This window comes from Triticum urartu, chromosome 2, assembly GCF_003073215.2.
Source record: "Triticum urartu cultivar G1812 chromosome 2, Tu2.1, whole genome shotgun sequence".
Lineage (NCBI taxonomy): Eukaryota > Viridiplantae > Streptophyta > Magnoliopsida > Poales > Poaceae > Triticum > Triticum urartu.
Genome location: NC_053023.1, coordinates 578,824,438 through 578,896,281, shown reverse-complemented (window position 1 = coordinate 578,896,281; position 71,844 = coordinate 578,824,438). Strand labels below are relative to the sequence as shown.

Sequence of the window (71,844 nt, the reverse complement as noted above, 5' to 3'; positions counted from 1 at the left end):
AGAAAGATCTCCAGCAGATCCATCCCGGTCACTCCGTCGCGGACAAGCTGGACGACCCATTCGACCAGCTCCTTGACATGCGCCTTCTCTTCTGGAACTACCTTCAGGGGAGCAGGCTTCTCCACTCGAGCCAAGGAGAAAGGAGGAAGTCCAGTCGACTGGCCAGGGGTTGGCTGATCCTTGCAGTAAAACCAAGTCGACTGCATGCCCCGGACCGAGTCAGGAAGGATCATCACTGGGAAAGTGCTATTGCTCCTCATCTGGATCCCCAGACCACCGCACATCTGGATCACCCGCGCGCTCTCGTCACTCGACTTGGCCTTTTTAACCGACTGGGAACAGCAAGTGAAGATGTGTTTGAACAGCCCCCAATGCGGTCGACGGCCCAAGAAGTTTTCGCACATGGACACGAAAGCGGCCAGATAGACTATAGTGTTCGGAGTGAAATGGTGGAGCTGAGCCCCAAAGAAGTTCAAAAAATCCCGGAAGAAAGGGTGGGGAGGCAGCGAGAATCCGCGATCTACGTGGGTTGCTAAGAGGACACACTCACCCTCTCTAGGCTACGGCTCAGTTTCGTCCCCCGGGAGCCGAGCCGACTTGTGGGGGATCAATCCCCCCTCCACCAGGTCGTCGAGGTCGTCCTGCGTGATTGCCGAGCGGATCCAGTCGCCCTGGATCCTGCCCGCCGGCAGGCCGGACCTCAACGAGGATCCGCCCCGGCTGGTCCGCTTGCCCTTCGCCTTCGCGGTCGCCTTCTTCGCGCGTTCCAATGCCGCCATCTTGTCCTTCCCCATGGTGGCGGATCGAGCTCGAGCGGAGGTCCGGCGACGAGGCGGAACCGAGAGTGGCGGAGGGATCGGGATAAAGAGAAGAGAGAATGGTGGCGTGCGGAGCAGAGGCCTGGCCCGTGACCTTTTATAAGACCTTCCGCCGAGTGGCTGACTAGTGGACCCAAGCGATCTAAACAAATCACGCAACGGTCGCGCGCGCCGTACGTGGCGAAAAAGGTGGCGCGGGGATCGAGGAGACTTACCTAATCCGTCCCGATAACCTCGTTTCCTCCCGGCGGGCACGCTTCCCAAAATTCGAATCCCGCGAGATCCGCGGAGAGCGGAACAACCTGTCAGACTGAAGACAAACACCCTCTACATCATCATTCGGAATTCAACTATGAAAGTTCACTCGACAACAACCAAGAATGGACCAAGGTGATTGAGAAAGGAGTCGACGTCGTCTCCTCAACTCATTGTTTCAGGACAAGGCATATTCACATCACAAAGAGTGGGTCGGAAGTGTTCTCAACCCCTTCCTCACTCAAACCCTAATCCATTCGGGGGCTAATGATGAAGCTATGTACCTAGGGTAGGGTCATGGACCTATCCAGCATACCCTCCCCGAGGACGTCTTTACAAAGAATCAGAAGCAGTCAAAGAGAAAATATCATCCACTCGACCATGAAGATGTGCTCACTCGACTTCCTTGAAGACACTCGACCACCTTGAAGACACTCGACCACCAGAAGATGAGGAACCCTCCACTCTGCAACGGTTAAGACTTAAACCATAGCATTATGAGCATTTATGATATTTACTGTAGACGTTACCTGTAACGCCTTTCCTTTATGAGCATTGAACTCTGTGTAACGGAGGGGAGCTGGGGTCCTGGCGCACTCTATATAAGCCACCTCCCTCCTCTGGGACAAGGGTTCGCACTTTTGTAAACACACACACACACACGTATAATCCAGTCGACCGCCTCAGGGCACCGAGACGTAGGGCTGTTACTTCCTCCGAGAAGGGCCTAAACTCGTAAAACTCGTGCGTACAACTAATCCATAGCTAGGATCTTGCCTCCTCATACCTACCCCCCATTCTACTGTCAGTCTTAGATCCACGACAATGGGCACGAGGGCGTTACCAGACGGGGTTTAAATCTAGTTGGGAAGAATATTATGTGTAGAGAAAACAGAGGGAGAGAGAGAAGAAAAATACCGAAACCTTTCCAAACTAGGAAGAAGCTACCAGGTGGAAACGGGGCCCATATTTGGCGCATGACACGCTGCGAACACAGCTAGCGTGCACCCCAAGCTCCCCTTGTGCCCTTTTTGGCCGGCCCATGTACAGGGCGGGACGCTTACCTCTTTCTCATTTTGACTTCTCATTTTTTTCTATGATTTTCCTTTTCAAAGTAATCCGAGATTTCAAAAGAGTTCTTAATTTCAAAAGAAATTTAGAATTTTGAAAAAAATGTAGAAATCAAAAAATGTTCCTGAATTTAAAAATCATGATTTTGTAAAATGTTCAGATTTTTGAATAATGATAAATGCTCATGAATTCTAAAAATGTTCATCTATTGCAAAAATGTTCACAAATTCAAAAATGATCATGGATTTCTCAAAAATGTTCCTGAATTTCTACAACATGTTCATAATATTAAAAAATCCGGAATTTCATAATAGTTCCTAAATTTGGAAAATGTTCACGAACTTCAAAAAATATTTTTAATTCAAAAAATATTCACGGACTGAAAAAATATTCGTAAAAAACAAAAAGTTCCTGAATTTCAAAATTTGTTCCCAAATAAAAAAAACTTGCCGGTGCAAAAAAAATGTTCATGTGTTCCCAAAGATGTAAGAAAATTTTAAAAATATTAATGAATTTGAAAAATGATCATGAATTTGTGAAATATGTTCACGCATTTTCAAATGTTCCCAATTTCAAAAAATGTTCATGTATTTGGATAAATGTTGATGATTTCGTAAACTGTACACAATTTAAAAAATTTTCAAGAATTTCTATAATGTTCAAAAATTGAAAAATTAAAAATTAAAAAATAAATATAGGAAAAAATTGAAAAAGAGAGAAAACAGAAAAATGAAAAGAAAAAGAAAAATAGAGGAAAAGAAAAAAGAAAAACGGAAAGTAAAAAAATACAGTTCAAGAAAGGTCCTAGAACCTTTCAAATCCGATAGAGATGAAATCTGGTAATGGGCCGGCCCATCAGAATATAACGTGCCACGTCGCTCGGTGGCGACCTGCGCGCTAAATAGGAACTTCCAGTGGGGGACCTCCTATACAATGCATTGTGTGCCACGAATCGCTTCTGGCGCTCGAAGGGAGCTAGTAGGGCCGCGACATATTAGGTCGCACGGCTGCTGGCAGGATCGCTTGCACGTACGTGATTCTCCATAAAAAAAAGGTTGCACCCACGCTCGCTGGATGCTATTCCCTCCGTTCCGAATTACTTGTCGCAGATATGGATGTATCTAGATGTATTTTAGTTCTAGATACATCCATTTCCGCGACGAGTAATTTGAAACGGAGGAAGTAGTCGCTAGTTGACCATAACCACGAATATTGACAATTGACCAAGACAATTAGACATGCACTTTAACAAAAGTAGTGTATTTGAAAAAAAAAGTTTACAAATTTGAAAGAATAGTCCATCCATTTTGAAAAACAAAGTTCACAAATTTGAAAAAAAGTTCACTGATTTTGAAAAAACTTCATCAATTTTAAAAAAATTATGCAAATTTGAAAAAAACATCAATTTTGAAAAAAAAGTTCATCGATTTTGGGAAAAAGTTCACAAATTTGAAAAAAAAAATTAGATTTTTTAAAAAATCATTGATTTTGAAAACAAACTTCACTGATTTTGAAAACAATACATCGATTTTGAAAAAAATCAAAAAAAGTAAAACAATTCAGTGATTTTTAAAAAAGTTCATCAATTTTGAAAAAAGCATGAAAAGAAAAAAAAAATCACTAACTTGAAAAAAAAAGCTCATTGAAAATAAATAAGTTAAAGAAATAGAAAAACAAGTCTAGAGAAAAACCAGATCGAAAAAATGGTTGGGAATCATCTTCAAGCTTCCTAAAACCAGCAATCTAACTCCCTTGTATACCTTTTTAATGGGCCGCCCAACCAGCATCGCTGGATGAGTGGGGGGAGGGGGGCAGTGCCCCCATTTGCACCAATGCATGTAACCATCGCAACGGGCGCCATATAAGATATGTCGGCCGATCCATTGGTCGTGGTGGGAGGGGGGCCTCCCCGCTGGCTTCACCCCATGTCCACAGTCATTTGTCCCGCACTTCCTATTAATAGTGTTACTATATTCTCTCAACTCATTATGCTCACCACGACCACCGTGTGGATGTTTTCCTTAGCGTCTGCGGTTTTCATCAACACCCGCCTTCTCATGGAGACTAAGAGGTTGTTTCACCGCAATGGAGCCACCGAGCCAATACCAGCGCCAATCCATTTATATGGCTTCATACTTACACATTTCGCAGACTATGACCCTATGCTTGCCTGCACGCCGCCGATCCCTCAGACGGGGCTCCACGCGGTGCTCGCCACGACGACGGTCTCCCTTCGCTCGCCGGCACGACATCCTCATCGGCAGGGATAGGCCTCGTCGGCACGCGGTGGTCGGGGCGACGATGCTCGCTGAAGGCATGTTGGCGACTCTTGCAGGGGTAAAGTCTGTATTTTCTTCAATCTATGCAGCTACAGAAAAAAAATTCTTCAGAAAATATCACAAGGCTGGGGGCGATGCCCCCCGGGCCTCAACATAGTTGTGCCGCTGTTTGGTAGTATACAATCACTGGGCATCACATCGAGGATACAATTTCACCGTTACCCTTCCCTTCTTCGTGTCAACAGTCCCGTTTTTTTTGGCGTTGTTGGTCATCAAGGTTAAAAATATCACCTTTATTTGATCATTTGGTCTCGCACCTCCTACTAATAGTGCTACTTTATTCTCTCACCTCATCGTGCCCACCTTGACCACCGTGTGGATGTTTTCTTTAGCTACATGGGTTTTTCACCAATGTTCGTCTTCTTAGGGAGACTCAGAGGCTGCTTCACCGCGACAGAGTCACCGAGCCATTACCATCGGCAATCCATCTATACGGCTTCATACTTACACATTTAACATGCCAACTGTCGTTCCTATTATTCAAGCAGTAGATATGCATGTAAAACCATGAGACTAAGGATTGATTTGGAGAGAATCACGCAGCTCCATAGGGCACGATGTCATGACCGAAACCTTTTCAAACGGGGCAGAAGATACCAGGTGGAAACGGGACCTCATATTTGGCGCATGACGCGTTGCGAAGACAGAGCGTGCACCCCCACCAACTCCCCCTGTGCCCGTTTTGGGCGGGCCCATGTACGGGGCGGGATGCCCACCTGTTTTCTCATTTCAATTTTTTCTATGTTTCTTTTTAAAAATAATTCAGGATTTAAAAAAAGTTCCAAATTTCAAAAAAATTGAGAATTTTGGAAATGGTGTAAAAATAATAAAATTTTCGTGAATTCAAAAAAAGATAAGTGCTCATGAACTCAAAAAATGTTTGCCTATTGCAAAAAATGTTCATGAATTTCTAGAAAATGTTCACAATATTCGAAAAATGTTTGGGAATTTCGAAATTGTTACTAAATTTCAAAAAATGTTCGCAAAATTCATGAAATGATCGTTAATTCAAAAAGTATTCATGAACTCACAAAAATGTTCGTCAAAAACAAAAAATGTTCCTAAATTTCAATATTTGTTTCCAAATTTTTTAAATCTCCGGTTCAAAAAAATTGGAGCCGCCGGTGGCGACTTGCGCGCCAAATAGGAGCTGTCGGTGGAATCGTATATAGAGTTTTCTAAGGGCCAGTTCTTTTCCAGCTTCTAGGAGCTTATTACCAAAATAAGCAAGAAGCTCGAAAGAACTCTTTTTGAACTATAGGGCTTAACTTATTTCCACCTGCCTTTCCTTCACAATGAGAAAAGGCTGGGGGGAGAGGTGCTTCCCGTAGAAGCTCACTTACAATCAAAGGGGTATATCTCCTTACCACTAAAGTTCAGAAATATTACAGTGAAACTGCCACCGAGCCCACCTGCCCGTGGGGAAAATCCAGCTCTCGCTTGTCGCTCGTTCGTCCTCCAGGAACAGGCACTCGTGCGACAGAAGCGGGTACGTCAAAGCAGCCGCCGCCACCGCTCCCAGCCCTTATGTCCGGCGCCACTTCTTCGCGTCCTTCCCTCCGCCGCGGCCGCGGCCGCTCCCCTCCCTTCCCTCCCGTGGCGCCTTTTCCCCCTCCTTCCCTTGGCGTCGCCTTTTTCCCTCCCTCCCTTGACCGCTGGATCGTCTCACACAAAGCTAGGGTTAGTGGCGGCCGCCGGCGTTCCCCGCCCGTCCCGCTGCTCGCCGCCCCTCCCTCTGGCGATGCCTCCATGGACAACGGGTAGGCCTTCTTCCTCCACTGCTCCTCCCTCCGGGGCGCAGAAGCTGGCCGCCCCTTTCCGCCGGTCGCCACCAACCTCCCTCCACTGCTTTGCTCCGGCCGACGCCCCTCAATGGTGCTGCTATGAACAAAAATGAGTGATATTTTTATGTGCTGCTATATGAGTGTATATGAACATAATTTTTGATGTGATGTTATATCCGTTATATGAGTGTATGTCAGACAATAATCATGTTGTGGGTTTGGAAGTCCAATTTATGTTCATACAGGCAAAACATTAAAAAATAACTCGATGTCGTTTAATCAGAACGACAACGGTCCAAGGGCATTATAGAGTTTTCATTGGCTATGCCACAGATAAGCTGGAAAAAAAAGCACCGAAAATAACTGGTTGGCTTATTTTTATAAAAGTTTATTTCCACAACATAACTTAAAGGAACTGACCCTAACTGGGCCAGCCCATGTGGCGGAAGGGGTGAGCGTTCCTACTGTCTGCAAACTATAGTATACACGGGAGTACTAAACCGTCTCCGTACTTAATGAAAAAAATACTGTCTCCGACTCCTACCGCTAGTTTTTTCCTTTTTTTGATGGGACCTACCGCTAGTTTTCTAATGTGAAGGCGATAGCCTTGTCCGAGTTCGACCGGAAATAGATCCAAGGCTCTACTTAGTTGGAAAGGCACGTTTTATTTCCGAATTCTCCTATCCATCATAACAAGAAAGAAAGCCCGGGCTGCTTAGCTTATAGAGTGGCTAACTGGGAACACTGCAGCATACTATTGGAAGCTGTCAGATGCTTGCCGCCTCCGGGCGGGGCTGGGATCATGGCGCGTGCTGTCGGAACTCCTGCTGCTTCTCATATAATGCTACGAACATCGACGTACCGCCAGACAATCAATCCTCACCGATCCTACTCCGACGTAACACATGGCGACAATATTCGGCGAGGCGTTTTTTCTGATCCTGCTGCCGCTGCTCCTCCAGTGCCTCTGCCGGCCGCTCCAACGCGGCCGGACGCACGGAAGAGTTCGCTCGGAGGAGGGTACCTTCGGCCGCAAGGGCGTTCGCGCCGCCCGCCGAAGCCCGGCGTCGTGTAGATGCCGCCAGATGTTTTTGAGCGTGGGCGATGAGGAGGACAGCGCCGCCGGCAGAAGAAGAGCATTGTGCCATTGTGATCCGGCGATGTCGACGTTGTACTGCCGTCTGGTGATGATCAATAGACTACGAGCTTACATCGCCGGGATTATATTGACGGCGGCTACACCCACTGGGCCGGGTGTTTACACTTTGGCGCGCTGGCGACATGCAGATGATATCGAGCCGTTGACACGTGAGACGTCGGGTGACAACTTTCACGGCGCGCTGCCGTGCGTGGAGGGGAGCACCGCCGGCCGAAGGCGAGCCACCGCGAACGATCGCTGGACGACCTCGGAGAGACTCACAGACAACGTTGTGAAGGCAGAGCTTGGCACTTCGACGGGCATAAGAGGCCCATATCGACTGTCGGCTCTCGAGTGCCTTTCGATGCCGACCCTCGCGGGGCTTCAGTTACGCCACACCTTTCTACACCACGTGCTCAATCAACATTGTCCTCAGAGAACTTCGACCGACATCTGTATCGTATGCAATTGGGATCGGCACGTGGAGACGGAGTTTGGCACTTCCATGGGCACTAGTCCCGAGGGAACTTCGATCGACCTCCATATCGTACGCGATTTGGATCAGCTATCACGGTGGTTCATTGTATATGGAGGCCTAGATTTCCCCATGGGATTTTCTGAGCAACGGAACAAAGGGTCATGGCGGGCCTATTCCCCCGAGGGAATTCCGGTGGAGGATGAGGACGACTCACATGATTGGAGAGAGCGGACATTCAAAAATTCGACCCGTGAATTTTCCGATAATGACCCATGTCTTGATCAGAGCAGTGTGTGTTCTGACAGCCACAAGAAGGCCCACTGCAGCGCGACAATGACTACTTCGACGAGGTTAGCAGAATTTTTGTTGCATCGACCCGCGGACATGGCATGGTCGTCAATGCAGGCCCAGCTTGGAAGTAACAATGACAATGATTCACATGATTGGAGAGCGCAAACATTCGAAGATTCGACCAACCAATTCTCTGGAACAGACAAAGACTCATATCCTGATCAGAACATTGTGTGTTCTGATAGCAAGATCGGTGTGCATTTCAGCGCGACAATGACGACTTCAAACAGTACCGTGGCATCTTCGTCAATGCAGCTTGGTGGCAGCAGCGACAACCTGACTAACTCGACATCAGAGCAACCAAATAGCAACAATGACCACATCGAGACGTCTAATGAAGTTGATAAAACAAGTACACCATATTGGCTCTTTCCAGGATTCACATTTTGCCCGACAGACGAGGATATCGTGCTCCACTATCTCAAGCCCAAAGTCCTGAATCTGGCGCTTCAACCATATAGGAGAAGGATAGAAGAGCTGGTTAATATTTATGCTCTGGACCCAGATGACATAAGACGTAAGTTCCGAAAACATCTTTTACTGAGTTATTAATGTTTTTGTTTTGCTTGGTCTCGTCCGGTGAAGTGCAAATGCATCTTGGATTTTCTAAAAAAAATGTAGCTCAATGAACTGAGCCGAAGTTGCACGGAAGTTTTTTTCTCCGGCCAATTGCATGCTACCATGGTTGGCACATGCAGCTGGAATGACACTTTGTACTTGCAGATGAAGATCTAGGCTAAAAGCCATCACTTGTTGATCTAGGTTTTCAAAAAGTGCTGGCGCCCTCACTAAATGGAGGGACCGTGAGCCATAAACTGTAAGAAAAATATCGAACAAACTAAGACTATATGCTTATTATGTTTCAGTAGTTAGAACTCACATGAACGAACAAGTATAAGAGAATTCAGTTGTGGATACACAACGCAGTTTCCCTTTGTATTTCTTAACGTGTGGATAGAAGTTGGGTTCTAAACTATGTGACACAGTAAATAAATGTATATATAGCGTGTAAATTATTTAAATCCACTCGACTAATTTTCTGAATTTCAGACAACTTGTACGTTGCACTGTACTTGCATAGGCCGTATTTTTTTTTGCTTTCAGTGCATAAAGCAGCTGGACGTTGTGATTTATTACCAGATTGGCATGACACAGTCTAATTCTTCTACGTGTATGCACGCAGTTGATGGACACGGAGACAAAGAGCGACTAGGGTTCTTCTTCGTGCGCAAGCAAGCCACGGCGTACAGCCTAGTTTCAAAAAAAGCCACGGCGTACAGCCTCGTTTCAAAAAAAGCTGCGGCATACAGCAACCCGTGCTTCTACACCACCCCGGTCGGGTTCTGGAAGATCCGTGGCCCGCCGTCCCGCGTGAAGCACGACGGCCTCACCGTGGCCTTCAAGACGTCGATGGACTTCTACCGCGGCAGGGCGCCACACGGGTGCAAGACCCAGTGGAGCATGTTCGAGTACAAGCTCAACGCGGACCGAGAAGACCTCAGGAACCTCGCCCGGCCATGGGTACGTATGTGAACATATGAACCATTTTGCTTCACATCAATGATCTTTTCTCATCGCTTACCAAACTGTCATTGTTCTTGGAACAGATGAACTCCTACGTCGTGTGCAAGGTTCGCAAGAGGGACTGTCGCCGAGACGCCAAGGGCGGAGAGGTCGAGGATGCGCCGGCGGTGCCATCCAAGGCGAAAGGGTTGTGGCGGCGCCCCGCACCGTTGCCGGGATCCCCTCGTGGGAAGCCAAACTCAAGGAGACACATCGACCAGATGGACAAGATAGTTGTGCCGAAGTGCGATGTAATACTACTAGCTCGGAAGCAGGAGGCAATGGGGGCTCCGGAACTAGAGGGCGACGAACCGGGCCTACTTCTTGGGAAGCGCAAGCGTCCTGCTACGTTTTAGGATGAATCCTGCCCTTTCGAGCTCGTGGGCTATAAGCCTCTAACCAAAGTTGTAGACACTAGTAGTTTTAGTGGTTTTATGTTTCTGATCGAGAGGTTTAGATAAACGAATAGAGGCTTTATAATTGTCAATTACTACATCTCTTGTATATCATAATATACTACATATGCCCGATTCGTTGCAACTTTTTGTATCCAGCAGTGTGCCACAGCGTGCCACTATGTGAATGTGAAGTTGTATTACTATAAAAGAAAAAAAATACAAATATCTAGATTCAAAAATGGAGGGAAAACTTTGCCAAACTTGCAAAAGTGGTTGCATTTTCTTGCTTTTAGCAACTTAATATTACTTGTGTGAGGTGTGTAGACCAGTAGATGATCTGAAAACTACGACTCCTATGACCTGAAGATATGTAAAAAGCTTGATTCAAGTATGAAGGAAACTTCTATCGAACTTTCTCTTTGGTCATCCCGAGGTATGGTGGCCATCCCGAGGCGATTGAACCGCTAGGATATCGGGCTGATCTGAGCTCGAGCTCAGACACGAATTTTCCAATGGATGCAACGTATTGTTTCTCTTTGCATGACTAGCAATGATTTTTCTCTCAATGATTTTTCTCTCTGCAATCAGTGAAGACACAACATGAATGTAGCACCCCAGCGTCATAAATTGCTTGGCCTTAAAAAAAAGTGGTTACATATAGCCCTCCGGCCCAATAAACTGGACAAAGTGGGTACTGACGATTTGATGCAGACAAAACTTCTCATAGCATGCATGACGGTTATCAAGGATATAGAAGATGGCACAGGAGGGAATCATGCATATGTCGTGAGGAAGGTGATTGCGAGGAGAAATGAGTTCCAATCTTGTTTACTAGTGCATGAATCTCGTTGAAGGAAGTATGAAGCTGATAGTTTAGCAAAGTTTTCTTTATTATTAACTTTAGGTTGACATGTTTGGCTTATTGAGCAACATGATGCTGTAACGAACTATTCCTTCCAGATTGAGCAATAAAGTACAACATTTACCCCTAAACAAGATATATAATACTACTCCCTCCTTTCAAAAAAGGAGGACGTCCTAGTTTCTAGGTTTTTCTATGCTATATTATGTATTAGAAAATGCATAGCGAGCTAATTCATACAGGGCCACCTATGACCTACGACTTTATGAGCCAATGGTGTAGTACAAACAATTCTCTTGACTTTCTTTGTTTGCGAGTTATTGATCATGTGCTCATTTTACAATGGAGGGAGTATGGGCTACGATAGTCGGCTATTATCTTTTATTTTTCTTGAGGGAGTCTTTTCGAATTGTAAGCTGGAAATGGATTGCGATACCCTTCCCTGAGCAGGGCCTGTTTGGACTTGTAATTTATGGGTTGGGCTTGGTTCTGCTTATCATATACAAAAGACTTGACAATTTTCACAAAATTTTAAAACGTTCACGAATCCAAAAATATTCATGAATTTAAAAAATACTAATAAATTCAAAAATGTTCATTTGTTTAAAAAAATAGAAATTTGCAAAACTACTCCCAGGTTTTAAAAATTATTCATGAATTTTATGATTTTATAATAAAATATCTTAAGGAGAAAATAAATAGAAAACCGTAAGAAACCCGGTAAAAACCGATAGAGAAAACAAAGAAAGAAAAAGGCCGAAACCTTTTCCAAACCGTGCAGAAACTTCCAGGTGGAATCGTACATAGAGTTTCCTAATTGGACCAGCCCATGTGGCCAGAAGGTATGTGAAATATGAAATCACTAATTAAGAAGCACTCATGTCTTAAGAAAACTAATTAAGAAGCACTCTTTGTAAAGGTCACTCCCACCTTGCGACAACTTGTCACAACTTTGGAGTTTTTCTTTTTTTATAGATTAATTTATTTAAAACATTTTCTCTCCTAAACCGTGAGTCCAAATCTCAAACCGTTTTTACCGTGGGATTCCCCGCGTCGATATCTTCAAAACTAGATCACTTGATGATAGGTTTCGACAAAAAAATGCAAAACAAATCGGACGAAAAACCAAACTGGGCGTACGTCTTTTCCCTTTCCGAAGAGGCACAACTGTGACTCTCGCGGGAGCAAATCCGTGCCTCCACAAGAAGTAAATCTATGCCTCCCATGGAAGAAAAAAAAGAAAAATGTTTTCTTTTCTTTCCCGAGGTTGTGCCTCTCGCGGAAACAAATCCATACCTCCACTAGAAATAAGTTTGTACCTCTCACGGAAAAATGTGCTTTTTTCCTTTCCTGAGGCACACACTGCCTCTCAAGAAAGCAAAATTCGCCCCTCCGATAGAAGTAAATCTGCACCTTTCAGACCGTGCCTCTCACAGAAGCAAATCCGTGCCTGCGCGAGAAGTAAATTTGTGCCTCTCGCGGAAGAAAAAAAACATTTTTTTCCTTTCCTGAGAGGCACTCGTGGAAGCAAATCCATGCCTCCATGAGAAATAAATATGTGGCTCTCGGGGAAGGAAGAAAAAAAAAAAGAAAAAACTTTTTTCGCGTAAAATTGTCCAAACCCTAAGAAAAATTGGAAAGCAGAATTTTTTTCTAAAAAATCATCTAACGCGCTTCCGGCGCACGAAAAGTGACCCTTGCGGTGGGCTCCCGAAGGAATACGCGTTGATTGGTTGCTCTCTGTGAACTATTCTGCGCTACGGGCGTTAAATACGATTGCCCCTAGATAGATTCTTAGCAGGCCTATTTTGCACCTTTGAGCAGGGAAAAGCGTCGTGAGTGTCAAGTACTAAACCGTGTCCTATTATATCTTAAAAAAACCTAAACCGTGTCCGACTCCCATACAAATTCCCCTATAGTTCTCTAACGGGAAGGCGACGGTTTCCGAGTGCGACAGGAAATAGATCTAGATTCTGTAGACGGAATGAGACGTTTTATTCGACTTCTCCATGGTAAGAAACAAAGTCCGAGCTGCTTAGCTTAGTAGTACGTAGCTAATTGGGACACTCATAACTGTCAGATCGTGGCGCGTGCTGTCGGAATTTTCTGCTCTCTTCTCTCATAAAAGGCGACGAACATCGACGTACCTCCACACATTAATCCACACCGAGCCTCCTCCGGCGTACAAATATGGCGACAATATCCAGCAGCATCCCGGCCGACGGGTGCTCGCTCCTCGAGGCGTTTTTGGTGATCCTGCTGCCGCTGCTCCTCCAGTGCCTCTGCCGGCCGCTCCAACGCGGCCGCGCCCATGGAAAAGATCGCTGGGAGGTGGATACCTTCGGCAGCGTAGACGTTGGCGCCGGCGGCCAAAGCCCGGCGTCGTGTAACTCCCACCAGGTGTTTCCGAGCTTCGGCGATGAGGAGGACAGCACCGCCGGCAGAAGAAGAGCATCATGTCGTCGTCATCCGGCAGCGACATCGAAATCGACGTTGAATTGCCGTCTAGCGATGATCAATAAACTACAGGCTTATATCGCCAGGATTACATTGACGATATCTACACCCAGTGGGGCGGGTGTATACAATTTGGTGCCCCGGCGACACGACGATGATATCGAACTGTTGACACGTGAGGGGTTGGGTGACAACTTTCACGGCACGTTGCCGTGCGTGGAGGAGAGCACCCCCAGCCGATGGCGAGCCATGGCGAACCGTCACCGGATGATATCAGAGAGACCGACATACAAGGCAAAGCCTCGCACTTCCACTGGCGCAGGAGGGCGATACCGGTCTGCTAACGAGTACCTTTCGACGTCGGACATATCGGTGTTTCAGTTCTGCCGCAATGTCCTACAGCATGAGCTCAACGAGAGAGTTTCGATCGACCCCAGTATCACACACCATTGGGATCAACTATCGTGGTGGTGCACTGTGTACGGAGGCCTAGATTCCACCGTGGGAATTTCCAAGCAATGGGACGAACGGCTATGGCAGGGCGATTCCTCCGAGGGAATTCCCATGGAGGAGGACGACTCACGCGATTTCAGAGAGCAGATATCCAAAGTTTCCAACGATGAATTCTTTGGAACAGATAACGACTCATGTCTTGATCAGAGCAGTGTATGTTTTGACAGCCACACTAACGCGGAATGCAGTTCGACAATGACGACTTCAACGAGGTCGGCAGAATTTTTGTTGCATCGACCCGTGGAGAACGGTACCGTGGCATCATCGTCAATGCAGACCCAGCTTGGTGGCAACAGTGACAACGATTCACCCGATTGGAGAGAGCGAACATTCAAAGATTCGACCGACAAATTTTATGGAACAGACCAAGAATCATGTCCTGATCAGAACATTGTGTGTTCTCATAACAAGATCGTCACGCATTGCAGCGCGGCAATGACGACTTGGAACAGTACCGTGGTATCGTCGTCAATGCAGCTTGGTGGCAGCAGCAGCGATGACTCGACTAGCTCGGACGTAGAGCAGCCGAGTAGCAACAACGACGACATTGACGATTCTGATAGCATGAATAGCTCGATTACAACTGAATATGGGGATGTATCCAACGAGCAAGCAACCGAGCCGTCTACTGAAGTTGATGAGACAAGTAGTACACCATGGTGGCTAGTACCAGGATTCAGATTTCGCCCCACGGACAAGGAGATCGTGCTCCACTATCTCAAGCCCAAAGTCCTGGATCTGGCGCTTCCAAGAAGAATAGAAGAGCTGGACAATATTTATGCTCTGAACGCAGATGACATAAGACGTAAGTTCCGAAAACATCTTTTTATTGAATTATTTGTTGTTTTTTCAGTGCATAAAGCAGGCATGGACGTTGTGTTACACTTACACAGTGGCATGAAAGAGTCTAACTCTTCTACGTATATGCACGCAGTTGACGAAGAAGATGGAGACAAAGAGCGACTAGGGTTCTTCTTCGTGCACAAGCAAGACACGGCGTACAGCAACGGGTGCTACTACACCACCCCGGCCGGGTACTGGAGGATCCGCGGCCGGCCGTCCCGCGTGAGGGAGGGCCGCTGCACCGTCGCCTTCAAGACGTCGATGGACTTCTACCGCGGCAGGCTGCTGCACGGGTGCAGGACCCCGTGGAGCATGTTCGAGTACAAGCTCAACGCGGACCGAGGCGACCTCAGGAACCTCGCGCAGCCAGAGGTACGCATGTGAGCAACTGAGCATGTGAACCACTTGCTTCAGATTAATGATCTTTTCTCATCGCTTACCAAACTGCCTTGTTCCTGGAACAGATGAACTCCTACGTTATGTGCAAGGTTCGCAAGAGGGACAGTCGCCGAGATGCCCAGGGCGGAGAGGTGCTGGCGGCGCCGGTCAAATCCAAGGCGGCAAGGATGTGGCGGCGCCCCGCACCGTTGTCGGGATCCCCTGGTGCGAAGCAAAACTCAAGGAGACGCACCGGACAGATGTACAGTATAGTTGCGCCGGAGCGCGATGTAATACTACTAGCTCGGAAGCAGAAGGAGGCAATGTGGGCTCCAGAACTAGAGGGCGACGAACCGGGCGTACTTGGGAAGCGCAAACGTCCTGCTACGTTTTAGGATGGATCCTGCCCCTTCGAGCTCGTGAGCTCTAACCAAAGTTGTATAGACACTAGTGGTTTTAGGTTGTTTTTTGTTTCTGATCCAGAGGTTTAGGCGAATAGATTCAGAGAGCAGGTTTGTGTACAATTTTCAGTTACCACATCTTTTGTAAATCAGGGTAGATTAGTCGTTGGCTCATATCTTATGTGTATACTCTCCTCGTTCCAAATATAAGGTATATTGGTTTTCGTGCAAGTCAAACTTGAATATGTTCGACCAAGATTATGCCGCCTACTGTACTATCTTCTGCCTTGTATTCCCTCTAGATCACTACTTTAGGGCCTCTTTGATTCACAGGTTTTTAAAAACATGGGAATAGAAAAAGTATAGGATTGGAATGTCATGCCCACTTGAATCCTATAGGATTATCAAGGAGTGTTTGATTTCACGGGAAAAACAAAGGAATTGTAAAAAGAGGTTGGAGTGGATGTTAGATTTTCTATGAAATGTAGTACAAAAGATTTCATTGGAAAAATTCCTATGGGATTCAATCCTATGAATCAAAGGACAAACGTAGGAAAAATTTCAAAGGATTTCAATCCTCTAGAATTCCTATAGAATTCCTTTGAATCAAAGGAGCTCTAGTGATCCATAAAAGCTCATATATTTTTCTACGGAGGGAGTACAATGCAAGGTGCTTGGTAAAATAAACTGACTTCTTAAGCATCAATACTTATTTTCATAGGAGGGGTGTCTAATCAAGCGTTCACCTTTCACAAATAAGCACCAATGCCTAAGAAAACACTGGTTTATTTCTTTAAATAAGCATCTTCCTAAGCACCTTGCATTGTACAAACATTAGCGACCCGTTTGGGGACCCTGTTGCGGGAAATTAGCATGTTGAGCAGGGTTTTTGTCATCTTCAAAACATATCTGTAAGTTAAATATACATGAAAAAAATCCATATATTTGTAAGTTATCAAATGATTTAAAATTTAATTGATTTGCAGTAAGTAGTGTGGTAGTAAGGGATGACTTGGCGCTCATTGCAACGCTCTTCTATCTTGATGAACGGTAGAAATACATAAGATGTGAACGGATTATAGTTTAATAAAAGTTTAGGTTTCATGTTTTAGATATGTTCATGCATAAAAAGAGGGGAGATAATCTGATATTGGTACCAATTCTTTCAAATAAGTCTTTCAAAATGTGGGAATGATCTATTTCATAGAGAAGGAAGCACATTGGTATTTCTAATAGATGCAATTTTTCTCCCAGGAAGTTAAGCATTCATTCATGTCCCAAGGGCTATCTCTAGCACAAATGTATAACCTGTTAGAATTCATTTGGTATAATTTTAACAGTTCAAATTAGAGTGTTTCAAGTGTATAGCCCTGTAGAAAGATATAGTGGCATCCATTTCCAAAGCACGAAAACACCAACCATTGTTCGTAATGGAGATTATTGCAACCATCTGGTTCATGTAATGAACCTGAGGATGAGCCTTAAAATAACGGAAAATGAGCTTCTCTAAACTGAATATTCAGGAAAGGAAATGGGTTTCTAACAATCATAGCAGGTGCACTACCTATAAGCTATAATACCATGTATATATATAATTAGCAATCATGTACCTATATGTTTATCTGACATTATGCAGACCCTCTCTTTGCAGTCAATACTCGTTAGCAAGCATGCACCATATAGCTAGTCTATAGGCCCCAGGGATATCATCAATATTAGATATGGATGTGCAAGTATGTTCATAGATAGTTGTGTGTAAAATAGTAGAACCTACAGTAGTAGCACAAGAGTACCTAACCTGTGACCTATGCCACATCAGGTTGACATTCATCGCATCAGAGATAAATGTATTGAAAAGTCACATTGTATAAACAACATTGAAAATTAACAGCCCTTTATTTGGATGGCAATCTAAGTACATTGCTGTTTATATCTGATACATTAAAAATAGAGAAAAGTATATGTTTCGTCCCTCAACTTCTAGCCAAGTCTAGATTTGGTCCCTCAACTATAAAACCGGATAACTTGCACCCCTAACTCTTTAAACCGGACAAGTTTTGTCCGTAGAGCAGCGGTATCCGCGCTGAATCAACGTGGTTTTGACCAGTACAAAGTGAAACGTGGCCAAGGTTTTAGAGGTATAAAGAGAAGATAACACTTGCAGCGCTCATGGTGTTGTGCGTGCCGCTCGCATGGGCCATGCTGCTGTCCAGGATAACACCCATCAGGATCTCCTCCGGCACCTCCAGCTTCTCGTACACGCATCGGCATGACCAATAGTGCCGAGGACTGTTCACCACGGCAAGCTTGGGCAATGCACGGACGCGGTGGCGACGGTCAGCAGGGCCAAAGATGTCTCGGGCTCTCGGCACGGCGAGCCTGGCCAAGGCGCGGGTGGGTGTCGACGAGCAACTTGGCAGCAGGGCAGGGCAGACGACAGCGGTGCGGCAGCTCGAGCGGTGGCCGACAGCGGCCATGGGAGCGGGCGGGCGTTGAGGCTGCCTTGTTCGAGGAGCTCGTAGACAAGGACGCGCCGACGCGGTCGGGTCCGGCGACGTAGTAGCCGAGCCGGGCCATGACTTGCTGGCTGGGTTCCCGACGCAGAGACCGCGCGGAGTAGTCTGAGCTTCTCGTCCTTGCTGTACAAGACTACAAGTATGAGTGCAGCGTCGATGTGACCGGCGAGTGGCCGAGCTGCTTGAGCAACCCGGAGGACGCCACGGCTGCCACTCCGCTCGAGCTCTGCCGCCGCTGCCACTACGCTCGGCGCTGCAATCTGCTCGCCATGGCTGTCGGGTGGAGCGAGCGCGAGCGCGAGAGCTGAGGAAAAGAGCACCTGGAGCGGGCGAGTGTATGCTGTGGGATGTGCACGTGGTCTTGAGTGCGTCGCCGCCGCCGGTCACCGCCATGAGCTCCCGCGCCAGCGACATGCAGACTTTACTGCCGTCGTCCTCGTGCCGGTGAGCCCGGCACGGTACAAACGTGTTCGTGTCGCCAGAGCACGATCTCGGTGTCAACGTCGGCGGCGTGGATGGTTCGCTGGGGGACGCGAGCCGTAGCAGCCTTACGGAGGTCGCCAAGGACCAGAGTCACCTCGCCGGAAGCTTCCACGCCCATGTTCTCCTCCTGCTGCAACACGCACGCCAACTGCTCGACCAAATGGCCAGCCGAGTTGGAATAGGAAGGAAGAACAAGATCCGCTAAGGATTGCCACGTGGACACAGACCCAGTCAAAACCATGCCACATAATCGTGAAACCGCTTGCAATCGGGAAAGGAACTTAGTTTGTCCGGTTTCAGAAGTTGGGGGTGCTAGTTGTCCGGTTTCATAGTTGAGGGACCAAATATAGACTTGGCTAGAAGTTAAGGGATGAAAAGTATATTTTTCTCTTAAAAATATTCACGGAGTCAATCAAATAGGAAAGGAACACTCTTCTAAACACAAACTGGTCCGATTAATTCTGGAACATATATTGGTAGAATAAGGTGGTTAACACACCGCGAACGACTGCAAGGATATCAATAACAGAAGTTTATTACATGGTACCTGTTTATTATATCCTTTCAGAAATTCTTGAAGTAGAGAAGCTAACCATTCCATTTCTTTGATACCTACAGGAGAATACCAACAGAAGGTCATCATAGTTAAAGTCACTGGATTACCTCAACATGAATAATGGGGAAATGATGTTGAACACACATGTTGCTCGGCAACTTACTGTTCCCTTGTTTTGAAGGCTCGCCTTATACCTCAGTTCTGATGAAGAATGCCAATATGGAACATCACTTGCTGCAAGCAATCAAAACAGTGACATTAATATTTCCTGTTAGCTGCATTTTTCTTGCGATTTCACTATGTTGTTCTAAGCCACCTGTCGCATCCAGTAGTAAATAGCACCATGGTATGAATTGGAAGCACTCGTACGCCGTAAAAACATGGAAGGATAAGGTCTGTCAGCCGAAGTGAAGTAATTACCTGTCCAGAGAGTAAAAAAAACTGCGATAACCAATCTCCAAAGATCTGGCCGAATCAATTGGCCACAACAGTATGAGTACCGCCTGTACAGAATTGGAATTCGGAGGATATTAGCGCAAATGTAGTCTTCGGGTCGAAGAACGAGTGGTACATGAAAAAGCAAATATAGAGCAGAACCTAGCCGAGAACCATGGTGGTGGATGTTCATACAGTATTCTGGACGGGAATATACACATGCAGCAGAAGGGTGATAAAACAGAGAGACATACATTAATCACGGCCGGCAAGAGGCCCGCATCATCCGCATTCCGCCATGAATTCCTCCCGAAAGCGAGGAGTGATTGCTTCGTGCAAACCGCGGAGCAGTTTCGCTCGACGAACAGCCGAGCAGCCAAACCACGATTGGCGTCGATCTACATCGGCGTGCGGTCCGGGAGGCCCCAACCAACCTCTACCGCACGGAGCTGGTCCGCGACCGAGATGGCGCAACCACAACGCCCGCGTCGCCTCCGCCGGCTGGGCTCTCCCCCGCAACCTCGCCGACCGCATCGAGATTTTTTTAGGAAGCCGATAACTGTCACACGTGTGGCGTGGAGGGCAACCCGCCCGCACGCATCGTGTAGCATGGACGGGAACCGCCCCGCACGACCCCGTCCGCGCGCACAAAAGCGCGCCCGCACGTCCGGTGCGTGGCAACCCCGTCCGTACTGTCTCGTCCGGGCCAGACGAGCCGCTGCCCGCACGACCCAGCCGTTCCCGGCCTCCGATCCGTCCCCTCTCTCGTCTGCGCCCTCGCCCCCCGCCTGTCGAACCCCGACCTCCGTCGCCGGCCATCTCTGGTTGCCATGGCAACCAGGGAGGATCTGTAGGGCGCTCCCACCGCAAACCACACCCCTTATCTCCCCCCACCCCATCCCACCCCCCCAACCCCCACTCCAACAACGTCCTCCAGAGACGACCAGCTAAAAGCAGGTGAATCTTCCGATCTCCCTACTGTTTCTCATCCTCCTTCTGGGCAGAAAATTGTAAAATTACCGACGAAGTTGGCAACTAGATCCATCCTACAGGGTTAAAACACTACATACGTTGTGTGACTTCGCAGTTGCCAAGCAGAATACACTAGATCTGCCATGTAGTACGCTAGAGATAACCGTGAGTTCTCAGTAGGTTGATGCTCCTAGTTGGTGAATGAATGGATGTGCAGGAATCCATAAAAAGGGAGAGAGAATTGATAAATTTGGAATAATGGGGTGTGTGAAAATTAATTGCCATTGGTGTATAACGTCAGTTGCCACCTGTCATTGTCGTCAACTGCCACCATGTCAACTTATTGCTTGCCATCCTATTGTAGAGCCTGATGCCATCGAATCAAACGGATAGCTAGCACCAGATTTTAGAAAAGGATAGTGGATGTGCATGTCCTACTAGCCATGATATGTTGGTTGCCAACGCATGAAAATGTGATAGCACTGACGTGTTAACTTCTACATGCAAGCAGCACAATGATAAAAAAAATTTGGATTGTTGATGCCTTCTTGTTCATCCAGTGATTGAGAGCACATCAGAACAGAAGCGAGACACGGAAAAGAATGAATCACGAAGATGGTGCAGATGATTGGGGTTCTCAAAGGCCAGAAACGCCGCCACCTTTCGATGCATCAGAGTACAGTCAGCTCATCTCTACAGGGCCGTTGCTACCGCTGCTAGAACAGTATGCAGGCGTAGGTACGATGCATGCTAAAAAATGAAGAGAAACATTTGCCATCTTCGCGACGATGGACATGACATTCTACTTATGTCGTGCACTGTCATTTGTCTTGCAGGTTCTTATGACCAGAACACTCTTAGGGGGGCCCCGTGGCAAGTGCAGTCACAAGGCGCTAACGCTGACAAATGTACGGGCAGCCAACTCCAACTAGCTAGTATGGCTAATCAAGGTAATGCAAAAACGAAAAAAGAGCACATAATGCTGTGGACATGAAAAAAAGATGGCAAAAGGACTCACGAGTTATCACGGGTGTAAAATGCAGAGCCTTCGTGCAGCACGTGGAATCGGGCAGCACCCATGTACCTGCCATCGACGTCGTACACAGGTGAGTCCATAAACATAGTGAAGATGCGGATGCTCAGTCAGCACAAGGAGCATAGTTGACAACTACAAAAATTGCCATGACTGGTCTTCTACGGTTGCCATGTATTAAACACAACATTTGCCATCTCTGCACACCTGCAGTTGCCATGTAGGAAAAGCTGCAGTTGCCATTTCATGACAACTGCAATTGCCATCTAATAACAAACTGCGATTGCCCTACCGATGCAACTTCAGTTGCCATGCAAGCAAAAATGCATTTGCCACATAAGGGCAACTGCAGTTGCCGTGCTAGCACGAAATGCGTTTGCCGCGATTTGACCAACCACTACTATGATTGCAGGTTATTACGCTGGCGGTGACCCGGCAAACGTCTCCTGGCAAGCTTCGCAAATTCCTGGTGGATCACGTCATTATGGTGTAACAGACCACACACGATGGTCAAATACAGCACAACAAGGTAGAGGGAAAATATCTGAACCACAAAAAACAGCGCTACATTTGCTATTTGTAGTTATTTGTAGGCAAAACAATGGTTGCCATGTTTGTTGAACAGTAGGTGCCATGTCTGCACACCTACAGCTGCCATAAAAATGACCACCCACAGACTGACAGCTTGCTGTCTGTAAAAGATGTCATGGAAAATCACTCGAAGATGGTGTGATCCGTTGCGATCCACATGTTATCCAACACAAAATTCTTAATCTCGTACCTGTTTTTCCCTGTTACAGAACCTACAACTACAATGCACAGCGGCGCCGACACATCTACTGCGGGGAGCTCTGAGCGCACGGAAGACGCGTTCCACCAGACAGCAGACAAACATGCCGCAAACAATTTCGAGTCAGAGTCGGGAATGGCAATCATTCCAGCAATGCCGGCAAGCACCCCTTTGAACACAAGCACTGGCAACTCTCAGGTAGATGGGACTGCCGCCCATACTGAAGTGAACGATGAAACTGACGACGACGCGCAAGGGGATGAAGATGGTGGGCAATCAGAGATCGTGGTGCCTCAGCCACCGTACATTGGGCAGAGATTTGAGTCATTCGAAGCAGCAAAGGAATACTACCAGACATATGCAAAGTTCCATGGGTTTGCGGTCAACACCGAGTACCGTAGGAAAATTAAGAAAACTAACGAGTACAGCAGAGGTGAGATGAGGTGCCACAAGGCACGCAGGAACAAGAAGGGGAAAGGCGATGCGCCTGTCGTTCCGGAACGAAAGAGAGGTATCATTCAGAAGACTGAGTGCCCTATCCGATGTAAGCTAAACGTAGATGGAGCACAGTGGGTGGTCAGTGAGTATTTTGACGAGCACAACCACCAACTGATAAAGAAGTTCGACCTGGTGAAATTTCTGACCGCCCACAGAGGGTTCACCCCCGTCGAAAGGCAATTCGTAAAGCTGCTACATGATTGTAACGTCGGTCCATCGAGAATGGTGCAGATACTATCTCTCATCCACAGCAAAAAGGGGACTCTGAGTAGCATGCCGTACATACCAGCTGACGTCACAAACCTACGGGCAAGGTACCGTAGAGAGAGCAAGTTGGCAGACATAGAGGCCACAATTGCCTACTTCGATGAGAAAGCCAAAGAAGATGCAGATTTCTTCTACAGGATAAGGTTGGACGATGAGGACCGTGTCAGGAACATGTATTTGGTGGATGGTGCTGCAAGGAGAGCCTACAAACATTTCCGAGATTGCATTTCATTTGACGCGACGTACCTCACCAACATGTACAAGATGCCGTGCGCTCCGTTCATAGGGATAAATAACCACAATCAGTCGTTGCAGTTCGGCTGCGGGCTCGTCCGGAACGAAGACACGGATGGGTACGTTTGGCTGTTCAAGACCTTCTTGGAGTGCATGGATGGACTTGCTCCGATGAACATAATAACGGACCAGGATTTCAGCATGCGTGCAGGCATAGAGGTCTTTCCGTTGGCAGTGCACAGGCACTGTAGGTGGCACATTATAAAGAAGGCTGAGGAGACGCTAGGACCATTCTTTGCTGACCGTCCAGAGCTGCACAAGGCATTCGAACTGTGCGTGGACCACAGCTTGACGGTGGAGGAGTTTGAAAGGAGCTGGATGGCCATGACTGAAACACATCAAGTCCAAGACAACGAGACTCTTGTAAGCTTGTGGGAGAAGCGAATGTACTCGGTGCCGGCCTACTTCATGCAGTGCTTCTTCCCCTTTCTGCAGACTACGCAGCGCAGCGAGGGATTCAATGCTGTTTTGAAGCGGTACGTCAGTCCTGGCAGCTCATTGCTACAGTTTGCCAAGCAGTACACAGCTTTGCAACAAAAAATTCTGGGATCTGAGCCGCAGCAAGAAGCGAACACCGCGCTAAAGCAGCCAAAATTGCTAACGTACTTACCGATGGAGAGGCAAATGAGCAAGATATACACCAACAAGATCTTTAACAAGTAAGTCAGTTGCGTTACAGTCTTATTTGCAGAAAAAGCACCAAGTCAGTATGTGCCTTATAGAGTGCGATGCAGTTGCCATGATTTTGCGGTTGACATGTTTAATAAAGTACTGTTTGCCATGCTTACTCAGATGCAGTTGTCATATTCAATAGAAATTCTATTTGTCATGCTTACCCGGATGCAGTTTCAATGTTCAATGAAATGCAGTTGCCATGTTTAATGCAATGTACTTCCACTGGACATGTTGGTGTGCAAATGCTAGTGTCAAATGGAAAATGTTATGTTGTTGCCATGTCTATTGAAATGCAATTGCCATTTTTACTAAAATGCAACTGCCATGTTTGTTGAAATGCAATTGCCATGTTTAATAAACTCTAGTTGCCATGTTTAACAAAATGCAGTTGCCATGTTTAAATAAGATGCATCTGCCATGTTTGTTGAAAATGCAGTTGCCATGTCTATTGTACTGCATTTGCCATGTATAGCGTACTGCATTTGCCATGTTCAACATACTATATTTGCCATGGTCAATGAATTACGTTTGCCATGTTCAAACAAAATGTATATCTATTTTCCATGACAACATAAGGTGCTACAAGAAAAAAGCCCACAATAGTTTAATAGAAAACACACAAAAAATGCAGATTCCAGGAAGAAATAAAGCGTGCCAGCATGTTCACGGCTTTCCAGGTGGATGAACGTACGTTCAAGGTGTGTTCTATTTTGGGCATGTCAGATTCAGAACCTGAAGACCCGGACAAAGGAAGGAACTACTTCGTCACAGCCTCGATAGGCGAAGGCGAGTTCTACTGCCAATGCTGCAAGTTCGAACGGGACGACATTGTGTGCTGTCACATACTAAAAGTAATGGACGTGAACGCTGTGACACGGATGCCCCGACATTTCATAAGGCGGCGATGGACTTGGGACGCTGACGATGCGTTGGCGCCGCAAACAACACACGCAGTTCTGGCTGTGCATGACGAGAGACCAGAGTCAACCATGGAAGCCGTGAGGCACGTTGTGCTGACAAAGAACTATGCTGAGCTAATTGATGAAGCGTGCAAGAGTGATGACACAGCGAGAGTCGCAGAAAAACATAGGAAAGCACTAAAAAGAGAGCTTGATGAGATCAAGAAGAGGAAAGCCGAGGAAGCCTTACACCGGTTCCCCCGCACATCAAGCGTGCCTTCATCCACGGGGCCCTCGTCTGAAAACTCGGAGATAGGATCTGGAACAGCAAGCACACAGACCCAGGTCAGGAACCCACCCCGTTCCATCACAAAGGGTCGTCCAAGAGAGATAAGGTACAAGTCGGGATTGGAGATCCAAGCAAAACACAAGAAAACGAAGAAAGGGGCGGCCAATCCATGAGAAAAAATTGTGGCGTTGTGGACATTTTGTTTTGTACCCTAGATGTTGAGAATTCTTTTTTAAAACAATTGGGGGAATAACTCTTCAAGGGCATCAGAAGTGCAAGGGAAAATTCATTGAATGGTTAAATGCAATTGCCATGTTATGGGTACTTAATCTGCCATGATGTATGCATTTAATTTGCCATGTTATGTGTAGTTAGTCTGCCATGATTTTTGATACTAAACATGCCATGCTAATTTATGCTAAATATGCCATGCTGTTTTGTACTGAATATGCCATGCTAGTTGTAGTGGATCTGCCATGTTAATTGTACTGGATCTGCCATCTTAGTTGTGCTGTAGTTGCCATGTTAATTATGCTGGAGCTGCCATGTTGTTTGTACTGTATCTGCCATGTTAGATGTACTGGATGAAGGAAATATGCCCTAGAGGCAATAATAAAGTTATTATTTATTTCCTTATAATCATGATAAAGGTTTATTATTCATGCTAGAATTGTATTAACCGGAAACATAATACATGTGTGAATACATAGACAAACAAAGTGTCACTAGTATGCCTCTACTTGACTAGCTCGTTAATCAAAGATGGTTATGTTTCCTAACCATGAACAATGAGTTGTTATTTGATTAACAGGATCACATCATTAAGAGAATGATCTGATTGACATGACCCATTCCATTAGCTTAGTACCCGATCGTTTAGTATGTTGCTATTGCTTTCTTCATGACTTATACATGTTCCTATAACTATGAGATTATGCAACTCCCGTTTACCGGAGGAACACTTTGGGTACTACCAAACGTCACAACGTAACTGGGTGATTATAAAGGAGTACTACAGGTGTCTCCAAAGGTACATGTTGGGTTGGCGTATTTCGAGATTAGGTTTTGTCACTCCGATTGTCGGAGAGGTATCTCTGGGCCCTCTCGGTAATGCACATCACTTAAGCCTTGCAAGCATTACAACTAAATGAGTTAGTTGCGGGATGATGTATCACAGAACGAGTAAAGAGACTTGCCGGTAACGAGATTGAACTAGGTATTGGAATACCGACGATCGAATCTCGGGCAAGTAACATACCGATGACAAAGGGAACAACGTATGTTGTTATGCGGTCTGACCGATAAAGATCTTCGTAGAATATGTAGGAGCCAATATGGGCATCCAGGTCCCGCTATTGGTTATTGACCGGAGACGTGTCTCGGTCATGTCTACATTGTTCTCGAACCCGTAGGGTCCGCACGCTTAAGGTTACGATGACAGTTATATTATGAGTTTATGCATTTTGATATACCGAAGGTTGTTTGGAGTCCCGGATGTGATCACGGACATGACGAGGAGTCTCGAAATGGTCGAGACATAAAGATTGATATATTGGAAGCCTATATTTGGACATCGGAAGTGTTCCGGGTGAAATCGGGATTTTACCGGAGTACCGGGAGGTTACCGGAACCCCCCGGGAGCTATATGGGCCTTAGTGGGCTTTAGTGGAAAGGAGAAAGGAGCAGCCCAAGGTGGCCGCGCGCCTCCCCCCTCCCCTAGTCCTATTAGGACTAGGAGAGGTGGTCGGCCCCCCTCTCTCTTTCCCCCCTCAAGGAGTCCTATTCCAACTAGGATTGGGGGGGGGGAATCCTACTCCCAGAGGGAGTAGGACTCTCCTGGCGCGCCACCCTTGGCCGGCCAGCCTCCCCCCTCTAGTCCTTTATATACGGAGGCAGGGGCGCCCCAGAAACACACAAGTTGATCCACGTGATCTATTCCTTAGCCGTGTGCGGTGCCCCCAGCCACCATAGTCCTCGATAATACTATAGCGGAGTTTAGGCGAAGCCCTGCTGCTGTAGTACTTCAAGATCGTCACCACGCCGTCGTGCTGACGGAACTCTTCCCCGACACTTTGCTGGATCGGAGTCCGGGGATCGTCATCGAGCTGAACGTGTGCTCGAACTCGGAGGTGCCGTAGTTTCGGTGCTTGATCGGTTGGATCATGAAGACGTACGACTACTTCCTCTACGTTGTGTCAACGCTTTCGCAGTCGGTCTGCGTGGGTACGTAGACAACACTCTCCCCTCTCGTTGCTATGCATCACATGATCTTGCGTGTGCGTAGGAATTTTTTTGAAATTACTACGAAACCCTAAAGTGGCATCCGAGCCTAGGTTATTTATGTTGATGTTATATGCACGAGTAGAACACAAGTGAGTTGTGGGCGATATAAGTCATACTGCCTACCAGCATGTCATACTTTGGTTCGGCGGCATTGTTGGACGAGACGACCCGGACCAACATTACGCGTACGCTTACGCGAGACCGGTTCCCCCGACGTGCTTTGCACATAGGTGGCTTGCGGGCGACTGTCTCTCCAACTTTAGTTGAACCGAGTATGGCTACGCCCGGTCCTTGCGAAGGTTAAAACGGAGTCAAATTGACAAACTATCGTTGTGGTTTTGATGCGTAGGTAAGATTGGTTCTTGCTTAAGCCCGTAGCAGCCACGTAAAACTTGCAACAACAAAGTAGAGGACGTCTAACTTGTTTTTGCAGGGCATGTTGTGATGTGATATGGTCAAGACATGATGCTGAATTTTATTGTATGAGATGATCATGTTTTGTAACCGAGTTATCGGCAACTGGCAGGAGCCTTATGGTTGTCGTTTTATTGTATGCAATGCAATCGCGATGTAATGCTTTACTTTTATCACTAAGCGGTAGCGATAGTCGTAGAAGCACAAGCTTGGCGAGACGACAACGATGCTACGATGGAGATCAAGGTGTCACGCCGGTGACGATGGTGATCACGACGGTGCTTCGGAGATGGAGATCACAAGCACAAGATGATGATGGCCATATCATATCACTTATATTGATTGCATGTGATGTTTATCCTTTTATGCATCTTATCTTGCTTTGATTGACGGTAGCATTATAAGATGATCTCTCACTAAATTATCAAGAAGTGTTCTCCCTGAGTATGCACCGTTGCGAAAGTTCTTCGTGCTGAGACGCCACGTGATGATCGGGTGTGATAGGTTCTACGTTCAAATACAACGGGTGCAAAACAGTTGCACACGCGGAATACTCAGGTTATACTTGACGAGCCAAGCATATACAGATATGGCCTCGGAACACGGAGACCAAAAGGTCGAGCGTGAATCATATAGTAGATATGATCAACATAACGATGTTCACCATTGAAAACTACTCCATCTCACGTGATGATCGGTTATGGTTTAGTTGATTTGGATCACGTAATCACTTAGAGGATTAGAGGGATGTCTATCTAAGTGGGAGTTCTTTAATTAATTTGATTAACTGAACTTAAATTTATCATGAAACTTAGTACCTGATTAGTATCTTGCTTGTTTATGTTTGATTATAGATAGATGGCTCGTGCTGTTGTTCCGTTGAATTTTAATGCGTTCCTTGAGAAAGCAAAGTTGAAAGATGATGGTAGCAATTACACGGACTGGGTCCGTAACTTGAGGATTATCCTCATTGCTGCACAGAAGAATTACATCCTGGAAGCACCGCTGGGTGCCAGGCCTGCTGCAGGAGCAACGCCGGATGTTATGAACGTCTGGCAGAGCAAAGCTGATGACTACTCGATAGTTCAGTGTGCCATGCTTTACGGCTTAGAATCGGGACTTCAACGACGTTTTGAACGTCATGGAGCATATGAGATGTTCCAGGAGTTGAAGTTAATATTTCAAGCAAATGCCTGGATTGAGAGATATGAAGTCTCCAATAAGTTCTATAGCTGCAAGATGGAGGAGAACAGTTCTGTCAGTGAGCATATACTCAAAATGTCTGGGTATAATAATCACTTGATTCAATTGGGAGTTAATCTTCCAGATGATTGCGTCATTGACAGAATTCTTCAATCACTGCCACCAAGCTACAAGAGCTTCGTGATGAACTATAATATGCAAGGGATGAACAAGACTATTCCCGAGCTCTTCGCGATGCTGAAAGCTGCGGAGGTAGAAATCAAGAAGGAGCATCAAGTGTTGATGGTCAACAAGACCACTAGTTTCAAGAAAAAGGGCAAAGGGAAGAAGAAGAGGAACTTCAAAAAGAACGACAAGCAAGTTGCTACTCAAGAGAAGAAACCCAAACCTGGACCTAAGCCTGAAACTGAGTGCTTCTATTGCAAGCAGACTGGTCACTGGAAGCGGAACTGCCCCAAGTATTTGGCGGATAAGAAGGATGGCAAGGTGAACAAAGGTATATGTGATATACATGTTATTGATGTGTACCTTACTAATGCTCGCAGTAGCACCTGGGTATTTGATACTGGTTCTGTTGCTAATATTTGCAACTCGAAACAGGGACTACGGATCAAGCGAATATTGGTTAAGGACGAGGTGACGATGCGCGTGGCAAACGGTTCCAAAGTCGATGTGATCGCAGTCGGCACGCTACCTCTGCATATACCTTCGGGATTAGTATTAGACCTAAATAATTGTTATTTGGTGCCAGCGTTAAGCATGAACATTATATCTGGATCTTGTTTGATGCGAGACGGTTATTCATTTAAATCAGAGAATAATGGTTGTTCTATTTATATGAGTAATATCTTTTATGGTCATGCACACTTGAAGAGTAGTCTATTCTTGTTGAATCTCGATAGTAGTAACACACATATTCATAATGTTGAAGCCAAAAGATGCAGAGTTGATAATGAGAGTGCAACTTATTTGTGGCACTGCCATTTAGGTCATATCGGTGTAAAGCGCATGAAGAAACTCCAGTCTGATGGACTTTTGGAACCACTTGATTATGAATCACTTGGTACTTGCGAACCGTGCCTCTTGGGCAAGATGACCAAAACACCGTTCTCCGGTACTATGGAGAGAGCAACAGATTTGTTGGAAATCATACATACAGATGTATGTGGTCCGATGAATATTGAGGCTCGTGGCGGATATCGTTATTTTCTCACCTTCACAGATGATTTAAGCAGATATGGGTATGTCTACTTAATGAAACATAAGTCTGAAACATTTGAAAAGTTCAAGGAATTTCAGAGTGAAGTTGAAAATCATTGTAACAAGAAAATAAAGTTTCTACGATCTGATCGTGGAGGAGAATATTTGAGTTACGAGTTTGGTGTACATTTGAAAAATTGTGGAATAGTTTCGCAACTCACGCCACCCGGAACACCACAGCGTAATGGTGTGTCCGAACGTCGTAATCGTACTTTACTAGATATGGTGCGATCTATGATGTCTCTTACTGATTTACCGCTATCATTTTGGGGATACGCTCTAGAGACGGCCGCATTCATGTTAAATAGGGCACCATCAAAATCCGTTGAGACGACGCCTTATGAACTGTGGTTTGGCAAGAAACCAAAGTTGTCGTTTCTGAAAGTTTGGGGCTGCGATGCTTATGTGAAAAAGCTTCAACCTGATAAGCTCGAACCCAAATCGGAGAAATGTGTCTTCATAGGATATCCAAAGGAAACTATTGGATACACCTTCTATCACAGATCCGAAGGCAAGACTTTTGTTGCTAAATTCGGAAACTTTCTAGAGAAGGAGTTTCTCTCGAAAGAAGTGAGTGGGAGGAAAGTAGAACTTGACGAGGTAACTGTACCTGCTCCCTTACTGGAAAGTAGTACATCACAGAAAACTGTTCCAGTGACACCTACACCAGTTAGTGAGGAAGCTAATGATAATGATCATGAAACTTCAGATCAAGATATTACTGGACCTCGTAGATCAACCAGAGTGAGATCCGCGCCAGAGTGGTAGGGTAATCCTATTCTAGAAGTCATGCTACTAGATCATGATGAACCTACGAACTATGAAGAAGCGATGGTGAGCCCAGATTCCGCAAAATGGCTTGAAGCCATGAAATCTGAGATGGGATCCATGTATGAGAACAAAGTATGGACTTTGGTTGGCTTGCCCAACGATCGGCAAGCAATTGAGAATAAATGGATCTTCAAGAAGAAGACGGACGTTGACGGTAATATTACTGTCTACAAAGCTCGACTTGTAGCAAAAGGCTTTCGGCAAGTTCAAGGGATTGACTACGATGAGACCTTCTCACCCGTAGCGATGCTTAAGTCTGTCCGAATCATGTTAGCAATTGCCGCATTTTATGATTATGAAATTTGGCAAATGGATGTCAAAACTACATTCCTGAATGGATTTCTGGAAGAAGAATTGTATATGATGCAACCAGAAGGTTTTGTCGATCCAAAGGGAGCTAACAAAGTGTGCAAGCTCCAGCGATCCATTTATGGACTGGTGCAAGCCTCTCGGAGTTGGAATAAACGCTTTGATAGTGTGATCAAAGCATTTGGTTTTATACAGACTTTTGGAGAAGCCTGTATTTACAAGAAAGTGAGTGGGAGCTATGTAGCATTTCTGATATTATATGTGGATGACATATTATTAATTGGAGATGATATAGAATTTCTGGACAACATAAAGGGATACTTGAATAAGAGTTTTTCAATGAAAGACCTCGGTGAAGCTGCTTACATATTAGGCATAAAGATCTATAGAGATAGATCAAAACGCTTAATTGGACTTTCACAAACAACATACCTTGACAAAATGTTGAAGAAGTTCAAAATGGATCAAGCAAAGAAAGGATTCTTGCCTGTGTTACAAGGTGTGAAATTGAGTAAGACTCAATGCCCGACCACTGCAGAAGATAGAGAGAATATGAAAGATGTTCCCTATGCATCAGCCATAGGATCTATCATGTATGCAATGCTGTGTACCAGACCCAATGTGTGCCTTGCTATAAGTCTAGCAGGGAGGTACCAAAGTAATCCAGGAGTGGATCACTGGACAGCGGTCAAGAACATCCTGAAATACCTGAAAAGGACTAAGGATATGTTTCTCGTATATGGAGGTGACAAAGAGCTCACCGTAAAAGGTTACGTTGATGCAAGCTTTGACACTGATCCGGACGATTCTAAATCGCAAACCGGATACGTGTTTACATTAAACGGTGGAGCTGTCAGTTGGTGCAGTTCTAAACAAAGCATCGTAGCAGGATCTACATGTGAAGCGGAGTACATAGCTGCTTCGGAAGCAGCGAACGAAGGAGTCTGGATGAAGCAGTTCATATCCGATCTAGGTGTCATACCTAGTGCATCGGGTCCAATGAAAATCTTTTGTGACAATAATGGTGCAATTGCCTTGGCAAAGGAATCCAGATTTCACAAGAGAACCAAGCACATCAAGAGACGCTTCAATTCCATCCGGGATCTAGTCCAGGTGGGAGACATAGAGATTTGCAAAATACATACGGATCTGAATGTTGCAGACCCGTTGACTAAGCCTCTTCCACGAGCAAAACATGATCAGCACCAAGGCTCCATGGGTGTTAGAATCATTACGGTGTAATCTAGATTATTGACTCTGGTGCAAGTGGGAGACTGAAGGAAATATGCCCTAGAGGCAATAATAAAGTTATTATTTATTTCCTTATAATCATGATAAAGGTTTATTATTCATGCTAGAATTGTATTAACCGGAAACATAATACATGTGTGAATACATAGACAAACAAAGTGTCACTAGTATGCCTCTACTTGACTAGCTCGTTAATCAAAGATGGTTATGTTTCCTAACCATGAACAATGAGTTGTTATTTGATTAACGGGATCACATCATTAAGTGAATGATCTGATTGACATGACCCATTCCATTAGCTTAGCACCCGATCGTTTAGTATGTTGCTATTGCTTTCTTCATGACTTATACATGTTCCTATGACTATGAGATTATGCAACTCCCATTTGCCGGAGGAACACTTTGTGTGCTACCAAACGTCACAACGTAACTGGGTGATTATAAAGGAGCTCTACAGGTGTCTCCAAAGGTACATGTTGGGTTGGCGTATTTCGAGATTAGGTTTTGTCACTCCGATTGTCGGAGAGGTATCTCTGGGCCCTCTCGGTAATGCACATCACTTAAGCCTTGCAAGCATTGCAACTAATGAGTTAGTTGCGGGATGATGTTTACATGAACGAGTAAAGAGACTTGCCGTAACGAGATTGAACTAGGTTATTGGAATACCGACGATCGAATCTCGGGCAAGTAACATACCGATGACAAAGGGAACAACGTATGTTGTTATGCGGTCTGACCGATAAAGATCTTCGTAGAATATGTAGGAGCCAATATGGGCATCCAGGGTCCCGCTATTGGTTATTGACCGGAGACGTGTCTCGGTCATGTCTACATTGTTCTCGAACCCGTAGGGTCCGCACGCTTAAGGTTACGATGACAGTTATATTATGAGTTTATGCATTTTGATATACCGAAGGTTGTTCGGAGTCCCGGATGTGATCACGGACATGACGAGGAGTCTCGAAATGGTCGAGACATAAAGATTGATATATTGGAAGCCTATGTTTGGACATCGGAAGTGTTCCGGGTGAAATCGGGATTTTACCGGAGTACCGGGAGGTTACCGGAACCCCCCGGGAGCTATATGGGCCTTAGTGGGCTTTAGTGGAAAGGAGAAAGGAGCAGCCCAAGGTGGTCGCGCACCTCCCCCCTCCCCTAGTCCTATTAGGACTAGGAAAGGTGGTCGGCCCCCCTCTCTCTCTTTCCCCCCTCAAGGAGTCCTATTCCAACTAGGATTGGGGGGGGGGGGGAATCCTACTCCTAGAGGGAGTAGGACTCTCCTGGCGCGCCACCCTTGGCCGGCCAGCCTCCCCCCTCTAGTCCTTTATATACGGAGGCAGGGGCGCCCTAGAAACACACAAGTTGATCCACGTGATCTATTCCTTAGCCGTGTGCGGTGCCCCCAGCCACCATAGTCCTCGATAATACTGTAGCGGAGTTTAGGCGAAGCCCTGCTGCTGTAGTACTTCAAGATCGTCACCACGCCGTCGTGCTGACGGAACTCTTCCCCGACACTTTGCTGGATCAGAGTCCGGGGATCGTCATCGAGCTGAACGTGTGCTCGAACTCGGAGGTGCCGTAGTTTCGGTGCTTGATCGGTTGGATCATGAAGACGTACGACTACTTCCTCTACGTTGTGTCAACGCTTCCGCAGTCGGTCTGCGTGGGTACGTAGAAAACACTCTCCCCTCTCGTTGCTATGCATCACATGATCTTGCGTGTGCGTAGGAATTTTTTTGAAATTACTACGAAACCCTACACTGGACATATGCCATGGTATTCCTGATGACTCTGCATGGCATGTATTCACATGACAAAAACGACGCGGTTTACGGGCACGTAGTGTGTTGTGTGCAAGTGTATGGGAAACAAGTTGGAAAACAGCGTAACGTGCATAAACCCCAGCAAAAACGTTGTGGCTGCATGATCAACCTACCCCCGTGCAGTTACCGATGAAAATGAAGAAGCAAAATAGCCAAAAATGTAAAACGACAATGACTTCCACTACCCATGTCTGATGAACTACATTTGCCATCGTTTTTAAAACATCGTAGACGCGTTCAAAGCATCAAACCGGTGCTAGAAACGACGAAACCATTGTAATAATTACGCCTAAAAGTAGGTTCACGTCCACACATATATTACATGAAACTATTCAAATGTCACTCGCACACCACCACTACATAGTAGCCTACGCGGGGTTGTAGCCACAACATAGCACACAAACATAGTTTTCAACGATAAACAACGAGATAATACCTTACATTCCTCGGCAACAGAATGTAAGGTGTGCGTCCGGTCTGTAACGCCACGTGATCACTTGTACTTCTTGGTGACTTTCTTGACAGCTTCCTGCACAAACTCGCGTGCTCCCGACCGCTTGTTGAAATCTTCATTCGTCAACCAGTTCCATGTGTGGATTTTCCGGAGCTCAACGACCGTTGCAGCTGTGATAGCAGGGACAATTCTGCCTTCCCACTTCACAAGGTACTCCAGCGCGTGAAAGCCACAGTCCGTCCTGCACGAGGAAAAGAGTAACGTGACCACGCAAAGAGCTCACACGTAACAAAAGACAGACTTCAATTTCAGATCTGACAAACAAAACAGGAATTGGATTGATGTAAAATGGCAGACGAAAAGGGAGGAAGGAATTACGTGTTCCCTTGCTTTGTAGTCGCCACATACTCAGTCGGGAAATGACTGATCTGGACCTTTGAGTGTTCATAGTGACGGTGCCATGTCTCTTTGAGGTTCTTAATGAAGAATTCAACATGCGTGGTGAGGTCTGCATCATCTTCCGAACGGATTGAATCAAGCACCTCAACACGTTGGTTCTTCAGGTCAAGACAGATCACGTAGTGGTGACCACACTTGTCGTGTGGGTCATGTGGTGAAAGCTCCTGGAACATGGGGAACATGACCTGCATTTAAAAAAGTGAGGAAAATGAGAATCAGCGTTCGCGTAAAGAACAACAGAGGGACAAAGGAATTAGAATCACGTAGAAAAACTCTGGTTATGGGTGGGGGTAGTTGAAATAAAGTTGTCATCCATGTGTGAACAAAAGTATGCCATGTATTTTACTGTCAAGTTGCCACATAGTTTGCGCGTCATGCAAAAATCAAATAAGTCAGTGTGCACGGCAGCTGTTGCCACATGAAAACAGCTGCCACGTAAAACACAACTGCAGATGATGGCAACAAAAAGCACACCTTGTGAAAAAAAGTGCAGACATTGAAGGAGTACTCACATATTTCTTCATTGTGAGCTTGAAATCACCGTGTTGGGCAAAGTTCTTCCTCAGGATTTTGTGGTGGAAGTCACCGTCCCATATTTTGCAGGTCACACTGTAATGCATGATTGTCTTGTCGGCGCACACATCGGTGTGGTTGTTGATGTAGTCAATCCCGCATGCAACTACGTTCGTCGACATTTTGCCGTTTGGCCTCATGGACTCAGCAAGATCACCAAGGTCGACGTACGTCGCTCCGCATTGAATGACTTTGGTTCTGTCCAAACATGAGCTGTATGAAAACAATATAACATGGAAGGATCATGCCTACTAAGTAAAAAAAATTTATGAAAGAACTAAAACAATATAACATAGAAAGTACGAAGGATGTGAATGGTAAAAAAGGAGCAAAGCAAAATGAGATGTTATGGGGTGTGGTCGTTTACGCTTTCAGCTCCTTCATGTGCTTGCCGCTGGACCTCGTATTTCCAAACCGCTTGACGATATCATACAGCTGGGTCTGTTCTTTAGTGGCTCTGAATTCGGGCTCGTAGTCTTCCGCGGGAGGTGGGTGCACTACCCTCTGCTGCCTCACAGAACCAGGAGTGGCACTCTTAATGGTATCCTCAGATACCGTGTCTACAGGCACGTTGGAACTTGATTGCCCTTGCCCTCGTGAGGACTTCCTCTGCAATGCTGCCTCCTCAAGCATGCGGTAAGTTTCTTCAAGAGACGGTGAAATCTCCTCGGGTGTGGCTGCAGTGATAAAAAAAAGTGGGTTAGGATACCTAGGAAATCAAAAGCAGATGGATTGTGAGAAAAGATGGGGTGCATGATGTGAGTTGTAGGTAGGAAAAAGTGAGGCAGTTGCCATGTGTGGTCCAGCTGTAGTGACCATGTCATAGCAACTACATTTGCCATGTAGTTGGAATGTAGTTGCCATCTAGTTGGAATGTAGTTGCCATGTCACAGCAACTACAGTTGGCATGTTGTGTCAACTGCACTTGCCATGTGATTGCTTTATGAAAAAATGCAGCATGGAAACAAAAAAAAATGCAGGTGACATGGTGTTGAATCAATTCCAGTTGCCATGTGTGATGCACTGTGTTTGCCATGTTACAGAGACTACGGTTGCCATATTGAATCAACTTCAGTTGCCACATGGTTGCCCAAATTTAAAATGCAGCATGGCAGAAAAAAAAAGTAGGTGACACGGTGCATCAAATCCAGTTGCCATGTCATCGCATGTCAGTTGCCATCACAAGTGAGAACCCCCCAAAACAAAAAATATGATTGGGACAACAGTGAAACTACACAGACGTGTGCAAGAAAAATCATATGGACATGGCAAGTGTACCTGCCACAATCGGCTCTGCGAACTTGACAGCCTTCCTGCCCTCGACCATTGGCTGCGCCATCATTGCAGGCATGCCTCCTGGGAATGCAAAGGAAACTGGCATAGGATCTTGCACAACCGGTTGATCTTGACTGATGCCAAGGTTGAAATTCGGTGGGGTAAAGGCCATTGGGTGCCTCTCATTCCTGCTGGCCGGACCACGAACGACTTGCGGGGCAGAATCCAAGGGTGAAAGATCAACAAACATATCTGAATTGGCCGTTGCAGAATGATCGTCCTTATTTGCAGGGCGGGGCGTGTTGTCAGTGGTATCAACCGTAGCTTTCATGACAATCTTCTTGTTTGGGCTGTAGGGGACACCGACGTTGACTGGGAGCCTGGAAGTGCGCAGATTTATGCTGGGGATTTCCACTGCAGGAAAAGGCGCAGTCTGCTCCGGGTGTTCACCTGCGTCACTCGTGCCCGGCTTGACACCTGCATCAGTTGTGCTCCGGTCTTCAGGTTTCTCCGTCACATTGCTTTTGGCAGGTGGCGGGAACAGTGTGGACGCAGGAACAAAACCAGACTCGTCTCTCCTGCTCTTGGCTACTGTCGGTGCGTTCGGTATGTCTGTTGGTTGCTTGCGGGGGCTACGATGCCTAGGTGGTAGACCAACACGCGAAACAGTCGCCTTAGCAGTATCTGCACCGCCAGGAGCTGGAGCTGTTGTGCCAGGACTCTCACCTATAGATGGCATGTCCTTGTGAACTGCCGCCTCGACCGCTTCTGTCGTGGACAGAGGAGTGCCACCGCGCACGCGCTTGGAATCAGTGTCAGATGAGCGGGAATCTTCCTTGCCTAGGTTCGTCTCGGGAGCGTCCACTTGAACGCTTGCTGATGGGGTGGCATGACTCACAGCAGCATCCTTCATTGCCAGAAGGGTTGGCAGTATTTCAGCTGTCCTGGCAGATACCGACTCATCACTCCCCGATGTACGGATGCCTGTTGTTGTAGGCTGCACATCTGCAGCCGGCGGAGATGGTCTGCCACTTGCATCAGAGTTGGTGGGAGCGGTCAATGGTGCAGCAGCAGTATTGTCGACTGGTGCCTCCTGTACATCTGAGTTGCCCCCTGTTGACAACTTTGAATGCATGCGTTCGAGCGGGTCCTTACTGATATGCTTGGACCCACGCGTAGTAGTCTTCTTCACCCTGCAAAAAAAATGAAGCGCATGAAAAAGGTATTTAAAAATGAAACAAAATTATGTTTGCCTTGGTAGAAATCTTAAGAAAATGGAAAAACAGGTGGAAAAGCTGGCAGTTGCCATGTAAGGGGAACGTCAGTTGCCATGTGTCATAACTAGCAGTTGCCATCCAGCAGCAGTTGCCATGTTAGCAACCTTGAAAGAATGATAAAAATGTCTGATTTGCCATGAATGCAATTTCAAACCTAGGCGTGGGATGAGCTCACAAGACAACGGTAAAAAGATGGCAGTTGCCATAAGGTACATTAAAGTTACCATTTGGCCTACATTCCACTTGCCATGTGAAAAACAAAAATAGAAGTTGCCACACATTTAGAAAGTAAATAAAATATCATTTGGTAAAACAGCGGTTGCCATGTGGGGGGGGGCGATGACAGAAGACAATGTGACAAGCTAAACGAATGCATTGGAAAATCAAAAAATATAGCGCTATGTCAATAAAAGCGGATGAAGAAACCTACTTCCTGACTGCCTTCCTCAGGTCTGGCAACACGACAGGATCCCCGGTGTTGGTTGTCGTCGTGCGAGGAGATGTCCTGGTGGAAGTGGTATCACCGGCAATGGGGGCACCTTTGTTCAACCGAGCAGAAACACGGGTTGGCATTGGCGCCTGTTTCTTCGTAATTGCTCGTCCACCAGCTGTCGGCTCGCTGCACGTATGAGATGGAGGTCAAAAAAAGAGGTGGCAATTGTCAGTCAGCAATCTCGTTGCCGCGTTTGACAGAACACAAGTGCAAAAAAGAGGATGAGTCTGTTCGAAGAAAATAGACAAAGCAAAAAGCTAAGATGAAAGTCGAACCTCTTCCTGGCAGCTACAGGGTCGGTCCTAGACCTCTTGTCAGCAGAAACTTACCCAGCACCCTCTGGAGCCATCCCCCTCTTTGATGGCAAAACCCCTTCGCCTCTCACAGCCATGTGTTGTTTGACTTTATCCGGTTGGGGGACATCTGTTGCATCCTTGCCCTTGTTACCACCTGCGGGAACTTCAGCGTGTTCATCATCATCGGTGTCCTCTTGCACATTATCCATGACATCATCGTCATCCTTGCTGAGACCAGCGTCTCCACCTAGTTCATCTTGTGTGTCAGCAGGCTCCTGGGAACTGTTGTAGTCATACCGGCCACGGCAACCGGCTGGCCGGTGTGTACGTTCTGGGACGAATGAAGTGAATTGCCTCGCAACCGCGTCGCCGTCAGAGCCACTAAGGGACGTCCACCCCTCAACCAACTTCCCGAGCAAGCCAGTCATTCCAGATGCAAACTGCCCTATTAGCTGCTCAACAGGTGCCCTCGCCTGTACACAAAACAAAGAGGCATCAATGACAACCCCGTATTGCAATCACTTGCACGACATCAAAAAATAATCCACGGCAAACCATATATGTAGATCTTTTGATTACCTCTGAAGGACAAGACGGAGCTGAGTGCACGTCCATCCACTTTTCAAAGTTTTGAGGCCCCCCAAACACGCTGTAGTCTATAGAATGCTTGGCCATCAGCTGGGGAGAAAGAAAAAAAAGTAGCAACGATATAAGAGAGAGAATGATGAACACTGACTAGCAGTTCATGTGTTGCAAAAAAAGCAGAACTAACCTGCAGTTTACCATATTTGCTATCAGTTACCCTGTCTGCAGCAAGCACAACCTTGACAGCATCGATAGTCCACGCAGAAACAGCAAACTTGTGCGCAGGCGGTGGGCCTCCTGTCCCAGTGAAGTCCACGGTGGACAGATCAAGGCAGTCGACGTACATGAGCTGATGTACAACAATTTTAAAAAGAAAGAAAAACCAGTTGCGGTCATGGTATTTTGAGACAAATAACAGGATAAAATATATGGTATTTTACGAAGAATATGCCATCTGCATGTGCTAGTTGCCATCATAGAGTGATGGCAGTTGCCATCATAGTATGATGGCAGTTGCCATGTTGTCATGTTGGCAGTTGCCATCACAGTATGATGGCAGTTGCCATATAGTCATGATGGCAGTTGCCACATAATCAACATGGCAGTTGCCATCTTGTTATGATCATGTTAACATGCATGAATAAAGATGTGTTAAAAAATAGTGTTCACATAAAGGACCGGTAAAAAATACCATTAAATGCAGTCGACAACCCTTCTGGTACACCTTGCTTGCAAATGCATCATGCAGGAAGTCGGCAATGAACTTACACCAGTTCATGTTCTTCACATCTTTCAGTTCCGCCTGCACCGCATAAAATTCAGGACAAGGAGTTGCCGCGTCAGAATTCCAATGGAAAAAACAACAAAAAAACTGTCAGTGACTAGCTTGCACATGACATCGGAGCAAAAAAATTGAAGGAAAAATAATGTAGTAAAGATAGATCATTCACCAGGATGGGGAAGCATTTGTTGCTTGGGCGAAGAGAAGTGGTCGGCGCGAAAACGGCTGAGATGAGGTACATGAGTAGCTTCATCTTGAAAACATCTCCATGCGTCGTCATGGCCTCCAACGAATCTGCCACTGCAGTCGTGTTCGGCATGGATTCCAACCCAGGAAACAAACGGGGGAACAGCGCTTCCTCGATCTCGTTGTTGACCTCGTACGGGACTTTGATATGTCCACGGGGCACACCCAACGTGCAGAACACAGATTCCTCATTCAGCGGTAGTCTTCCGCGTCCCGGAATCACGAATTCTCTGGAGACGGGGTCGTAGATCTCACCAAGCCAATCGCATACAGGGTTGACAAGGTTCGTGCACCGGACAGCCATCATAGACTGCATACCCATCTCAGCAGCAGCCCCCTTCTGATCGTCGCTGAATTTGTCAGTCAACGCAGTCAGTCGTTCTTGGGAGGCTCTGTTGCGAATACGTTTCTTCTTCTGCAAAAAAACAGACATAAAGTGATCAGTTGTTGCCATGTTTTTACAAACAAAAACAGGATATCAGTTGTTGCCGCATTTTGCAATGTAATGAAATTTTAGTTCGTGCCAGACGATTGCGGGCTCAAAGGTGTCAACCATTAACATACATCAGGAAGAAGGGGGGTGTGTGTGAACATTTACCTCATCACCCTCTTTTCTCTGCCCAGTTGCCCGATTACGCTGTGGTGGATCCATGAAATCATCATTATCGTTTTGACGATCGCCACGAGCCATTCTGCTGAGATGGGAACATACCAAATTGTCATGGTGGAAAATGTAAATGCAAGGGGGTCAGCAAAAACACTTGCCGCATGCAACACATACGTATGGCATCTGAAACATTTGATATGCAAATTCGGTTGCCACATTGTGCAGACAATTTGCCACACTGTCTTATATGCAGAAATGGCAGCAGGCAGTCTGTTCACACTCTATTTGCCACACTGTCATATATGCAGAATGGCAACAGGCAGTGTGTTCGTACTCTATTTGCCATATGAATATACTACCTAGATGGCAACAAGCACACTTTAAGTGCGCAGTGGTTGCCATCCAGTGCACTTGGCTCTTGAATGCCCACTGACTACCGATTGTGGCAACTGTCACACCGTGGTTACTATCACATAACATTCAGAAAACACACTGGCCGCAATGGCACTTGGCTCTTGAATGCCCACTGACTACCAATTGTGGCAACTGTCACACCGTGGTTGCTGTCACATAACATTCAGAAAACACACTAGCCGCAATGAAAATAGAATGGTTGTGGCACCTAACACAGGAATTCAGCAATCTTAGTTGCCACACGGAAAAAAGAGCGTGTGTTTGGTAAATATCACATTAGTTTAGCAGAACTAGTTGCCACATGGAAGAGCGTGTGTGTGGCAAGTATCGCATTACTTCAGCAAAATTAGTTGCCATGTGCGAAAGCTAACATGTGGCAACTAACACAGTCGTTTTCACTAATTTGTTGCCGCAAGGGGAAACACGTTTGTGGCAACTATCAAATATGTTCAGGGAGTAAGTGGTCGCGCAATCATGATAGTTAATGTAACTATCAAGTTCGCCTCATTCTGCATTTTCAAAAACCAAACTAACTAGATCTAGGGTTCAATGGCAACTACTTCGACTTCAAATTCACCCTCGAAATTCTCCCATGAACTCACTGCAAAACACAAAATCGAACCAACGCGCATCAAAAACTACCCGGAAGACACCTGCTCAATCCATATGCAAAAACTAGTGCGTGCCTCCAAACAAGCAGAACCACGCCGACGATGCCGCGGCCGCGGCCGCGACGAAACTGGCCAATGCAACCAAAAACGTCTAGCAGACGACTTCGGCGCCGGCGGGAAAGCCGACGCATCGACGAATCGCCTGAATCTCTACAAATCTCGATCGAGGAATCGAACAGGGAGGGAAGGGGAGGAAATGCAGGAAGGGATTGTGAGGGGTGCATCGAGCAGTACCTTCAACCCGCAGGCGCTCCGGCGAGCCGCTCCGTTCCGGCGAGCACCACCGACGGTTCCGAGCACCGTCGATTCTTCCGCCTTCACCGTCGCCTTCTCCCCTCTCCTTCTCCTTCGATAGTTGGAAATGCGAGTGGGTTCTGCCAGTAACTGCGGTGCAGAAGAGTAAATGGGAGCGTGAGGGGGAGGGGCAGAGGCGTGCGACGTCAACCGCAATCGAAGCGTGGCGTGCGGGCGCATTGCAGTTCCACCGCACGACTCAGATGGCAACCGCTGACCGCGGGGTGGCAACCAACGTGCGGGCGAACCTACTCGCACACCGCACACGCGCCTCATCCTACGTGGCACAAAAAACCACCTGGTTTGTTCCAAGATTCGTGCACACACCTGCCAACGGTGATGCTTGCGTGTGGTCGGGGTGGTGAACGCCCACACGTGTGGGCGTTAACATTACCGTTTTTAAGGGGTGCATCGAGCTTTTTCGTGGAGGGAGGGAGGAGGAGCGCAACGACCGGTTGATCCCTCGTCCGCTTTCTCTGAGGAGGCCAACGGGATCACGGGATAAGCCCGAACGGTTATGGACCTTGGCTCGGTTAGTTAAATGGGCTGGCTAGCGGGCCCAGTTAACTAGAGGGCTTTACATTTTCCTCTGTGCAAGCGGCCGACTTTAGGCCCAAGAATCAGCAGATGTGGGACCATACCGAGTTAGACAGCAGCTATGCGGGAGCAGAAGTGTCCAACCGTCGTCACATGTCGCCTGCTAGACGCTCTTTTTGGATTTTATCTTTTACTCCCTCGGTATTTGGACACATGGTTCAAAAGATTAAGCGTTGAAAAAATGAAATTATGAAAAAGGGAGACTTCCAGGTTGTGACAAGTGGGCACATGCAGTGCGCCATTTGTCAAACCAGAGAAGGTGGGGGAGTGACCTTTGCAAGGTGTACTTCTTAACTAACGATTTCACAAATATCCGGTTGAAAATGTTCATGATAGAGATTGTAGATCTTTCTATTGATAGATCCTTTGATAAATCTCTATTGATCCTCTTTCAAGATCTATGAATTAGAGAACAAAAAACTTCATGTAAAAAAAGAGAGATGAATAGATAGGGCCGAGTCGATAGGAAAACTGGGTACGATGATGGGACGAGAGAGAGGAGAACCCTTCGGAAAGGATCGGGAAAAGCGACCTCCCCCTCAACCCACGGCTCACATAGCTCAGGTGACTCCCTTCCCCCTTTTTTCTAGAATGAATTAGTCTAACACGACGAACCTGACATTCATGTCTTTGTTCTCATTGAATGAACCAGTACCTGGCACACCCCTATGCCAGTAGGGGAGCATGCTATTGTCTGATTCCTGCGGGAGAAGATCATAGCATTATTTTTTCCTTTATCTGTCTTTGTCTTATCTATATTAGTTTTTCTTGCGGTTTTCAGCTTTCTATGTTTCTATAACAATTTTATTTAGTTTTCTTTCTTTTATTATTTCTTTTTCTCTTTCTTTCTTTTTTTACTTTTCTGTGTCAGTTTTCAACGGTTTTGTTCTGGGGTTTGGGCTTTTGTGTTTCTTCACTGGTTTCCTCGTGTTTTCATATTTTTACTTTTCAATAATTTCTAGTTTTTAAATATATATTAGGAACAATTTTTTGTATGCATTTATCATTTTTCAAATTCATGGTAATAGTTTTACAAATATCTTCTGATGTATACTTTTTTCATACACATTCAACATTTTTTGTATATATGTGAAAAAAATGCGTTTAACATTTTTCAAATATCTGATTAACAATTTTGTTCAAATACATGTTTTAGAATACATATTAAAAAAATCCAAATGCACCTTGAAATATTATTTTAGTGATATGAATCATTTTAAACTACAGAGCTTTTTTTACATTATATAAACATTTTCTAAAGGTCATAAACATATTTTTGAGACACACGAACATTTTTTAAAATGTACTCCCTGCGTCCCATAATATAAGCTATTTTTTGACACTAATGTAGTGTCAAAAAACATCTTACATTATGGGACGGAGGGAGTACCTTACATTTTTTAATGGTATGAAACATTTTTTTTTCTAATTACACGTACATATTTTAACATGGTATAAACATTTTTTTACATTTCACATAAATTTTTGTTGAAATGCATGAACGTTTTTCCAATGTCACAAACAAGTTTTTTTTAATGCTATCAACATCTTTTATAAATTACGCTAGCAAATATTTGCACTGTGTTAACATTTTGAAATTTGTGGTTTTTAAAATTGAAGTAAATTTAATTTTCAGAATAGACGTATTTATAATATTTTCAAAAATATAAACAATGAAAAAACCAATAAAGGACACAGTGAAAGAAAATGAACTTTTGTTCGAGACAATGAAAGAAAATGAACTAACCTGCAGGAAACTACTTGGACTGGCCCATTAATAGCGACGCTGAAGTTAGACAAGCTTCTGTCTCGCATAAAGTGAGACAAAGCCGCTCCCAATGTTCAGATCATTAAAATTGACGGCTAAGAACACTAAGGACGTTTAAAAAAAGGAACACTAAGAACGTGAGATGGTTGAGAAGTGGATCAGTATACTTTTAAAATATTTTGTATATGTGTTTGCTCGTTCAGCAATTAAAAGAAAAAACCAACATCGCGCAACATCTTTTTAGTATCATTGAATTAGCCAAATAACTGGGTGAATTTTCCCTTGGAGTTCTAGCCTGATGACATGCATTGATCAAGCTGAGCGGGCCTTTCATGATCCCCAAATTAGGTGTCATGCTAGCAGACACCAGAACAACATTTTTTTGGGGGGTGGGGTGACACCAGAACAACATTGAAAAGCGAGTTTTCACCCAAGTTTGGATGTCATGCTATCGCCACGTTGCAGAGACACCAGAACTCAAGCCCAATCATACCACATTTGTCTCCGCGTCCTTCTCCACTTCGTACTACAACGTGTGCAGACCCAGCACAAGTCCTTCCTTTCTTCTAATAACGAAATAAACTAGTAGTACTACACTTCTAATTAGACTCGGATTATTGCACCAGCGTATCAAGCTCTCTTTATATATGCACGGCTGTTGCTTGCCAAGCTAATTTCCATCCATCACGAAGGAGAAACCACGTGAGCCGCAAGTCGCTCCGCTACCGCGACGCCGATGGTGCATCTCAACCCGCTGGCGTGCGTGGGTTTCGCCGGCTACAAGGGCGCCAAGCGTGCCAAGGCGGCCACTACGGAGTACGCGAAGACGACGAAGCCTGATCCAGCCCCGCCGGTCGCCGCGAATGGCGCGTCGGCAGGAAGCCAGGACGCGGCCGCGTCCGCTGGGACGAAACGAAGAGGCGCGGCAGGCAAGAGCGACGGCGTCAAAACGCGCCCGCGCCCGCGAGATCACGAAGGAGAGGCTACGGTGTGCCGTGGCGGTTTCATGCCCTACCGGCCGCTCTACAGCTACGACATGGATCCCCTTGCCAACTCCATGTACTTTTACGGCTCCGTCGCCGGAATCATGTGTTGACCTTGTGACTTGTGAGGCCGGGAATCTGTGTTCCCCGCCAGACTGGTTCAATTTGGACTAGTAAGGCAGTAGCTAGGGCATAGGACTCCCTCCATATGGTCCTTGTTGTTGCTTATTTGCTAAAGCTAGTCCTATTGTATATGGGATCTCTGTTTGTATGTACGCATGTAAAACTATGGGTGAATTTTGTAATACTGCACACGTAATAAATGGCGGTTTTACTATCTATGGGTTGCCTAAGACAAATAATTTTCAACATCAATATCATGTAAGAGATGGGGAGGGCGACTGGAGGCGCGGCGGGCGGGGCGACCACGGGGCCGCCGCCTCCATCCTCCGGTGACCATCGGCGGGTGGGCGGCCGGTTCTGGGCCCTAGCCGACGATGATGAGGATGATGGAGAAAATGACGCGGATGCGACGTCGCCATCTCCGCCATCGCTGACGCCTTCCGATTTCTTGTGTGAGTTTTTGAGTGCAAGTTACGACAAAGATGAAGGGGCAACTACGATCGACAAAATTCTGCCCCCCCCCCGATGATCCGGCTAGGGTTGGGCTTCATGCGGGAGAGAAGAAGGAAATGCTTCGACACGTGGTTCATCGGAGGACGGCGGCGGCGGCGGTCCGGCCATGGAAGGGCCCCCTACCTAAGGTACAGCTTCCGAACCTAACGCTTTTTGATCTGATCCGGCCGGACTCGTGGATCACCGTGAAGAGTAGAAGAAAGCCACGCCGGGCAGGGCCTAGATCGGCGTCGGAGGTGGCTGCGGCGGCGAAGCCGACGGTCATGGCGATCCCGATCCAGGCGGCTCGCCAGGAGCGTTTGAAAACGCTCCTGGGCCGAAGTGGGCTGGGTGTGGGGGATGGGCTGCAGTGTATCTATGGGCCGGGAACTGCTGGGTATGAGGCCCAGTCAAGTCCAGTCCAGATCGATATTGTGGGCGACGTCGCATGCAGAGTTCGATCGATGTCCCTAGCCTCTCCCTCGCACACTAGGGTTTTTCGTCGCCGGAGTCCGCACCTCCGTTCTGCTGGGGGGTGGACGTGCTCGGCGAATTCCTCCACTTGGGGCTATGGCGGGCCGCGGTGGTGCGCTGCCGCCCGGGAAAAAGCCCGCAGTGCCCTCAGGGTCAAGGACACACCGGGGTTGCGCCGCCGCCGGGCGCTGGCGGTGGCCATGGCGCGATGCCGCCGCCGGTCCCTGGGTCTGGCCGCGGAGGGGCGACTCCGATGGTTTAGGTTGTGGGTCGGGGCACGACGACGGCCGGTGCGGCTGCGGGCCGTGGTGGTGCGTTGCCCCGTGCCCGCCCGCCGGTGACTGGCTCGACTGCGAGTCTTGCGGTCGGGCGCGGTGGGCAGCATCCTGGGCCTCGTCCACCGGCGCCTGGCTTGGCTGGGAACACTGCTGCAGGCCGGGGCGGCACCGCGCCGAGGCCGCCTACGCCGGGGAACACGAGGTTGACGATCGGGCAACTGTCGAGTGTGACGCCCGGATAAATAGGCTACAATAATCCCACGTTAATGTCTCCACGTCACCTCGGTTACTATACCTAACCCGCGTTGATTCGAAACCGATTCAAATTCAAATTTAAAATAAAGTCAAATAATTAAAGATTTCAAATGATAAAACTAAAATGTACAAAATATGGAAAATAATCCATAGATAATTATTGTGGAGAAATAATCTTTTTATAAAATATTTAAGTGCCTTTAAACCATTAAAACAGGGGCAAAACAATATTTGTATTGCTAATTTATAGAAATTCCCAAAGTATTTTAAATAAATCCCAAGCTTTTTATGGCATTGTCTAATTTTGCGATGTGAATTATGGGACAAGTTTTCTATTTTACTAAACCTATTTGCTATTTAAAATAAGTACAAAGCTTAACAAAAAAAGAATAAAAAGAAAACGAAACCAGAAAACAAAATAAAAGAAACCCCCGGCCAACCGGGCCAGACGGCCCGCCGGTCAGCCCACTGGCCCAGGCCGTCCCCCACTCACCTTATCCTCCCCGTCCCGAAACCCTAACCTCCCAATCACCCCACTTCCCTCGACTCGCCTCCCTCTTTCCCCCCGATCCAAATCGGATCGGGCCGACCTCATCGCCGGCGCCCCGTCGTCCCTGTCGCCCGTCTCCAACCACCGCCGCCTGAGGCCCCGATGTCGGCGCCGCTCTCCCCGTCGCCCCGCCTCGCTGGACGCCACCGCCGCCTCGACGCCGCACCGCTGCCTCGGGTCGTTGTCCACCCTTCGCCTCGTCGGCGCCGCCCGACCCGCGCCACCTCGTCCGAGTCGTGCTCGCCGCCCCGACGCCTACTCGCCGTCGCCCCGCAGCTCTGGCCCTCCCCGAGCACACCCATGCACCTCTACAGGGCCGGTGAGGACCTCCCGGTCTGACCCCATCTTCACTCCCTACGGTCACCGTGCTCCCGCTCGCGCGCCGCTAGCTCGATGCCGACGCGCACCCCTGCCGCTCGCGTGCGAGCCCCTGTGACCGTCCCCTGCTCGTCCAGCCCCCTCACCCCTGCGCTTGCTGCTGCTTTGTGCCGCAGCCACGTCCGCCACTGCTAGCGCCGCCTGGTGCCTCCCGCTTGCGCTGCCTGCTTCTGCTTCCCCCGCTACCGCTCCCCTTCACCGCTGAAACCGTTCGCGCACGTGCCCCGGCGCTCCGAGCCTCGGCCGCCCGCACTCCTCGCCTGCCTCGCCACGCCTGAAACCCCCCTCCACGCCGCTGTGCCCCCTTCGCCCGGCGACGCCGCGCCCGCGCGCTCGGGTTCACCCGTCGGGCGCCCGCACCTGTTACCCGCACGCCCGATAAGGACCCCCTAGCCAATGACAGCAGGGGCCCAACCACAGAACGTTTAAAAAATATAAATAATAATTAATTAATTAATTAATTAACTTAATTAATTCTATTAGTTAAGTAATTAAGCCTAATTAACCTGCTAATAAAACTACCTACTGTTAATTAGCTAACAATCATTGACAAATGGGACCCACCATTAGTTTACTAGTCAACGGTCAACTTTGACCGCTGACGTCATACTGACGCAGTAATTCTTTTTGCGAATAAAGTAAATAATAATTAAATCAATTAACTAATTAAGTGAATTAATTAACCTAATTAATCATGTTAATTAACCTATTAACTAGTTAATTAGTCTAACTAATCCTATTAGTTAACTAGGCAGTAAATGACAGGGGGCCCACCCCCTGTTGACCAGTCAAAGTTTGACTGGTCAAGTGGGTCCCCCTGGTCCCACATGTCAGCCAGTGTACATTTTGTGTACACTGTGCTGGGTACATCTAGCAATTTAACATTTAAATTTCGAATTAAAATAATTTACTTTAAAAATTAATATAAAATAATCCGTAACTCGGATGGAAAAACTTTGTACATGAAAGTTGCTCAGAACGACGAGACAAATCGGATTACGCAGCCCGTTCGTCCGTCACACATTCCTAGCATAGCGAACACGCAACTTCTCCCCCTCGGTTCATCTGTCCGAAAACGTGAAACTTCGGGGATACTTTCCCGGATATTTCCCCCCTTTGCCGATATCACCTACTATCGCATTAGGGTATACCTAGCACCGTGTAGTGCCATGTTATACTTTGTGTTGCTTTGATTGCTCTATTATTTATTTGTGTTCCCCTTCCGTTACTTTTTTCGGTAGACCTCGAGACCGCCGTTGTTACCCCCGTGATCGACTACATCGACGATGACCCCTCCTTCTTGCCAGAGCAACCAGGTAAGCCCCCCCTTGATCATCAGATATCGCCTACTCTTCTCTCTACTGCTTGCATTACAGTAGTGTAGCATGTTAGTGCTTTCCGTAAATCCTACCTGATGCATAGCCTATCATTGTTGCTACAATCATTGATACCTTACCTGCAATCCTAGATGCTTAGTATAGGATGCTAGTTTATCATTAGTGGCCCTACATTCTAGTCTGTCTGCCATGCTATACTATCGGGCCGTGATCACTCGAGAGGTGATCACGGGTATATACTTATATGCATATTATATGATACTTGTGGTGACTAAAGTCGGGTCGGCTCGTAGAGTACCCGTGAGTGATTCACGGATTGGGTCCGAAAGGACGTTTGTCCAGACGGCCCTCTGAGTGAACCTTTGTGGCGGAGCGACATGACAGGTTGAGACCGCCTAGGAGAGAGGTGGGCCTGGCCCTGGTCGGCGTCTATGGTTATTTCAAAATAACACGCTTAACGAGATCTGGGTATTTGATCTGAGTCTGGCCATTGGCCTATACGCACTAACCAACTACGCGGGAACAGTTATGGGCACTCGACGTCGTGGTATCAGCCGAAGCCTTCGTGACGTCAGCGACTGAGCGGCGCGCGCCGGGTTGGACTGGAACGCCTGCTCTTGTATAAGGGAGGCTAGGTCTGCTCGCCGGTCGCGTACGCAACGTGCAGGTGTGCAATGGGCGATGGGCCCAGACCCCTGCGCCATAGGATTTAGACCGACGTGCTGACCTCTCTATTGTGCCTAGGTGGGGCTGCGACATGTTGATCTTCCGAGGCCGGGCATGACCCAGAAAAGTGTGTCCGGACAAAGGGGATCGAGCGTGTTGGGAAATGTGGTGCACCCCTGCAGGGAAGTTTATCTATTCGAATAGCCGTGTCTCTCGGTAAAAGGACGACTCGGAGTTGTACCTTGACCTTATGACAACTAGAACCAGATACTTAATAAAATACACCCTTCCAAGTGCCAGATACAACCGGTGATCGCTCTCTCATAGGGCGACGAGGGGAGGATCACCGGGTAGGATTATGCTATGCGATGATACTTGGTGAACTTACCATCTACTCTCTTCTACATGCTGCAAGATGGAGGCGGCCAGAAGCGTAGTCTTCGACAGGACTAGCTATCCCCCTCATATTCAGGCATTATGTAGTTCAGTCCACATATGCTACCCTTCTCCATTTGATACCAATGCATACATATGTAGTGTAGCTCCTTGCTTGCGAGTACTTTGGATGAGTACTCATGGTTGCTTTACTCCCCCTTTTCCCCTTTCTATACTCGATTGTTGCGACCAGACAATGGAGTTCAGGAGCCAGATGCCACCGTCGACGACGACTCCTTCTACACTGGAGGTGCCTACTACTACATGCAGGCCGCTGACGACGACTAGGAGTAGTTTAGGAGGATCCCAGGCAGGAGGCCTGCGCCTCTTTCGATATGTATCCCAGTTTGTGCTAGCCTTCTTAAGGCAAACTTGTTTAACTTATGTCTATACTAAAATATTGTTGCTTCCGCTGACTCGTCTATGATCGAGCTCTTGTATTCGAGCCCTCGAGGTCCCTGGCTTGTAATATGATGCTTGTATGACTTATTTTATTTGTAGAGTTGTGTTGTGATATCTTCCCGTGAGACCCTGATCTTGATCGTACACGTTTGCGTGTATGATTAGTGTACGATCGAATTGGGGGCGTCACACCGAGGCCGGCCCTGCCGCCTCACCTCGTCGCCAAGCCTTCGCAGAGCAGGGCTGGGACGGTGCATACGCAGGCACCGCCCCCGCCTCATAACTCCGGTGTTGGAGGTTCTTCGGCCGCGCCCCGGGGTCAGTGGGGAGATGATGGTTTCAACACATATGGGGTTGGTCAGCACCGTGGATCCTCGTCGATGGGTGGTGGTCGAGGATATTGTCGGCGTCCTGGGAACGGGGGTCCCAGACTTGCCTTCCTGCGGCCCGTGGCGTGGCTGAGCCTGCAGGCCGTACAGCCCATCTTCACCAACAAAGCATCCAAGGCCCTCGCGAGGGTCCAAGCCTCGCGAGGCGGATGACGCAATACCTCCTCGGGAGTAGCCTAGATAGGCAGGCTCACGAGGAGCAGAGATATCAAGGCGGGGCAAACCTCACGAGACCCTCATGACATGAGCCATGACGCATGGCCAGGCGGGCGCCAGAGCGCGCAACGTCCTTTTTTCCTCTTTGGTGCTAAGGAGGCCAGCGTAGGCGAAGATTACCGAGGCATCATGCAAAGGTTGCTATATTGGTGCAACGAGATCAAGACCAGGAGGACGGCAAGATGGAGGTCATTGTGGAGTCCAAGACGGCGTCACCACCAGAGCCTTTGGCAGGCGAAGATCACTTTTGTCAGGATAGCTTGTACTAGCTGTCCCGCTTCGAATTAGCCTGCCATTGTTGGCTCCCTTCCCACTCGATATTTGGGAAGAGGACCAGGGCCAATATAAATAGGGCTAGCCACCACCTTAGCAAAAGGAGGGGGGCCGGATCACGAAGGCACGGATCATTCGGGAACGAATCATTCAGACCATCCCACACACACACACACAAGCTCACCGAGCTCAAGAACACCTCAACCTCAGGAGGCCGTTCTTCCCTTGTACTGTTCATCATCAGCCCTAGAGGCAATCCACCACCACCAGACTAGAGTAGGGTATTACACCACAACGGTGGCTCGAACCAGTATAAATCTTGTGTCTTTCTGTGTTGCGAGTTCGTCGAGTTCGTCCGCGAGATCTTAGCGAGCTAGGGCGTGGATTGGTGTGAAGGAAAGACTTCGCGCGCACCCCAGTGTTCGAACCTTAAGGGTTTGCCAGAACCCCACATCCGACATTTGGCGCGCCAGGTAGGGGTGCGCCGTAGCCTCCCTTCCATCAGTTCGTCGCTTCGTCGCTCCGTCGTCTCTATGGCGGACACTCGCCGTGCTCGAGCTGAGCATCGGGCTGCCCTCACCGCCCGCGTCGCTCAGACGGCTCCCGTCGGCGGGCCACATCGCCGTTCTCCGTCCCCCGCCGCCAACGCTGCCACCGGCCCGGCAGGGAACGAGCAGCAGGCGTCCTCACTGCATCCTTCGGTGTGGCAGGACGACTGCACCGTCACTCCATCGCTGACCCCTGCCGGTTCTTCGTCTCACGCGCATCGCGCTCCCATGGAGGCACGAGCCGCGCTCCTTGCAGCGAATGAGCTCCTGCGCTACCGTCCCATTGACGACCTCTACGAGGAGTGGCTCGAACGTGTTGCCGAGCTCGTCTGCGCCGCGGGGGGCTCTCCGGCGCCGTCCCACTCTCTGCCTCCCCCTCAACCAGCCGCGGGCGACGGGGCTCATGGCGCGCCTCCACCACCTCAGCCCCAAGACGTCGCCTTAGCACCAAGGCGCGCGGCTCCATGACGTGATTCGCCGCGCCCGGCACCCGCGCGAAGCTGCCAAGAAATTCCGCGGCCGCGAGAAGCTGCACCTGCGCTCCCCGTGCCACCTCGTCAAGACCGCGCACCACCCGCAGCAGTGCAGCGCACACCTTGTCAAGACCAAGCTCCACCTCCGAGGCGGGCCCCGGCAACCACGGCTGGCTGCCACGCCTTCACTCCCGAGCTGTGTAGCGTCGCCTGGCCAGGCAAGTTCAAGCCGGATCTGCCTCCTTGCTACGATGGTACCGCCGACCCCGCGGAGTTCCTGCAGCTCTATGAGCTGAGCAACGAAGCGGCCAACGGCGACGAAAAGGTCATGGCGAACTGGTTTCCCATGGCTCTCAAGGATGGAGCTCGCTCCTGGCTCCTGAACCTGCAGCACGGCTCGATCTCCTCCTGGGACGAGATGCGCGACCGCTTTGTCGCCAACTTCCAGGGCACTCGCAACCGTCCACCGGCCGTGGGTGACCTGCGCCGCATCAGGCAGCAGCCAGGAGAGACCCTCCAGAAGTACATCCAGCGCTTCAACAACACCTGCCTCAAGATCCCCAAGGTCACGGACGAGGCCATCATCTCCGCGTTCTCCGACGGCATCCGTGACGTCAAGATGAAGGAAGAGCTCGCCATCCACGAGGAGCTATGCACATCTCAGGAGCTGTTCAACCTGGCGAATAGGTGCGCAAGAGCTGAGGAGGGGCGCCTCTCTCTCCTTGAGCCGCCAGCCGTGGGCGCGGAGGAGAAGAACGCCAAGGCCAAGGACGTAAAGCGCAAGGAGGTAGCTGTGCTCGCAGCGGAGTCCGACATCAAGGGGGGCAGAGATCAGCCCGAGTCATCCAAGAATGGCCGGCCATTCTGCGCCTTCCACAACCTGAACACCCACAACACCATTGACTGTCAAGAGCTCAGAGCCATACGAGAAGGACGCTACGGTCGACGCCTCGAGCGCAACGACCAGGGCTACAGCCGCGGAGGAGGACGTGGAGGCGGACGCTGGGATGACCGTGGCCCGCGCCAGGAGTGGCGCGACCGACCTTGTGAGGACCGCTGGCAGGACCAGCCCCGTGAGGGCGCCTGGAGGGACCCACCTCATGAGGATCGCCCCTAGGGCAACGCCGGTCTTCCCTCGCTGCCGCCACTAAGAAGGAACGATGACCACCTCTAGGACGAGGGGGCTGGGGGCTTCCAGGAGCCGCGTGCCATCGCCTGCATCTTGGGCGGCGCCCAGGCCCCAGCCTCTCAGCGCGTCTTCAAGCAGTTTGCTCGCGAGGTGAACGCGGCGCTCCGCAAGCTCGAGGCCACGCGCCCGCTCAGGTGGTCCCAATGCGCCATCACTTTCAGCTCGGCGGATCAGCTCAAGTGCGCAACCACCGCTGGCACCCTCCCTATGCTGTGTTCCCCAGTCATCAGCAATGTGCAGGTCACCAATACCCTCATCGACGGCGGCGTAGGGCTCAACGTCCTGTCCGTCGACACGTTCGACAACCTCCAAGTGCCATATGAGCAGCTCCATCCCACCAAGCCTTTTTTAGGAGTGACCGACAGCTCCACCACGCCGATAGGGCAGGTCCGCCTGCCTGGAACCTTCGGGGAGCGCAAGAACTACCGCACCGAGCTCATCGACTTCGACGTCGCGCACATCCGCTTGCCGTACAATGCCATCCTCAGGTATCCAGCCCTGGCCAAGTTCATGGTAGTCACTCATCACGGCTACAATGTTCTCAAGATGCCAGGAAGCGGAGGAATCATCACGGTCCCGTGTGAAGAGAGAGATGCGGTGTGCTCCCTTGAGCGCGCCTTTCAAGCCGCTGCTATCGACGACCCCGACAACAAAAATGAAGGCCCTCTGGAGACCATCCCCAAGAAGAAGCAGCCACGCCGTGCAGGACCTCAGGAGGACGGCGTCGCGGCAAAAGCCATGTCAGGACTGACGCCCGCTCCAGGCGCGCCTCCCTCCGTCGCATAAGAAGGCGCGCCCGGCGCCCTCCTCAGGCAGGGCTCAGGGGCTCTTTTCTGGAGGGCCTCAGACCTTGCTAACCTCACGAGGGAGGCGCTTGGGCACCACTTGGAAGCGTGCTTCGCGACACGTGACCCTCAGGAGAGCACAGGGCAAGGAGTGCCCACCACTCAGAAGTTCATCACCAAGACCATCCAAGAACTGCAAAGAAGCAAGAGCCATGCGCGACGACGGCCGCCCACAAGGCGCAGCTCCGCATCCTGGCGAGGATGCTGGGCTGCGTGTCTGCATCGACGTCCCAGGGCTCAACAGGGCCGCATCTCAGGAGCGTTTCTGGCCTTCGTGTGTGGGCCGCTACGAGGGCCTGCCGCACAGCTACGTTCGTATGCCCTTTGGCTTGCCGAGCGTGGCGTCGGCCTATCAGCACAACATGCGACGTCTCCTGGTGGCTCAGGAAGCCAGGTACCACGCCGTTCTGGAGGAGATGGAGACGGTCTTCAGGGAACCTCCCGAGCCCCCAGAGCCTCCCGAGGCTCAGGGTCCTGGCGGCTCATGAGGAGTCATTTCTCCAACGCACACCTTCAGCTGCACCAACTCTGCTTCGTCTACAGAACCAGGTGACATTTTCCAAGCTCGTTTACCTGGGAGCACCCCTGGGCTGCATTATTCCCAGGCCGCGTGGATCCGTCCCTGCGGCATGTATCCCTTTCGCTTATGTCTTCATCTTACCCTGTTGGGGGCGCCCCTTGGGCTGCATCATCCCCAAGCCACTCGGGCCGGACCAGGTGGCATGTACCTTCCTGCATTTATCCAAGTTGATCTGCTCTCCATGCTTAACCTGCCAACTGTTGTCACCTGCTTGATTGCTGCCCACCACGGGTCTGTTCATCCTATGCAATCCACTTGCACGTTAAAAGGGGGGCTCCTGAGCATCGTGACTCAGGAGCTCTTACTGGCTCTCCAGCCCTCACCCCTGGCCTTGACCACGGCATCACGACCTGGCATACCAGTGGCGGCTGAGCTCGCTCGAGGGCCGGGACCTGAGGACGTAGAGTGCTTGCATCTAACCGCCTTGCAGGGACATACAGTCACCAAGACTCAAGACCAGGCGCAATCCGCCTTGAGGTAGGGCCTCGTGAGTCCCGCGCTGGCTCACGAGTGCCCAGATACACCTCGCAGCCCTGCCATGCAAGCCATGTGTCAGGGCGGGGCTGTACACGCCCCGGGGCTCCTCCCGGAGGCCCCCCATCCCATGCCCAAGTGGAAGCACCATGCTCCGCGCTGGCTGATGACACTGCCGAGGAGCGGCTATGCCTGTGCACAAGCGGAAGCACTATGCTCCGCGCTGGTGATAAACAACTGAGGGCGGCCCCACGATCGTACCAACCTCAGGGAGCCCAGAGCTCAGCACCCAGCCTCGCCACAACGCCTCCCCTCGGAAGAGCCGCACGAGGGGGCTGGGCACGGGGGCTGCGCTCGGGTCACGCCCAAGCGCACGCCACCCAACCAGGTCCCCCGGACCTGGGCGTCGCGCGCCCCTCCCGAGGCCTCGACGAGGGCAGGTATGGAAATTGTTTGCACGTCAAGGGGGACCCATGAGCACCGGGACTCAGGAGCCTAACTGGTCACGTAGCCCCTCACTCCTGGGTCCGTCTTGGTCTCCGGTCGGCCCAATGGCGGTTGAGGTATGCGCGGGGCCGAGCTCTGACGACGCAGAACATTAATATATCCTCACGAACTCTCCCTATATGTTGTTTGCGCGTCAAGGGGGACTCTTGAGCATCGCGACTCAAGAGCCTAACTCGTCACGTAGCCCCTCACTGCTTGGTCCATCCTGGTCTCCGGTCGGCCCAATGGCGGTTGAGGTATGCGCGGGGCCGGGCTTTGCCGACGCAGAACGGAAAGCAAATAGGAAGGAAATCACCAAATCTCGAAGCAAATATTACAAGCATATTGTTCTCACAACACCAAATGAAAAGTCTAAACGCCTCCACGAGGCCTGATACATGTCGAAGGAACGAAACGGGAAGAGTAGCCGCATGTCACCCCTAGATATCGCCATCGCCTGCGGAAGGTGCTCCCCCGTGGGCGACGATGTTCTCACCTTCAGCCGCAGGATCCGCGACGTCGCTAGACAGAGGATTGGAGACAAAGCCGCGGAACTTCCCCAGCAAAGCCTCCACTTGACCTTCAACAGCTGCAGCGGCGGCTTCGCAGTGATCTTCAGCCACAGGCTCCAGCAGCTTGTCAAGGCGGGCGTTAGGGTCGCGGAGGTACATATGGCTGAGGACGTGAGTTAGTGCGGCTGAAGACAGGATGCGAGCTTCTGCTTCCGCCATGGGACCGAGCCTTAACGGGACATGCGTTCACCAAATTTTCATAACAGGGAAGATAAGCACAAAGGACATTACAGACCCTTACATTCCCCCATGGGGTAATTCATGATTCATTGCAGGAAACAAAAGCCGATACTAAGGGAAATCCTATCTACATCCTTCTGTGGTGGACACCATCATCAACAGTGGGCCATGGGAGGCCGGCGCCAACCCCATCCAGATCAGCGGCGACGACAGCCGGGCGCCGCAGCTCTGCTCCGAGCGCGGCGAGAGCTCGGGGGCACGTAGCTGTCGTCGCTCGTCTCCAGAGTCTCGTAGAGCTCAGGAGAGCTGCTGGACTCCCAAGGGCTGCTGCTGCTGGAGTGGTCGCGAGCGGGGCGCGCATCAGCCTCGCGCTCCTCTCCGGAGCAGCACTCCAGGCGGCGGCCCTCGGCATCGAAGACCTTGAATAAGAGCGTGGAGGCGCCGTCGAACTCAAAGTGGATCGTGAGGGCGCCCCTCGCACGGCAGACCCGCGCGATCTCGCCCCAGCCGTGCGTCATGAAGATCTTGCCGGTGGGGACCGCTTCGATCTCCACTCCGGTCGCCGGAGCGCTGCAGTCGGTGTGCTGCAGCCAGAGCTTGAGTGGCCCCCTCGGCGGCATCACGTCGGAGAAGAACCGAGGGAAGCGGATCCAGGAGCTCGGAGGCATCGGCACCCATAGCACCAACTCGCTCGAGGAGTCCGTGGCGTGAACCCCAGGGGCGACGGCGCGTGTCACCATAGCGCGGCAGCCCTGGACGCGGTGTGGGCGGCGCTGCTCGTCACTCCGTCCTCCCGAGCCTTCGGCATGGGTGTACAAGGGCAGCGGGTACCCCGGAGGAGTCCGCTCGCACCAAGGCCTCGACACCACCTGCATCGCCGCTTCATCGCGGCGATGGATCGACCTCTTCTTCGGCGGAAGAGGCCCCAGATCATCGCGGGGAGCCTTTCCTTTCTCTTTAGTAGAAAACTTTCTGATGGGCTCCATTGTTGTTGGCAGTGGAGCAAGGAGGAAGAAGCAAGCAAGCGAGGAAGAGATGGGCAACGGGGGCTCCGCCCCCTCCTCATTTATAGCAAGGGAAGGCCAACCGGCGTCTCCCACAATCGTAGGTAATGATGGTTTTCCTCGCATGTCGCAGGGACTTGTCAAGTCATGCAGTTGCCGAGGCAACATGGGGAAGCGGAGGCGCCCACGTCCAATCAACCACCACACGTCAATCGAGGCCACAGGCTTTTGGGGCCCGCGGTGCTCCGAACTTGGCCCTTGGCTTCGCCGCGAAGCCAAGCCCGAGCGCACCTTGGGCCCAGGGGCTACTGTCGGCGTCCTGGGAACGTGAGTCCCTAGACTTGCCTGCCTGTGGCCCACGGCGTGGCTGAGCCTGCAGGTCGTACGACCCATCTTCACCAACAAAGCATCCAAGACCCTCGCGAGGCGGACGACGCAAGACCTCCTCGGGAGTAGCCTAGCTAGGCAGGCTCACGAGGAGCAGAGATATCAAGGCGGGGAAAACCTGACGGGACCCTCGTGACGTGAGCCATGACGCACGGCACCAGGCGGGCGCTAGGCGGGCGCCAGCGCGCGCAGCGTCCTTGTTTCCTCTTTGGTGCTAAGGAGGCCAGCGTGGCAAAGGTTGCTATATTTGTGCAACGAGACCAAGACCAGGAGGACGGCAAGATGGAGGTCATCGTGGAGCCCAAGACGGCGTCACCACCAGAGCCTTTGGCAGGCGAAGACCACTTTTGTCAGGATAGCTTGTACTAGCTGTCCCCCTTCGAATTAGCCCGCCATTGTTGGCTCCCTTCCCGCTCAATATTTGGGAAGAGGGCCAGGGCCAATATAAATAGGGCTAGCCACCAGCTTAGCAAAAGGAGGGGGGATGGATCATGAAGGCACAGATCATTCGGGGACGGATCATTCAGACCATCCCCCCCACACACAAGCTCACCGAGCTCAAGAACGCCTCAACCTCCGGAGGCCGTTCTTCCTTGTACTGTTCCTCATTAGCCCTAGAGGCAATCCACCACCACCACATTGGAGTAGGGTATTACACCACAACGGTGGCCCGAACTAGTATAAATCTTGTGTCTTTCTGTGTTATGAGTTCGTCGAGTTCGTCCGCGAGATCTTAGCGAGCTAGGGCGTAGATTGGTGGGAAGGAAAGACTTCGTGCGCACCCCAGTGTTCGAACCTTAAGGGTTTGCCGGAACCCCACATCCGACAGATATGCTTGGCAGAGCGCTGGCTCAGCGGAGCGACCGTTTATGGGACCCCGGGAGGTTTTGTTGAGGGGGCGACTAGCCCGGGCTATCGACAGCGGGGTGGTTTCCGCGGTCATCGTGGTGTTCGCGGTGGTCGAGGTGGCCGGTACCGCCCACGACAGCCTCCTCCGCCTGTCTTCGAGCAGATGTCCATTGATGGGTCTGTTGAGGAGCTGGTCTTGTCTAGTCAGGCTATGGAGGTGGTGTCGGCACTAGCTAATGCTGAGATACCCGGGAATGAGTCCGTGTTGACATCGTCAGTGGAGGCGACAGACATGGTTGAGTCGGAGAGGGCGTCCAAGTGAGCGCGTAAGAAAGAGAAAATGTTGTGCTATCGCTGTGGTGGGAAGGGTCATTTTATCGCTAAGTGTGTGGCTGAACTTTGTGGCACTTGTGGCAAACCGGCACATGATACGGGGGATTGTCCATTTTTGCGAGATCAGGCACCTTCTCACATGATGTATGGAGTGTACTGTGTTGAACTCACGTTCTTTGAGTCTCCTACTGAGAGGGAGGTTGTCGCTGTCAAAACCAACGGATCTTGGGTAGGGGGTCCCAAACTGTGCGTCTAAGGCGGATGGTAACAGGAGGCAGAGGACATGATGTTTTACCCAGGTTCGGGCCCTCTTGATGGAGGTAAAATCCTACGTCCTGCTTGATTTATTCTTGATGATATGAGTATTACAAGAGTTGATCTACCACGAGATCGGAGAGGCTAAATCCTAGAAGCTAGCCTATGGTATGATTGTATGTTGTCCTACAGACTAAAACCCTCCGGTTTATATAGACACCAGAGGGGGCTAGGGTTACACAAGGCCGGTTACAAAGGAGGAGATATACATATCCGTATTGCTTAGCTTGCCTTCCACGCCAAGTAGAGTCCCATCCAGACACGAGACGAAGTCTTCAATCTTGTATCTTCATAGTCCAGCAGTCCGGCCAAAGGATATAGTCCGGCTGTCCGGAGACCCCCTAATCCAAGACTCCCTCAGTAGCCCCTGAACCAGGCTTCAATGGCGATGAGTCCAGCACGCAGTATTGTCTTCAACATTGCAAGGCGGGTTCCTCCTCCGAATACACCACAGAAGAATTTGAATACAAGGATAGTGTCCGACCCTGCAAAATAAGTTCCCCATACCACTATAGAGAGAATAATATTTCCACAAATCTAATCTGCTAACACATTTTGGCAACATGACATTATGCCATGGCCCGGTGATTATTCGAACCGTTTCCTTTAACTAGCCCCGCACATAACGCGAGGCAGTTTCTTGACACATCTTGTCAAGCAGAGATCGTGTCCCCCTTATTACGGGATTCTCATCAATACGGGCGTGGGTAACCCAACCGCGCCATCGATTACGGCGCTTGGGGGATAGGCGAGTTTCACCAGGCTAGTGGGAGTGCGTAGTTTCGGCCACCCTTATAAAGGGACAAGGTTTAACCTTTTTCTACCCACGCCTTCTTCCTCCTTGCTCATCCATTCTTGTGCACTCGAGCTCCAACGCCCAAGTCCACATCCTTCCCCTCAACCTTCTCCAATCATGTCCGGAGCAGGAGGCAAATGGATGGCTTCCTCCGTTACGGAGGGACACATCAAGAAGCTGCGCGGAGCCGGATACTTAGCCGCGAATATTGCGCATCGGCTGCCCGCTGCGGGGCAGATCGTTCCTACCCCTAAACCTCACGAGAGGGTAGTTTTCCTCCACCACTTCCTCCGCGGACTGGGGTTTCCCCTCCATCCATTCGTCCGCGGTCTCATGTTCTACTACGGGCTGGACTTTCATGATCTGGCCCCGAACTTCATCCTCAACATTTCGGCGTTCATCGTCGTGTGTGAGGCTTTCCTCCGCATCTGGCCCCACTTCAGCCTGTGGCTGAAGACCTTCAATATCAAGCCGAAGGTGGTGGGAGGCCAACAAGCAGAATGCGGCAGAGCCATGGTGGGCAAGATGCCCAATATTATATGGATTGAAGGCTCCTTCGTGGAGACCATAAAGGGGTGGCAATCGGCGTGGTTCTACATCACCGAGGCGCGCGACACCAACTGGGTGGCTGCCCCTGAGTTTCAATCCGGAATCCCCACGCGGCTCACCTCCTGGAAAGAGAAGGGCCTGTCCTGGGGTTCATCGGTGGAGCTGGAGGGACTCCAGAAATGTATCCGGAATATGGCAGGCAAGAAGCTCAAGCTTGTCAACATAGTCCAGGTCATGCTCATCCGCTGGATCCTCCCGTGTCAACGACGAGATTTCAACTTGTGGGAGTTCGACCCAGCCCAGCACCAGACTCTGAGCGAGCTCTTCGACACGACGCACAAGGACGTCTGGAGGGTGCTGTTCAAGGGCGCCGAGGTCCTTCCCTCTCTCACCGAGGACCGCGGGCTAAGCGTGAAGCACCCAGCGCATTCGGTGAGTTCTATACATCTGGTAGGATATTTATTTCCCCTAGCTTAACCATGTGCAGGGTCTGAGCTCGATGCCTTTGACAGGACTGGGTGGAGACGTCGGGGCACATTAACTGTCCGGCCCCTCTGCCCGAAGACATTGCGGACGCTCTCCTGATGGAGGCGCTGACTCCGGCTCCTTACAAGGTGCCGGAGAAGACCAAGAAGGCCAAGGGAACCTGAAAGAGTTCCCGACGCCAGGTGTTATCGGACTCATCATCCGATAAATCCGTGACGCACTCCTCCCCCGAAGACGAGGAGGAAGATGAAGATGCTCCCCCTCCAGTCGGGGGAGACAAGAAAAGGAAGGCCGCCCCAACCGGGAGGGGGGGAGGGGCGAAGGGTCCAAGAAGGGAAGGAATTAATGACCCACAAGTATAGGGGATCTATCGTAGTCCTTTCGATAAGTAAGAGTGTCGAACCCAACGAGGATCAGAAGCAAATGATAAGCGGTTTTCAGCAAGGTATTCTCTGGAAGTACTGAAATAAGTGGTAACAGATAGTTTGGTGATAGGATAAATTGTAACGAGCAACAAGTAACAAAAGTAAATAAAGTGCAGCAAGGCGGCCCAATCCTTTTGTAGCAAAGGACAAGCCAGAACAAACTCTTATAATAGGAAAAGCGCTCCCGAGGACACATGGGAATATCGTCAAGCTAGTTTTCATCACGTCCATATGATTCGCGTTCGGTACTTTGATAATTTGATATGTGGGTGGACCGATACTTGGGTGCTGCTCTTACTTGAACAAGCATCCCACTTATGATTAACCTCTATTGCAAGCATCCGCAACTACAACAAAAGTATTAAGGTAAACCTAACCATAGCATGAAACATATGGACCCAAATCAGCCCCTTATGAAGCAACGCATAAACTAGGGTTTAAGCTTCTGTCACTCTATAGCAACCCATCATCTACTTATTACTTCCCAATGTCTTCCTCTAGGCCCAAATAATGGTGAAGTGTTATGTAGTCGACGTTCACATAACACCACTAGAGGCTAGACAACATACATATTATCAAAATATCAAACGAATACCAAATTCACATGACTACTCATAGCAAGACTTCTCCCTTGTCCTCGGGAACGAACGTAATTACTCACAAAGCATATTCATGTTCATAATCAGAGGGGTAATAATATGCATATAGGATCTGAACATATGATCTTCCACCAAATAAACCAACTAGCATCAACTACAAGGAGTAATCAACACTACTAGCAACCTACTAGCACCAATCCCGGACTTTGAGACAAGAATTGGATACAAGAGATGAACTAGGATTTGGAGATGAGATGGTGCTGGTGAAGATGTTGATGGAGATTGCCCTCTTCCGATGAGAGGATCGTTGGTGATGATGATGGTGATGATTTCCTCCTCCCGGAGGGATGTTTCCCCGGCAAAACAGCTCTGCCGGAGCTCTAGATTGGATCCGCCAAGGTTCCGCCTCGTGGCGGCGGAGTCTCATCCTGAAAAGTTCCTTTTTTATTTTTTTCTCATCGAAAGACCTCATATAGGAGAAGATGGACATCGGGGAGCCACCAGGGGGCCCACGAGGTAGGGGGCGCGCCCCCACCCTTGTGAGCAGGGTGTGGGCCCCCTGGCCTTCATCTTTGGCATGGATTTTTCTTTATTTCTTTTAAGACGTTCCGTGGAGTTTCAGGACTTTTGGAGTTGCGCAGAATAGGTCTCTAATATTTGCTCCTTTTCCAGACCAGAATTCCAGCTGCCGGCATTCTCCCTCCTTATGTAAACCTTGTAAAATAAGAGAGAATAGCCATAAGTATTGTGACATAAAGTGAAATAACAGTCCATAATGCGATAAATATCGATATAAAAGCATGATGCAAAATGGACGCATCAGGACTCTCCTTCCGGACTACTCCACCACCGCCGCCGAAGGCGAAGACGAGTGGCTGCTCAGGGCCAAGCCCCTGGCGAAGTCCTAAGTATTTGGATGCCAGAATAACTCATAGCATACCTTTGTCGCACTGCTTCTCCTAACGCCGAATTATGATTATGCAGACTGCCACGAGCCTGTATCGACGTATCTTCGGACGGCTCCCTGGGCTCGTCGGATATGGATAGCGATCCACTTCCGACCGCCACCTCCCCTTGCCCTACAGACAACGCCGAGGTATTGTCTCAAGAGGCACCGGGTCGAGGGGAGACAGTCCCGGAGGCGCCTCAAGGCGACCTTCCGGATTCCGGGAGCAGAGGTAGCAAGGCTCCCAAGGGCTCCGAGTTCGGCCCTCAGCCGAACACCACGCCGGAACCTCCAGTGGTTCCAAACTTAGGTAGGCGGCCTCCTTCCAAAAGGGGCAAGACACCTGTGCTGGTGACCTCCGTCCATCCAGAGGCACCGGACAGTCTGCTGGGAGCGCTTCACAGCGCTTCCATCGACAAAGAGCACCGCACTATTATGAGTGCGGTGGTCCAGAAGGTTCAGTCCGCCAAGAGCGGACTGACTGAAGCCTGTGCCAGCCTTCTAACAGGCTTTGAGGTAGGTTTTTGAAATATAGGAAAAATATTACCGCATAGACAGTAGCCCCTGATGCTCTGTTCGGTGTTCACAAAGAAAAGCCGAATAGAGGATCAAACAATATCGCAGGAGTCTAATATAAGTATGTCTATATGTGTATGCAGGCTTCGCTGCTGGCTTCTGCCACACTGACTGCGAAGGTCGCCGCACTGAAGCAGGACCTTAAAGGGTCCAAGGATGAGCTCGGCCTTGCCAAGAGGCAGCTCAAGGAGAATAAAGGTAAGTAGTACCTAGTCTATGGATATATATAAAAACAATGCGATTGCAAAATGACAGGATCATCGTAAATTTGCCAGGGGCCACGACCGAGGTGGCGACCCTAAAGCAAGCGTTGTCCGAGGCCGAAAACAAAGCGGCCAAGGAGCGCACCGAGCGGGAAAGGCAGGAGGCTCGGGTGGGCGAGGTGCAGCAAGAGCTCCATGCTCTCATGACGAAGCATGAGGCGTTGGAGCTTGACTTGAAGATGCGAGAGTCTGAGATTGCCGCGGCCCTCGAGAGCGCAAAGAATGCCAAGGCCGAAGCCCAAAAGGCCCTCCAGGAGATTGATGCGATGAAGAAGATAGTGGTGGGTAAGGCATTCTATATGCAAAGCAAGCATGTGAAAGTAAATTACTTGTTAGTTACCCAAATCCGGAGCTCTCCAGGAGCATTCGCAGATTTGCCCCGCAGCGTGTTGGATGCCGCACAGTTTTACCAGGCCGAGGAGGGAAGCTCAACGGAGAAGCTGTTCTGGTCTCAGTATACTGGGACCGAACACCCGGTGCCTCTGAGCGACCAGCTGAAGCAACTAGTCGAGATGCACAAGGCGGCCGAACAGGCCATGATGGGCTTTATAGTCCGGATGTGGCCTGGCGACGCCCTTCCCAACAGGTACTTCGGCCTAGTGAGGCGGCTTGTGGATGCCTGCCCATGGCTGGAAGTCATCAAGCGGTCCGTCTGCATCGAAGGTGCACGCTGGGCTTTCGCCCGTGTGAAGGTGCAATGGGCCAAGATGGACGCCGTGAAGCTGGTGAAGGAAGGGCCGCCGCAGGGCAAGGAGCATCGCCACCCCGAGATGTACTATGAGGGTGTCCTGAAGGGTGCCCGTCTCGTAGCGGACGAGTGTACGAAAGATGTAATATTTGAGTAAACTTGCTCGCGTGATCCTGTATTATGAAAACTTGTTCATATGCGCTATGCAACGCTTGTTTGAATTTAAAATATTACCTTATGTTCGGCTGATTATCAAATCTGAGAGATGGCTAGTCATCGGCTTCTGCCCCCATGCCACGAGTGCTGGGGTGTTCGGGATAAACCTGAGCACTCTTGTTCCCATTTTGGGCCCTTCGAGGGAGGTGCTCAGCACAACGAACAAGCCAATCGGACTATAATGCGTTATCAGTCTCACTTAGCCATAGAATTCTATAATTTTAAATTTCGGCGAAGCCCCTAGTATTCGGAAGGCCGAATTAGGGGCGCGATACATGCCTTAAGCCGGACAGGGCCGACTCCTCGCTCTAAGCGGCATAAGTCTTTAGGGACTCGAAACCTCTCGAACAACGACCAGTCTCTCGCCTTATCATGACAGTCAGTTTTAGCTTTCTCTACTGAGGTGCTTAGCCCAGCAGAACCGGGGCACAATCACAGTAGTTCTCCCAGTGCTACCTTAGCCGATATAGCGGAACGTAAGTTACCAAAACATGGGAGCCGGGCAAACCCAACTATTGACCCAAGACATGATTCGGAGCTGATGCATATAATGCTATAAGTTTGGGGTGCCGCACTGTCAAAAGTATTTAGACTTCTCACGCCGTATTATGGGGTATGCTTAAGCCCCTGGCGTATTGGCCGTACCAGAGTGTACGGGTGCTAGATGTCGTGAATGAACATATATATAAAAAGGAATAATGCAATAATAGTCTTAATGCTATGCATTGTTTATTCAAAAAGGTGCGTTAAAGCAGAATGATACAAGTAGTGCGATAAGCAAAAAGTAGGACTGTTTGACATGTCCCTTCCAAGGGCAAGCTGAGGAATAGTACTAAAGCAAATATTTCACTTGTTATCGTAATCCACCTGGGAGTTCCTTGGTGTGACGTAGCTTTCTGCCTCCTTGGTTGCTGCATCATGTGTTCGGCAATCATGCTACCAGACAGGGTTTCCAGAGATTAAAGTCCTGAAAGAGAAAAATAACAAAGCGGGAAGCCCCTAGTGCGGTTTAAGCCGCGACTTGGAGCATGCCGTAGTCGTGCCCCCCTCCCCGCCTGTGCCCATGGTATTTTTAATGCGTAATTATGTACACGTGGCACGGATTTCACTGTTTGGCTGGGACCGGGGTGGGGGCCGCATTTCTATGCGATCTCAGAACATGCCAGGCGGTCCTGTTGCCGATTACACCGGGCGCGCTTGAAGGTGTCCGGGTCCTTAATCACCGAACTAGTGGATTGCCTTAAGAGGCTGCTTTGTGCTTCTGCTGCGAGGGCCGTAGTGTGCTCCTCCGTGCAGAGAGAGCGCTCTGTGTTTCAATTGACTGTGATGACCCCCCGAGGTCCTGGCATCTTGAGCTTGAGATATGCATAATGCGGTACCGCATTGAATCTTGCAAATGCGGTTCGCCTGAGCAGTGCATGGTAGCCACTGCGGAACGGAACTATGTCAAAGATTAACTCTTCGCTTCGAAAGTTATCCGGAGATCCGAAGACCACTTCCAGTGTTACTGAGCTTGTGCAATGGGCCTCTACACCTGGTATGACGCCTTTGAAGGTCGTTTTAGTGGGTTTGATCCTTGAGGGGTCTATACCCATTTTGCGCACTGTGTCCTGATAAAGCAGGTTCAGGTTGCTGCCACCATTCATAAGGGCTTGAGTGAGGTGAAATCCGTCAATGATTGGGTCTAGGACCAGTGCGGCGAATCCTCCATGACGGATACTAGTGGGGTGGTCCCTGCGATCGAAGGTGATCGGACAGGAGGACCATGGGTTGAACTTTGGGGCGACTGGCTCCAACGCATATACGTCCCTGAGCGCACGCTTCCGCTCCCTCTTGGGGATGTGGGTTGCGTATATCATGTTCACCGTCCGCACTTGCGGGGGAAACCTCTTCTATCCTCCAATGTTCGGCTGCCGGGGCTCCTCCTCGTCATCGCTATGTGACCCCTTATCTTTGTTTTCGGCATTTAACTTGCCGGCCTGCTTGAACACCCAACAATCCCTGTTGGTATGGTTGGCTGGCTTGTCGGGGGTGTTGTGTATTTGACACGAGCGATCAAGTATACGGTCTAAACTGGACGGGCCCGGAGTGCTTCTCTTGAATGGCTTTTTCCGCTGACCGGGTTTAGAGCCTTTGAATCCGGCATTGACTGCCCTATCCTCGGTATTGTCGCTGTTAATGCGGTGCTTATGTTTGTTGAGACGTGACCTGCCATTGCCGTCCTTGGTATCCGAAGTACCATGGTTCTTTGATATGTTATTACTGTGAGCCAACCAGCTGTCTTCTCCCGCACAAAAGTGGGTCATGAGTGTCGTGAGGGCTGCCATAGATTTCGGCTTTTCCTGACCAAGGTGCCGGGCTAGCCACTCGTTGCGGATGTTGTGCTTGAAAGCTGCTAGGGCCTCTGCATCCGGACAGTCGACGATTTGATTTTTCTTTTTTAGGAACCATGTCCAGAATTTCCTGGCCGATTCCTCTGGCTGCTGAATTATGTGGCTCATGTCATCGGCATCTGGTGGTCGCACATAAGTGCCCTGAAAGTTGCCGAGGAATGCGGCTTCCAGATCTTCCCAACAGCCAATGGACTTTGCTGGCAAGCTGTTGAGCCAATGTTGAGCTGGTCCTTTGAGTTTTAGTGGGAGGTATTTGATGGTGTGTAGGTCATCACCGCGGGCCATGTGGATGTGCAGGAGGAAATCCTCGATCCATACCGCAGGATCTGTTGTGCCGTCGTATGATTCAATATTTACGGGTTTGAAACCCTCTAGGATTTGATTGTCCATTACTTCGTCTGTGAAGCATAGGGTGTGTGCGGCGCCTCTGTACTGGGCTATGTCGCGGTGCAACTCGAATGAGTCTTCCCCGCTGTGTTCGGCCCGGTCGGACTTAATTTTACTGTATCCGGCGTGACGATTATCGTCTCGCATAGTGGCGCGCCCTCGTGATCCGTAGATCGATCTTGCATGTTTTGCTTTGTCCTCCAATATGTCTTGCAGGTCTGGCGTATTTCCCCATGCCTTTTTATTTGAATGGCGTCGGGGTGCGGGCTGAGCTTTTGGCTGGAATGTTTCTCTATCGCGGCCACGAGGTGGCCGATCAGCCGCGTCATACGCCGGGGATGTAGGTTTTGGTGCTTCCTCCTCCAGTCGGGGTAGCAACCTGGACTTTGGGTAACTCTTGGAGGGGCGTTCGAGTTTATATTCCTCGGCCGCCAGGACTTCAGTCCATCTGTCAGCTAGCAAATCTTGATCAGCTTGAAGCTGCTGCTGCTTTTTCTTAAGGCTATATGCCGTGGCTATAAGCCGGCGCTTGAAGCGCTCTTGTTCGACGGGATCCTCTGGCACAACGAGTTCGTCATCGGCGAGGCTTGCCTCATCTTCGGAGGCAGGCATGTAATTATCATCCTCCGCCTCTCCATCTGACGCTCTCTCGGGAGGGCTGGCTCCTCCATCCTCCTGCTCTAAATCTTGCTGGAGGGAATTGTTGTTGTCTTCGGCACTGTCCGGAGTGCTATTATCTCCGGTGCCGGTATCACCACTTTTGCCTTGGCGGGACTTAGAGCGGCGCCGCTGACGCCGGCGCTTGGGTTGCTTTTTGGAGGGGTCATCCTCCGTTGTCTCGTCGCCATTGCCTTCTTTGGGTGTGTCCACCATGTATATATCGTATGATGAGGTGGCTGTCCAGTGCCCTGTGGGCAGTGGTTCCTCTTCGTCTCCCGCATCGTCGTCCATACCATCGATGTCTTCGGAGTCGAAGTTGAGCATGTCGGTTAAGTCGTCGACAGTGGCTACTAAGTGGGTGGTGGGTGGGCGGCGAATTTCTTCGTCATCCGCATCCCAATCCTACCGGACATAGTTCGGCCAGGATCCTCCTGACAAGGAGAGAGACCTTAATGAGTTCAGTATGTCGCCAAAGGGCGAGTGCTGAAAAATATCCATGGAGGTAAACTCCATGATCGGCGCCCAATCGGATTCGATAGGAATGGGCGTAGGCGGTTCGGAGTCCGTGGCCGGAGAAGAATCCGACAGTTTAGCAACACGGCTCTCGTGAAGGGTAAGGTCGATATTCGGCTCGATCACCGCTGAGGATACCACCTCCGTGACGGGGTCCATCCACCCGTCCATGGATGGCGCAACTGGCTCTGAATTGAGGCTCGAAGCGGCTGCCGGTGCGATCTCCTGAATACGGTCCGATGGTAGAGCTAAATCGTACTCATCGTGACCGCGCGGCGCACGAGGCAGGGGCTCGAATCCGTCAAAGATCAAGTCTCCGCGGATATTGGCCGTGTAGTTTAAGCTTCCAAACCTGACCTGGTGGCCAGGGGCGTAACTTTCGATCTGCTCCAGATGGCCAAGCGAGTTGGCCCGCAGTGCGAAGCTGCCGAACACAAAGATCTGTCCGGGGAGAAAAGTCTCACCCTGGACTGCATCGCTATCGATGATCGTAGGAGCCATCGAGCCTAACGGCGACGACATAGAGGAACTCTCAATGAAAGCACCAATGTCGGTGTCAAAACCAGCGGTTCTCGGGTAGGGGGTCCCGAACTATGCGTCTAAGGCGGATGGTAACAGGAGGGAGGGGACACGATGTTTTACCCAGGTTCGGGCCCTCTTGATGGAGGTAAAACCCTACGTCCCGCTTGATTTATTCTTGATGATATGAGTATTACAAGAGTTGATCTACCACGAGATCAGAGAGGGTAAACCCTAGAAGCTAGCCTATGGTATGATTGTATGTTGTCCTATGGACTAAAACCCTCCGGTTTATATAGACACCAGAGGGGGCTAGGGTTACACAAGGCCGGTTACAAAGGAGGAGATATACATATCCGTATTGCTTAGCTTGCCTTCCACGCCAAGTAGAGTCCCATCCGGACATGAGACGAAGTCTTCAATCTTGTATCTTCATAGTCCAATAGTCCGGCCAAAGGATATAGTCTGGCTGTCCGGAGACCCCCTAATCTAGGACTCCCTCAGAGGTTCCGGACAAGACCCTGAGTTTGACCACTAGGATAGTCAAAATTACCAGAGGAGATGCCTCTGAGACACAGATTGTGTAGAGGCTGAAGGATTTAGCTCGAGGTGACTTCCAGTGGGAGCGTGTTAGTCTCGAGGAAAAACTTTTTAGGGTTGAGTTCCCTTCGGTTGAGGATCTACAGAGACTTTTGAGTTTTGGGATGTGCAAAGTGCCGGGTACTGATTGTGTCCTTGAGTTTCATGAGTGGAAGAGGGTCGAGCCTCAGGGTAAGCCTCTGACTCAGGTTTGGCTGCATTTTTCTGGGGCTCCCTCGAAGC

At 49.3% G+C, this 71,844-nt stretch overlaps 1 protein-coding gene and 3 long non-coding RNA genes across 5 annotated transcripts; 1 reads left to right on the top strand and 3 right to left on the bottom strand.

Moving 5' to 3' along the window:
* The first annotated feature begins 21,325 nt into the window (after nucleotides 1-21,325).
* Nucleotides 21,326-22,274, top strand: LOC125533681. Of its 2 annotated transcripts, XR_007294333.1 has the most exons (4): nucleotides 21,326-21,349; nucleotides 21,448-21,561; nucleotides 21,655-21,717; nucleotides 22,057-22,274. It is a non-coding gene; the product is annotated as an uncharacterized LOC125533681 (long non-coding RNA). The 2 variants fall into 2 exon arrangements; XR_007294334.1 differs by lacking the exon at nucleotides 22,057-22,274 and having other exon boundaries at nucleotides 21,655-21,775.
* Nucleotides 22,275-35,223: 12,949 nt separating this feature from the next.
* On the bottom strand, nucleotides 35,224-36,346 carry LOC125537350. Its single transcript, XM_048700658.1, has 3 exons — nucleotides 36,156-36,346; nucleotides 35,593-35,828; nucleotides 35,224-35,425 (listed from the first exon to the last, which is right to left on the bottom strand). The coding sequence occupies exons 1-3, from the start codon at nucleotides 36,336-36,338 to the stop codon at nucleotides 35,224-35,226; spliced, it is 621 nt and encodes a 206-aa protein (XP_048556615.1). The 5' UTR covers nucleotides 36,339-36,346.
* Nucleotides 36,347-38,550: 2,204 nt separating this feature from the next.
* Nucleotides 38,551-39,575, bottom strand: LOC125533680. Its single transcript, XR_007294332.1, has 3 exons — nucleotides 39,537-39,575; nucleotides 39,199-39,387; nucleotides 38,551-38,684 (listed from the first exon to the last, which is right to left on the bottom strand). It is a non-coding gene; the product is annotated as an uncharacterized LOC125533680 (long non-coding RNA).
* Nucleotides 39,576-39,941: 366 nt separating this feature from the next.
* Nucleotides 39,942-40,377, bottom strand: LOC125533679. The gene is made up of 3 exons (XR_007294330.1): nucleotides 40,330-40,377; nucleotides 40,137-40,213; nucleotides 39,942-40,030 (listed from the first exon to the last, which is right to left on the bottom strand). It is a non-coding gene; the product is annotated as an uncharacterized LOC125533679 (long non-coding RNA).
* Between the last annotated feature and the right edge of the window lie 31,467 nt (nucleotides 40,378-71,844).

Excerpts from the sequence above, each read along its gene's own strand:
- LOC125537350 (XM_048700658.1), bottom strand. The coding sequence starts at position 36,338 with ATGTCGACGAACGTAGTTGCATGCGGGATTGACTACATCAACAACCAC. Across the intron at positions 35,829-36,155 it reads AGCTCACAATGAAGAAATAT|GTCATGTTCCCCATGTTCCA; the intron begins GTGAGTACTCCT and ends TTTTAAATGCAG. Across the intron at positions 35,426-35,592 it reads ATCAGTCATTTCCCGACTGA|GACGGACTGTGGCTTTCACG; the intron begins GTATGTGGCGAC and ends TTCCTCGTGCAG.